The sequence below is a fragment of the Hemicordylus capensis genome, chromosome 6 (genome assembly GCF_027244095.1).
Source record: "Hemicordylus capensis ecotype Gifberg chromosome 6, rHemCap1.1.pri, whole genome shotgun sequence".
NCBI classification, from domain to species: Eukaryota; Metazoa; Chordata; class Lepidosauria; order Squamata; family Cordylidae; genus Hemicordylus; species Hemicordylus capensis.
Genome location: NC_069662.1, coordinates 103,137,105 through 103,203,833, shown reverse-complemented (window position 1 = coordinate 103,203,833; position 66,729 = coordinate 103,137,105). Strand labels below are relative to the sequence as shown.

The following is a 66,729-nucleotide window of genomic DNA, read 5'->3' as shown; positions in this document are numbered from 1 at the left end:
TTTATACCATCTGATATGTACATCACTAGTAGCCATTAACAGACCTGTCCTTCATGACTTTGTCTAAGCCCCTTTTAAAGCCATCACCACATCCTGTGGCAGAGAATTCCATAAATTAATTATGTGCTGTGTGAAAAAGTACTTGCTTTTGTCGGCCTTCAGTTTCTCAACCTTCAGTTTCATGAGATGACCCCTGGTTCTAGTGTTGTGAGAGAGGGAGAAAAATTTATCTCTGTCTACTCTCTCTACGCCATGCATAATTTTACACACCTCTATCATGTCTCCCCTAGTCACCTCTTTTCCAAACTAAAGAGCCCCAGATGTTGTGGCCTTGCCTCATGAGAAAGGTGCTCCAGGACTGTGATCATATTGGTTGCCCTCTTCTGCACCTTTTCCAGTTCTACAATGTCCTTAAGATATGGTGACCAGAACTAAACACAATACTCCAAATGTGACAACACCATAGATTTGTATAAGGTCACTAGCATTTTTATTTTCAATCCCCTTCCTAATATCCTTGGCATGAAATTTGCCTTTTTCACAGCTGCCACACACTGAGTTGACACTTTCAGTGAGCTGGCCACCACAACCCCAAGATCTCTTGGTCAACATATGTGAAGTTGGGTTTTTTTGCCCCAATATGCATCACTTTACACTTGGTTACACTGAACTGTATTTGCCATTTTGTCACCCATTCTCCCAGTTTGGAGAGATCTTTTTGGAGTGCCTCACAGTCTGTTCTGGAGAGGGTATATGGTCAGTATTCTCTACTGTGAACTCATTCAGCTTCTCTTCAATCTCATCCTCTTTAATAATCCCTTTCACACTCTCATCATCCAATGGTCCAACCACCTCCTTAACAGGTTTTCTGCTGCTGCCATATTTTAAAAAGGTTTGTGTTATTCCCCTTGACACTTCTAGGTATATGTTCCTCAAACTCTTTTTGCATCACTAGCTCCCTTTTGTTTGATGAGCTGTCATGTGTTTCTGTGTGCTCTACTGGGTCTACTCTGTCCCAGCATTGTCTGAAATGTTTGTACCCTCACCTTAGGGTCTTTTGCTTGCCGAACCAGATAGCGCCCAGTTCCTCTTGACATTTTAAAAGCTGCCCTATGACCTTTTTGATTTTCAGGACCAGCAGTCTGGTTCCATCATGGCTCAAATGAAGCCTATTCCTTTTGTACAGGCGTTGCTTGCCCCAAAATGTATTCCAGTGCCTAACAAATCTAAACCCCTCCTCCTGGCACCACTGTCTCAGCCACACATTGGAATCCCTCAACTCCACCTGTCTCTCTGGCCCTGCATGTGGAGCAGGTAGCACTTCAGAGAACACTACCCTGGGGGCCATGGACTACAATATGCTACCTAGGAGCCTAAATTTGGCTTCCAGGACTTCCTGACTGCATTTCCCAACGTCGTGGGAGCCAACGTGCATCATGACAACTGACTCCTCCCAAGCACTGCCTTAACAGCCTATTTAGATGCTGTGTGATATTCATAACCTTCACACCAAGCAGGCAAAATCACCGTGTGGCCTTCACAAACCCATCTCTCTATGCCCCTATTGAATCACCCAATACTAGGAGGCCCCCACTCCTCGAAAGAGTGTGTGAGAGGATATGGGTGTATCACCCAAGGTAGGGGTCTCTTCTAAAGCAACATTCCCCTCTTCCTCAGACTGATGTCCTCCTTCCCCGAGATACTCGTTCTCTATGACAGCAGAGGAGCTGACTGCCTGAGAGTGGGATGCTTCTGTCACATCCTTGACGGTCTCACCCACACCCCTCACTGGCTCCCAGAGCTTCTCCATGTCAGCCACCTTGGCTTCGAGAGAACAGACTTGTTCCCTGAGAGCCAGGAGCTCTTTGCACCGACCATACATCCCTGACCTCTGCCACTCAGGCAGATAGACATACATACAACACTTGGTGAAATACACTGGGACACCCCTGTCTACCTTCATAACTAGTTTGATTGGCTGTTTAGAATGTATAGAGCTTGTTCACTTGAAAGCTAGGTCTTAAGTGCAGGAGTCAGCGAATTAAAGGTTTTAAGCTCTGTCCTCCAAGAAAATTACCAAAGTGGGATAGTACTCACCTTCTCCTGGTGCTGGATGTCTCCTTTGCAATAAAGGGGGACCATTATTTTTGTGATAAAGGGGGACCATTTGTGTGTCTCCCTGCTAAACCCCTGCTAAACTCTTTTGATATCTGTTGGCAAACCCGTTTGCAAAGCTCCCCAGGTATGGCTCTTGACTTCCCAAGATCTCATTCCAAACTAAGCAAAACTCAGGAATGTGTCTGCACCCACAAGCTGTGATTCATCTTCAGCTAATCTCAAGTACAACTGAAACTACAACTGCCTTTTCAAAATCACTAGCCAGAAATCAAGCCTTAGGAAAGCCTAGCCCTGACAAACTCACCTGTCCTTTTCTCCCTTGTTTTATTTTCTTGCTTGCAGTTATCTTTGAAAGAAATCAAGTTTGCTGCCTTCCCTGGTGTGGCTTTTGACTTCAAAAGAGTGCCTTCAAAACTGAGTGAAACTCAGGAATCAGTTAAAACTAATGATTTATTTGGGATTGCTCACATTTCTCTAAGCTACAACCACCCCGATATATGCTTAACTTGAGCCACCAACTGTCCGTTGAACAGTAAAAGGTTTGCATCTTCTCTTTATGTTCAAGGCTTGGAAGTTTGCAGAATCAGCTTCAGGATAGGATTTAACCCTTTTACTTAAAATATGAAATCCGAACACATAACTATGTCCCTAAGAGTGCTCCCAAGAACACCACTAGTCCCAATATAGGGCTTTTTCCTGGTCAGGAATTAACGAAGCATTGAGTTGAGTGGGTGGCAGGGAATAGTGTTTACTTTGTGATTTCATTGGATTGATTCCATTTCTAAACTCTTACCCACGATGTTCACTTTAAAAAACCGCCAAACAAAACCCCTCACCACACATACCTTATAGGTGGGGGTTTCCACAAATCCACGGTCCCAAAATATGCACCCTACCCCGGCTTACACAGAACACAAAAATTTTACTTCCACATATATTGTGTTTGCTTTTCCACATATATTCTCTGTTTGCCTTCTCTGTCTGCTTTTAGGAGGACCCGGAAGACGTACTTGTTTTCCCAGGCCTTCAAATGAGATTTGATTTTTATATCTTAATGTGTTTTTAACATATTTTTATCTTATGGATTTTAAATGTGTTATATTTTAATTTTATGTTTTAATTATGTAACACCGCCTAAAGCTTTTTATACTAGGCGGTATATAAATTAAAATAAATAAATAAATAAATAAATAAATATCCATGCTTTTAGGAAATGACCTCCGAGGTCATTTCTGGCCACTGTTTTGGGAGTAGGAACTATTTTGTGGTTCATTAAAATTTTTTTTAAAAAAAAAAAACCAGTTTCCCCACAATTTTTCAGACAAATTACCAGTTTGGGAACGGAGACGCACAGGGAATGGTAGAGCACTTTATTTTGCCATTTCCCCACCTCCAGGAACCTAACTCCCCCATTCCCACTGCCCTGCTCTCAGCGGTTCCCCTGCAGAGTGGAACCCTCTCAGATAAAGGGGTTCACCTTTACATATATTAAACCTAATGTTGTACAAGACAGACACGTAGCCATATTCACACTTTATGTTCAATGCACATACAATCTGTATGCACATAGTTAATCCACACATTGTGTACAACACATACAGTAGTGCGCTTCTTATTTGTACCCTGCATTTGAGGGGGGCTGTAACCAGAGTCACGTTTTAAAGGAATGCATGTACACAAATTCAGGTACGTGTGTACAAGCACCTGCATATACATAGTGTATGAATAGGGCTGCAGAAGCACTCTATGGCTTTTCTGCAACATGTACAGATTTTTTTTAGCTATAGAACTTCTCCATCTCTTCATACATCCCATGTGATTAATCTCTCAGGCATGTAGTGTTCAAGCCACAGGATTTGTCAGTTGGGTCTCTAGACCTGTCTTACCTATATTGCTGGTTAAAGTGGCCCTGAAAAGCAACACAGAGGATGTTTTAACTCAAGCAATTTGCTACTGCAGAGCTAGAGTTAGGTGAAACAGGTGAAAACTGTTACAGGTGAAACTTGGAAAATTAGAATATCGTGCAAAAGTCCATTAATTTCAGTAATTCTTCAGGATTGAAGAATAGAACAATATCGGACCTCTGAAAAGTATACAGTGTACTGTCCTTGATTGGCCAGCAAACTCACCTGACCTGACCCCATAGAGAATCTATGGGGCATTGCCAAGAGAAGGATGAGAGACATGAGACCAAACAATGCAGAAGAGCTGAAGGCCACTAATGAAGCATCCTGGTCTTCCATAATACCTTATCAGTGCCACAGGCTGATAGCATCCATGCCACACCGCATTGAGGCAGTAATTGCTGCAAAAGGGGCCCAAACCAAGTACTGAATACATATGCATGCTTATACTTTTCAGAGGTCCAATATTGTTCTATTCTTCAATCCTTGTCTTCTTGGTGCAATGTAATATTCTAATTTTCTGGGATTGTGGATTTGGGGTTTTCATGAGCTGTACGCCATGATCATCACAATTATAACAAATTAAGGCTTGACTTATCTCGCTTTGCATGTAATGCGTCTGTCTCATATATCAGTTTCACCTTTTAATTTGCATTACTGAAATTAATGGACTTTTGCACGATATTCTAATTTTCCGAGTTTCACCTGTAGATGTCATGCTCTTTGTCAAAAGGAAGACACCAGGAAGTAGTCTGTCATGCCCCTTATTTATATAAAAGGTTTTTTAGGCCACCCTTCAGAAAGTTTCAAGGTGACATACCATCAGGAAAACACAGAAAGAATTTAAAAAAAAAAAACCTCAGAGGGAAGTCTAACTGTACTACTTAGCAACCTGGTGGAGCTCAGAGAGGTCAGGAGGCATTTTTCCTTGAGCTTAATAATAATGGTAAAACTGTTGCTAGCAAAGGACTAAAATGTATGCAAACAAAACGTCATGTAGTAGAAAGCCCGTTTAATATTTATTTGTGCATCCCAATCCAAAACCTATTGAAAACACTCTTTTTGCTATGACTTAGCCTGTACTGCACACATGGAAGGGGCAGGATAATACCACGGACAAATTTAGCAAAGTTAATACTTAAGGACATGGCAAATCCATATGTGCCCACTTTAAAGCTTAAGCAAAGGTCACAAAGGAGCAAATACATTATGCTAGTATTATGCAAGCCAGAACACCCCATCCAAGTTCTCAAACACACATGCTTTGAACATAGGGAACATGGAACTTTGATTTATCTGATCATTACCCCTGCTAACTGGACAAAGAGGCATCTCTTAAGTGGAGCAGGGAGAGCAATTGTTCCTCTATTTAGCAGGGAAGCAATTGTCATAAGAACATAAAAACAGCCCTGCTGGATCAGGCCCAAGGCCCATCAACTCCAGCATCCTGTTTCACACAGTGGCCCATCAGATGCCTCTGGGAAACCCACAGGCAAAAGCTGAGGGCATGCTCTCTCTCCTGCTTACTCCTATGCAACTGGTATTTAGAGGCATCTTGTCTCTGAAGCTAGAGGTGACCTATAGACTAGTAGCCATTGACAGACCTGCTCTGCACGAATCTATTATCCCAGCACAGTGCCTTTTCCAGTGGCTATTTGCTGGTGTCTCCCTTGTGTCTTTTTGGGATCCCCTTTATGAGCCCTTTTGGTTCAGGAAACATTATTTTATCTCTCTTACTATATAAACCACTGAGATTGTTGTTGTTGTTGTTGTTAAAAAGTGGTATAAATGTTAACCACCTTTCTCCACATAGTTAATCCTGTCCATTTCAGGGAGAGGGATTTGCAGTTGCAGCTAAAAGTATATCTTTGTTCACATAATGCAACCTACATACAAAATCACACATGCTCATTAATGCTAGTCAAAGTAATTGGCAAGTAAAATTGACTTGCCAGCAGCAAAGAAGAATTGTTTTGGCTTAACCTTTATTTGCACATACAGGAAGTTTAAAGGCTACAAGTAGACTGCACCTTTATTTTACAGAATCCCAGTATGTTAATGAGGAAACCAGGCCAGAATAGTTTTAAACTAGGTTGTATCAACCAGTGTCAGTATGCCATTGACTACTAACTGGACACAGCCCACATCATAAAACAGGGACATGTAGCCAATGCTTTCTTTGAATTGCTTGGCAAAGAATTCCCACGACCCAAGAGGTAAAGTACTCTTCAGTTTTAAAAGCAGCCTTGCTTCAACTGTGATGGAAAGGTATTGGATATTTCATTGTAAGCCACTTTAGGGGTCAGCTTTTTATCCCGGGATGGGGAGAAAGACAAAGCCCCATATGTGCATGCAGTTTCCACCCATATGCACAGATATCTTCTTTGGCTTGAAGCCAAAATGCGGATTAAATATACAAAAGATAAGGAAACCTGCTCTAGTGTTGTGCTGATCAAGGCAGCTAACATATTTGCCACCCTTTCCTAATACAAATACATGGGATAACATTTGCATCTGTTGACTCTGGCGTGCCAAGCTGGTTATGACTGAAGAAATTCCAAACAGTTTTACTTATATTTTCAAATATATTACAGAGAATGTGCAATGAGATGCAAGTGATGTGGAAACTACCACATGAAGCCTACAAGAATACCTTATTTTCTCCAGCAGGTGTCTCAGGATGTCAAATGGGTTGCTTCTATGTACACAGTGCATGTCTCTGTCATATGGTCAAAGTGCTACTCTGCTCTCACACATGATGATGCAACATGAAAATCTAAGTTGTTTGCTGACAGTCATTTTATCAAGATCTCTTATAAATGATCAACATTTAGAAGCCACATTTCAAATGCCAGCTGTTTATTTCTGTGAGAATGTTCATCGTGAAAGCATTTCCCAGTTGCTTCAGCAACTTTACCTGCCAACTTTTTACTTTGTGGATTTTTATTTCATCTTTGTGGCCTCTGCGCAATCTCACAAATGTAAAGCCATGTTGTTTCTGGCTATTGAACAGATCTTAAATATTGTCACATAATGCTCTTCCAAGGCAGACAGCACAGAAAGAATGATCATTTGATTGAGACATTTTGATCCCCACCATTTTTGCATTTTACATAAGGTTTTCTGAGCTAGCCTAAGCCAATGAAAAAGTCCACCTAAAGAAACAGTAGTTTTCCTCTTTATAGTCATTATCAAAACTATTTTCTCATTTCACAACCAGCAGTACTCAGAGGACAAAAGTATCTCCCCTACATTCTTTCTTTATAGCAGCTCAGAAAGGGAGGCATACTCCCTTTGACACAGGAAAAAAGAGGAAAAAACAGCTGAGGAAAGGAAGAAAGTGCCTCACACTATAGTTTCCCAGAGGTTTCTGCTGCTGCTGGCCTGCACATGCACAGTTCCCAATGTGTGATTGCACAGAGACACACTTGACAGTCATCTGTTACATGGAAGTGCAATCTTATTTTATCTGTGACAACACAGGATACTGCCATATTGGCAAAACCACAGTTAATCAGCTCCTCTCATTCTCAAAGCTGAAAACAGTCACATTAGAGCATACAAAGTTGACATGGAAGTCATTTATGCACCAATAAAGAGGTCATTTTTATTAACTGGATTTTTTTTTCCATTTGTCACACACCATGAAGGTTTATACAATGAAGAAAGCCAAACATCGCTGGAAGCAACTGACAAAGACCAACTGATATTTCTGTACCCTCCCTAACACATGTAGCTTCTCTCCATTCTGTTCTGTTCCATGAATTCTGCTTAATTTCACTGCTAGTTGTAAAATTCTGTGTCAAGATTGTCACATCTTCAATACAGATAAGTTGCTAGAGGTACATTATATACACATACAGAAAAATACAATACTAGTTGCTTTCCACAATATTTAATTTATATGCTACGGTAACTATATGCAATTTGTAAAGACAGATTTAAGGGGTACAAGAAACTTACTTGCTCTATAATAGTTTGGTCCAATATATTTTAGTGGTTATTCTCTCCCTCCTTTAACATGACAACGTAATACAACATACAACACATGCACAATCATTCACCTGTGAACAAATGGATAAAAAGACAACACTCAAGCTAGCATCTGTACACCAGAGGTTCAACCAACCATACACAACTAAATAAGGCTATTTTACAGCTATGCAGCATAAATGGTCAACACTGCTGTTCTAAAGTGAGCACCATATATACACATCTGTATATAAAAACAGGAAAAAACAAAACACACCTGGGGTTAGTCAAAAGGTGCCATTCCAAGGTTGTACACAATGTGTGGAAAGAATATTTACAATACTAGAAAATAAAAAGCTGCAACAAAGTTTATTGCCAATGCCCTTTATAAACGTTCTCCTACTTTTTAATATAGATGCTCTGCTCACTGTCATCAGTGAACTGTCCATATATCTGGCCCTTTATGAGATCCCTGCTCAATAAATTTCAAGCAAATATGTTCTATGGCTTTGCCCACACATCTCTTCTAGCTTTCAACTGTTTACATAGATCTCTCTCATACTGGTATAGCATAATAGGCTCTTTGAAAACTAAATTGCAACAATAGCTTTAAAAACAAGTTTTCAGTTTGGGAAGCAGAAAGATAAGCCTCATTTCGGCAAGATATTAAAATATGCTGCACAATTTAAACATGCAGCCCAATCCAGAACATGTTTACTTGGAAGTAAGTCATGCTGAATTCAATGACACTTCCTAGTTAAGATGCTCAATGCTGCATCTTTAGCAAGGATTACCACACTAAAAAAAAAAAAAGAGTGTGAACATAAATCATAACCAAACAAAACAATTCTTTGGTGCTCTACAGTCTACAATGTAAATGAAATGCATTTTATTTGACCATTTTGCTAACATTAAGATACTAAACTGTGTAAACTGTCTCAGACAATCAGTGCCTGTCTGGGATGTTGCTACATAATACCATCAATTCTTATCAGCATTGCTTTGAAGACCCAGTGCACACAGCATGAAAAAATAACATTCTTGTCTTTCCCAAAATTAGGAATCTGCAATATATTTTATTCTAGATTAAAGTTCACAAAAGTTAGTTCATCTGGTCAAAAGTATCCTTTTGTACAGAAAAATGCCAACATGTTCATTTGCTAGCATTTCAGTAGCAAGGGGTGGAAAAAGAAAAGCTAAAAGCAGTGAAGAATGTAAGAGGAAATTGATCCATGCCAACTGGTGTTATCTGACTTGATTTGGAGAGAGAGTTATTGGAGGGAATTAAACAAGACAGCAATTTTATACTCCAACAAACTAAATTTGATATTAGAACAATTCCTTGAATCTTGTACTAATTTATTTATTTATTCCATGTTGTATTTGAGATCCATGGGGCGTACTTAGGAGACCTCATGTAATGAAGCGCACTCCATGCTCTCTCTGCTAATCTAAACAGAAGCTTATTTGATTCAAAATCTGCTCTTGTTAATTTCATTTAAAATGCCTGGTTAAAATGACTCAATACTGTTGTGTATTTTGAACCACTTTTAGTTTAACTAACACTATACTGAAAGGATCACCACAGAACTTGACTGTCCATTTGTCTGCTTACATGGCAGCAGTGGAAAAGGAGTTAAGAGGGCTTGATGACATCCTTAAAGTAATCAGCACTGTGTGAAGCTTCCATTTAATATTGAAAACAGGTTGTGCATGCTAAGGGCAGAGTGGAGGGCTAATTTATTAGATGTAAACTTTGTTAGGCCTTTTAATGAATGCTTATGACAATCTACAGGAACTAACTTACTGAAACAGATTTCTAAACCACTACACAAATTGGTCCATTTTAAGTGTCTTGCACTGTACCTAACAACTGCCTTGAAATACACCAATAATGAATGTACTCTCCCTTAGATTCCAAGCAGATTACTTTATAAGTTTCCTTTGTTAAGTAGTTTTAAAAGATTGTCTAGGGAAAAGCTGCCTTAAAAGATTTTTTTTTAAAAATCTCACCTGTACCAAAATAAGATCTTCAATTCAGCCATCACCTTATACATATTACAGCTTAAGACAAAGATGTGGGATTAAAATCATAGTTCAAGATTTCTTAATTTTCAGTGCATTTTTGCTTTGTACAAGCCTTGGAAAACTGAAAACTCCCAGAAGAGTTCTCAGCATCAAAACATTATTGCTTTGGTTCTGTTGCAAACACAGAATTATGCCACATCTCACATAGTTTAGGTATCACAGAAGATCAGAACAAGATTGGACATTTCACAAAGAAACAAAAGCTCTCTCTCTCTCTCTAACTTAAGTGCAGAATGTGAAACTACGAAGTGCTTCATTTACACTGGATCTGGATACAAGTCTTACTGTAACCCAGATTTTCTATAGTAAAATTATAAAATGTAAAAAATTACACAATAGTTGGGTTTGTTGGGAACAAAAAATTATTGGCTAGCAGCATGCACAAAAAACATGCATTGTCATATCAAGCAAACTAAATTAAAACATAATAAATTACTGCTCAAAGCCCACTTTAAAATATTAAGACAATGACAACGTAGGGTTTCAATGAAATAAAGTATTCACAGCTCTGAAAAGGAAGATTGGTGATGTCAAGTAGAATGGGTTAATCTGGCTATTGTCAAACAACATGACAGCAAGTAGTTTGACTGGCGGTACACAGCAGTCCCTCCTTTGGGTTCCGCTGAATATTCACAGATATTGTTTTTTCACACAGAGGTAGTTGTAGCACATTATTTTTCAAGTTCTTGCTCTTTATTCGTTCCAATTCGTTTGTTGTGTCTGACATCTGGTCAGAAAAGAGTTTTATGCTGCCCAAAGACGAAGCTGGATTTACACTCCCAGTTGAACTTATGCACATTTTCCATGAAGATTTCTCCTGCACTTTAACACTGGAAAATGAAATTGTGTTTTGTGGATCAATAATATATTTAGTGCTGCTGTGAATCTGTGAACCTAAGCAGAGGCTCATCAATTTGAGGCTTTCAACCAGGTCACCTGCACTTCTTGAAGACAACTGCATTGAATTACCAGATCCAGCACACCTACGAGTAGAACCTGAATTGTTATTAGTGCTTCCACTGGAGCCACTGGAAGGACTTCCACCCCCTTTATTGTTATCACCTGGGCTTGTTTTGTCTACTCCTCCATTTCCATTGCTTGGTTTGCCTTGTCCACTTCCATCTCCCTGATTGCCAGGGGGACCTTCACTACTATCCCGTCTATGCCAGGAATAAGTAAACCCACTGTCTTTATCTAAACGTCGCCTACTTTCCGAATCATCATCACTAGTTTCGGAGCTACTGCAGCTAGATCCCCGACCCTGACTTTTCCTTCTGTGGTAACGTTTGTGCACAGTGCTGGGTGATGCAATGTTCATTTTTAGCCGGCTAAGTTTGGGAGGCAAGTTCTCATCCATATCAAACTCATCATCTGACTCTCCTTCCTCAAATATCTGATTAAGGACTGGGGCACTCTTTCTGGAAGTAAGACGATTTGTAACTGAAGGCTTGCGGCGCAGAACAACTTGAGTCGAAAGGGAAACTGGTTTTTTATCCTCTTCATCCTCCTCTTCATCTTCTTCCACTCTAAACAAACACTTCCGACCACTAGTTGTGGGTTTTAAACTCACTGACGGAACAACAGAAAGTGCTGGTCCAGCTAATTCAGGAATATCCTCTCTCTTTGCTGAATCATTAAACGCTTTACTCCTGTGACCATTAAGAACATTTTCAGCACTGCGAGCTGGAGATGGAGGAACAGTTCCATGGGACAGAGGAGAGGCAGTAAGGTCATCTTCTAGGTCTTGAGGGACATCAATTTTGGTTGGCCACGATTGCCTAAAGCAAGTGAAAAAAAGGAGTTATTTAATTTAAAAAAAAAAACAAGTAGGGAAAGAAATTTTTTTAAAAGTAAAAACCTGATGTGCACACACAAAAAAGTCAAAACATTCAGATTACCTCGGGTATGAATTCCTATAAAAGTTTAATGGTGAAAATGTAATTTAAAAAATCTACCAAGAATGCAAACTCTGAAAACATGTTAATTTCCACTTATTGGCCTGTATCCCAAGAACCACACAATAAGTTTTTCACATTAAGGGGCCTTTGGACTTTCATGGCTAGCTTCCTTGTATACAAATTTAGATATCATAGGGGACGTTTCAGTCTGAGAAACCCCTGTTAAATCTCCAACCAAAACTACCTCAATAATAAAGTACAAGTGGAGAAGCAGCATATGAGAGGCTCCAAGAGCTTTAAAGTTTAAATCCCAGCTGTACACACCAACTTAGATGCAGTGCTCAGGCTGAACAGCTGGTGTGGGGAGTTAGAAATTTAAACATTAAAGCAGCCCACATGCCACTTCTCAGAAACCTAACCCCATTTTCTGGGTTAGATTTAAGCTTTGAATATCACGGTTTTAATGTTTGCGGTACTTTCCTGGAACATTACTGGTATTCAAGGGTTTTCTGTAGCAGCCAGCCACTGCTGTCATACCTTGCCACATGGCAAGCCTCTTTTGAAATGGCAGGGAATTTCTAAGGCAGTTTGTGATATGGAGAAGGGAGTGGTTGCTGTGAACATATCCATGCTTGTTGGATCCCAGCATTTGAGTCTTTAACTTTACCCTTCAAGGGATTAGTTATTTAACTTTTTTTAAAAAAATGTTAACTTTCCCCCAATTTATATACTAAAAGAGACAGTCTTAGCAGTTACTACACAGGACACAGGACAGAATACAAAACAGAAGGCTTTGCTGGCTTTTGTTTAAAACACCAGAGCCTCTTAAAGTGAAGTTAAAATGCAAATGGTCTCTGGATAAAGCAAGAAAAATATAGGAAGACTCTCTATCACCCCTGCTAATTTGGCAAAAAGGCACCTTTTAACATGGTGATTCTCTTTATTTAGCAGGGGGAGAGTAACTGGCCCTATCCACCCCCAGCACAGTACCTCCAGTAACTGTTGCTGGTGTCTATCTTATGTTTTCTTTTAGATTGTGAGCCTTTTGGGGACAGGGACCGTCTTATTTGTTTGTTTATTATTTCTCTGTGTAATCCACCCTGAGCCATTTTTGGAAGGTCAGTATAGAAATTAGTCATGTGCACGGACTGGTTTGGAGGCCATTCTAAAGGCCTCCAGACCGGTCTGGACACGGGGTGGTTTTGGTTCGGGTGGGGGGTTCCAAATAAGTACGGGGGGGGGCTTTACTTACCCCTCTCAAGATTAGAACGGTGCCGTATTTCATTGAGCAAGCGGGCGGCATACCTCCCTGCCGCCCGCTTCATTCCCCCTCTCAGCACGGCTTCCTCCTTTTGAATTCTAATGTAAATGTAAATAAATAAATAAATTCTGCATCGGGCGGCAGGGTATCTCCCAGTCCCTGCCGCCCTCTTCAATGCCCCCGCTTGGCTGGCGGCCGCCCCCTTTGAGATCCCAAGACCCCTGCCACCCCTTCCCTTCCCATTGCAAGGGGACGAGCGGCAGAACTCTGCCGGCTGGGCTGCAAATGGCTCCTTTTGCATCCCAGCCGGCGAAGCGGAGGGGGACGGCAGGGGAGTTCTGCCGCTCGTCCCCTTGCAATGGGAAGGGAAGGGGTGGCAGGGGTCTTGGGGTCTCAAAGGGGGCGGCCGCCAGCCAAGCAGGGGCACTGAAGAGGGCGGCAGGAACTGGGAGATACCCTGCCGCCCGATGCAGAATTTATTTATTTATTTACATTAGAATTCAAAAGGAGGAAGCCGCGCCGAGAGGGGGAATGAAGCGGGCGGCAGGGAGGTATGCCGCCCGCTTGCTCAATGAAATACGGCACCGTTCTAATCTTGAGAGGGATAAGTAAAGCCCCCCGTACTTATTTGGAACCCTCCACCCCAGTGCCGGAACGCAGCTCCACAGTTCCGTGCACACCCCTAATAGAAATGGAATAAATAATAAATAAATAATAATAATATTTTTGAAATGCCAGAGAAGGCAAGCCAAAAAGAGAGTAGGCTAATAAATCTTGTGGTATCTCCAATCTCAACTTTCAAAACATTATCCAGAGCAGATTCTATGTGTCATTGTGAACTTCTATAACTTTCCAAGAAACTGTTTGACACTTTCCACATGTAAGCAAAGTAGATTATTCTATTGTAGGTTTTCACTTTCTAGCCTGGAGACAGGTAGATCAAAGAAATAGCTACAAATCAGGAGACCCACAAGGGTCAAGATTAGACTTTGGAGGGAGAGAAGGAGCATGTCAGAAGAGTTGGGAATGGGAGAGAATAAGCGTATCCCACAGTGAGCTTTGTACCATTTTCATTAACAGAAGACCAAACCAAATTGAATACATTGAGAGGACAATGCCAAGACATTACTAATGTATGTATGCATGTCTCAAATTTGCAAACTGCCCCAAACTTGCATTTCTGGGAGGTTTACAACATAAGACAAATTAAAATGAAAACCTAAAAACAATTTAAAACCACAGTCAAGTTAAAAGGTTTGGGTGAAAAAATGAGTCTTTATGGACTTTTTTAAAGTAGTCAGACGGGGAGGCTCTTATTTCAGTAAGGAGCACATTCCAGAGTCTTGGGACAGCAGCAGAGAAGGTCTGTCCCCATGTAGCCACCAGATGAGCCTCTCCAGATTATCTCAATGGGTAATAGGACTCATGGCAACCATGACATTCTCTTAAATAACTAGGGCCTAAGTTGTTTAGGGCTTTAACCAGCACCTTGTGTTTTGCCCAGAAATTTACTGGCAGCCAGTGTAGGTCTTTTAATATAGGAGTAATATGGTGTCTTCGAGATGATGCAGCCTGGCTGCTGCACTCTACCAACTGTAGTTTCCGGACAATGTACAAAGGGAGCCCAACATCGAGCACATTGCAACAACCAAGTCTGGAAGTTACCAGCATACATACCACTGTTCTGAGGTCATTTAACTCAAGAAATGAATGCAGCTGGTTTATCATCCAAAGCTGAAGGAAAGCCACTGCCTCAACCTGGAATACCAGGGAGAGATTAAGATCCAGAAGCTCTCCCAGACTGTGTACCTGTTCCTTCTGGGGAAGAATGACCCCATCCAGAACTGGAAGATCAAAACAAACTCTCGAATTCTGCTCCCACACAGTAAGTGCCTCCGTCTTATCTGGATTCAGTCTCAGTTTGTTATTCCTCATCCACCTATCACCACCTCCAGGCAGGTATTTAGGGAGGTTATGCCTTCTCCTGGTTGAGTTGACATGAAGAAATAGATTTGTGTCTCATCAGCATACTGATAATACTCTGCAGCGAATCTCCTGATGATCTCTCCTAGCAGCTTCATATAGATGTTAAAAAACACTGGAGACAGTATGGAGCCCTGGGGAACACCATATAAAAGTTCAGATTTAACGAGCAACCGTCTCTAAGGGACACCATCTGGAATCTGCCCGAGAGGTAGGAGCAGAACCACTGCAAAGCAGTGCCTCCCAACCCCAACTCCCTCAGATGCTCCAGAAGGATAGGATACTATGGTCAATAGTATCAAAAACTACTGTGAGAACCAAAAGGACCAACAGAATCACACTCCCTCTGTCAATTCCCTTTTGGAGATCATCCATCAAGCCAACCAAGTCTCCACCCCATTGCCCATCTGAAAGCCAATTTGAAATGACTGCCAAGACTGCCTGGAGCTGGGAAGCCACCACCCTCTCCATTACCTTGCCCCACTACAGAAGGTGAAGACAGGCCTATAGTTGCTTAACTGTAAGCATTTGAATGCAAGCGTCTTCAGAAGAGGTCTAATGATTACCTCCTTAAGACAGGAGGTAATCTAATGATTACCTCTTTAAGTCAGGAAGACATCCTGCCCTCCCTCAGAGAGGGCCATGTCAGACAAGGGTCAAGAGAACAGGTGATAGGTCACAAGTTCCAAGTAGTTTATCCACATCCTCAGGAGATGCAAACAGAAACTGATCCAAGCCTAACCACATAAGAGGAGTTGCTGGACACCTCCGCATCAGACATGGCAGTAAATGTGGGGTCTGAGTCTAAGTTGGCCTGAACAGCCTGAGCCAGCGTGGTGTAGTGGTTAGCGTGCTGGACTAGGACTGGGGAGACCTGAGTTCAAATCCCCATTCAGCCATGGTACTAGCTGGGTGACTCTGGGCCAGTCACTTCTCTCTCAGCCTAACCTACTTCACAGGATTGTTGTGAGGAGAACTTAAGTATGTGGTACACCACTCTAGGCTCCTTGGAGGAAGAGCAGGATATAAAATGTAATAATACTAATATCAATAATAATAATAAAAGATATTTTATCCACAAAGTACTCATTAAAAATGTCACAGCAGGTAACTGATTTAAGGGAAGAGGGGCACGTAGCCCTCTCACAATCCTGAACTCCTCCACTGGATGCACATTTGTGGACACAATAAGGGCAGAAAAGAATCGCATCTTTGCTGCACGTACTGAACATAGGTCTTCAAATGCCTCCTATGTTGTAATTTGTCAGATTCTAGTCAAGTCTTTCTCCACTTGTGCTCCAATCATCTACCTTGCCGCTTCAGCCCCTGTAGTTCTTCAGTATACCAATTGGCCAGTTTCGAAGTGGGTCAGAGAGGAGACCCTGCTCCGTGCCCCTGCCAAACAAGGTGAGGCAGGTGATTAATAGGCAGAAGGCCTTTTCAGTGGTCACACCCAACTTATGGAACAGCCTCCCCAGTGAGGTTCATCTGGCAGCACCACTTTGTTATTTTAGACACTAGGTGAAGACCTTTCTGTTAGTGGTGTGCCCAAACCGGTCCGGCAGCCATTCCAAAGAATGGCCGAACTGCCGGACCGGTCCGGCCCTGCCTGGTTCGGGTCCGGGTGGGGGGTATGTCTTTAAGGGCGGGGAGGGCTTGCTTAGCCCTCCCGCCTCCTTGCCCCCGCCAGCGCCTGTATTGTACAGTATAGGGGCGCTGGAAACCAGCCACCCCCCCCGCCGCCACGGCGGCGGCGGCGGGGGGGGGGCGGCTGGTTTCCAGCGCCCCTATACTGTACAATACGGGCGCTGGCGGGGGCAAGGAGGCGGGAGGGCTAAGCAAGCCCTCCCCGCCCTAAAAACAAGGCCCCCCTTCGGTGCCGGTCCGGACTTCTCCGGACCGTGCACATCCCTACTTTCTGTTCACTCAGGCTTTTAAAAATTAGTTTTAAAATGTTTTAAAATTGTTTGTATTGGTTGGGTGTGTGTGTGTGTTCTGATTTGATGTGTTTTTATTGGATGTTTTAATGTTGTGAACTGCCCAGAGAACAATTTGTTATAAGGCGGCTAACAAATGAAGAAGATGATGATGATTAAGGCTTCCACTACTCAAAATAAGTACTCTTCCCCTTTATAGCCTTGCCATAACTTTTTAAGCACAGTAGTATCTTCCTGGATTTGGTTGTGCTGCTTCTAATCTGCAGAATACAGTTTTTACCCTCTGCTTTAAATAAACTCCAGTCTTGCTGAAGAGACTTCTCCTAATTATACTTTTCAGTTTTTTAGAGTATTTTCTTCCTGAAATTAAATGTGACTGTGCTGGACCTTGATTTATTTTTGCCACATTCCCTACCACTGGGTTTCTCATTCAAAGGGTGGCTTACTATAAAATGTTCAATTTTACTACTACCTATTTAAGTTTTGAATGCTTCATTTTTATTGTTTTTGCATTTCAAGCTCAGAGTTTTTGTACCTGGCATAGGGGAGTGAGAGGCAAGAGCAGCAATTGTATGCCACTATGTTTTTCATGAGCCTTTTCTAGGAGAATACCCATAGCTCAGTGGCAGAGCATATGTTTTGCATACAAAATGCTCCAATTGCAGTAACAGTCATTGCTGATTAGAAGGCAGGGCTTTAAAAGATCTGAGACTCTGGAAGGCAGTCACCTGCCCACTAGACAATGTTGGGTTAGAAAGAGCCATAAGTTCAACTCCATCAAAAGCAGCTATATCCATCTATATCATATTACCAGTCGGCTCATTTTAACTATTAGGCATTAACATATTATCACCCATATAATCTGTCCACCTAAATTGCTGTGTGTGTGTGTAATTTCTTCCATCCTGTAGTCCAGAGTGCTTCACAGAGTACAAGTGCTTCATCTAAGAATTCACATACAACTCTTTTCTACATCTTCTAGAAAGAACAATGGCTATCGTGTTACATTAAGAGATAAACTGAATACAGCCCCTTGACACTTTTTAAGTCAAATTCTTGACAGTTATTTCCAGCCTTTTCTATACCAACTAAATCAATCAAGTAAAATAAGGTACTTCAAACTAGAGAAAATCAGATGCTTCCAATTAATCAGGAATAAACTGAAGCAGTCTTATACCAAAATAAATTTTCTCTGTAAAGGAAGCAAGAATCTGTTCATGTGTACCGTTCCTTCACACAAGATAGCAACATGACAAACCACTTTGATGTATTGTAGGAAAGAAAAAGATTGTGTATGTCCCACAATGCAACTAAGGAAAGGATACAGAGTGACTTATATTAACCCTTCTCTAAGGAGAAAGGGCAGTGTACATGATTCCATTCTCCCCCACCCCCCACCCAATTTTATCTCAACAATGGCACTGTAAAATAGGCTAGGCTGGTGGTTCCAACCTGGGAGCCTCCAGATGTTGCTGAACTACAACACCCATCAACCCCAGCTACAATTTATTGTGGCTGGGGAATGATGGGAGCTGTACTTCAGCAACATCTGGAGGCTCCCAGGTTGGGAACCACTGGGCTAGGCCATGACACAATTACTGGCTCAAGGTCATCCAATGAGCCATAGCTGAGTAAGAACTTTGACTCCTCAATGCTAATTTGGCACACAAAATAACCACACCATGCTCCAGCCAGCTCTCTAGTTCTTGGTTTTGGAAAATACTGCTCTTCTTCAGCCTTAGAGTGAGAGTAGTCTCTGCAACAAGAGAAAGTAATCGACCAATTGAACACTATAACTGCAGCTTGTACAGTAGTACACACTGGCACTGATACATCCCCTCTTCCCTTGCCTGCTGTCACCTCAGGCTGTGGATTTGATGGTGAGGAGACCGAGTGACAGCATCACCATCACAGCATACCAGGGGAAAGAAAAACAGCAATTCCCCATGATGCCCCAGCCCTATAGTTGTGCTGCAGGTGAATAAGGCTCTAGCTCCTAAACCTGAAGCAGAGGTTACCTGGCTTCCCTGACTACAAAACTGACAGTTAACTGTTTAGAAGCTATAAAGGATAAACTGAAATTGAATCCAGATAAGACGGAGGTACTGTTGGTCAGTAGGAGAGCCAATCAGGATGAGGAGATTTTACCGGTTCTGGATGGGGTTGCACTCCCCTTGAAGGAGCAAGTATGCAGCTTGGGGGTACTACTGGACCTGGCTCTGCTTTTGGAAGCTCAGGTGGAGGCGGTGGCCAGGGGTGCCTTTGCACGGCTTTGGCTAGTGCGCCAGCTGCGTCCCTTTCTCGAGAAGGCAGATCTGGCCACGGTTACCCATGCCTTAGTCACGTCACGGCTGGATCACTGTAACGTGCTCTACGTGGGGCTGCCCTTGAAGAATATCCAGAAACTGCAGCTAGTGCAAAACGCGGCAGCGAGGGTTTTATCCAGAGCTGCCCATTGGGAGCACATCACCCCCATTCTGAAAGAGCTGCACTGGCTGCCGGTTCGTTTCCAGGTTCAATTCAAGGTGCTGGTTTTGACCTTTAAAACCCTTAACGGTTTGGGCCCGGGGTATTTGAGGGACCGCCTGCTCCCAAAGGTTGCTGCCCGCTTGACGAGGACATCTGAGGGGGCCCTGCTCCGGGTGCCGACAATGAGAGAGGCCCAGCTGTCGTGCACTTGGGACAGGGCCTTCTCTTTGCTGCTCCCAGACTTTGGAACGCTCTCCCAGTGGCCATTCGCTCCTCGGACTCCATCACGGCTTTTAGAAAGCTTGTTAAAACTTGGCTTTTTATCTAGGCTTTTACATAATCGTTTTTACTGCTGCTTCTGTGTGTTTTTACCTGTTGTATTGTTTTTATGCCTGTATTTTATATGTTTTTATATTTTTTAGCTTGATGTTTTTATTGCCTTTTTATTGTATGCTTTAACTTCTGTAAACCGCCTTGGGGTTGTCTTTTAACGAAAGGCAATATATAAATGCAACAATAAATAAATAAAAAAAGAAGAACATGATCTGACAACAGCACATGGCTCATCACAGCTTATGAAAATAAAAGGTCTTTATTATGTTCAAAAGATACGAGTACAACTTTTAATTCTCACCTGAACTGAGCTTTGATGTTGCTTGGGCTTGCTGATCTGGTTTGTATTTCTTTCTCTTGTTTTTCTCGTAGAATCCGCTCTGCTAGTAAGAAGTAGGTAGCAGTGATGTGATTGTATTTGTTAGTTTCCAGAGCCCTGAGGGAAACAAAATTAAAGTGGAACACATCATACATCAATGGTTTTCTGAAACTGGACACGTAGCTGACACAACTTGTAATACTCCTCAGAGCAAACAGAGAAGAGTGCTTGAAAGTAGAAATTAGTACATTTGACATCTTGACAAATGACTTTTGGCTTATTATTTGCAACCGAATATGGCAAGTTCAATATTAAAGAAAGCATCCAAAAGCTGAGTAGATTTTTCTGGACTGCAGTAATGTGTTGAATGTGAGCTTATACTTCAATAACTTTGTACAACTGTCTGATATATGTAGAGGCAAAAATGAAGTTATATTTTGTCTATAAAATTTCTTTTCTTCTGCCATTTGGTCATGTTCAGCTTCTGGTGCATGCGCATAGTGTAATCACAAATCCATCCAATACTAGATAACCAGGAGCAGAAACATCTCCTTGGGCTGATCTTTCATTGCAGGGAGATGCAACGCCAAGGAGTCAAACAATGTTGCTGCCCAAGACTGAACCAGGAATTTGCCTTGGGAGAATTGTTTCTTCCAAGCCAAGGTGGGACAAAGAGGTACTAAGGCAAGTGGTGGCTAGAGCACCATCGAAGCTGCTATTTTTTTTAAAAAAAAATTGGGGTTGGGGAGGGGGAGACAGCTTTTATCTGTCACTCCAACCCCTTTTAAAAAGCTCAAATGTTACATTGCTTTGATACATCCTTTGTCCCATCCTGGCTTAGGGTATAAGCAGGTTGATTGCAATGTCAGCTGGCCAGTTCAAAGGATGACCTCCCTCATACTCTCCTCCACCTTGTTCAGCTTGGAGTGGTTTTACCACAACCAAGGTTCTACACAACATAGGGCAGAGTAGAAGTCAAGGAACAAAATATCAATTCATGAACAAGTTACACAACAGGTTTAATTAAATGTTGGAGAAGCTTACAACAGAGTGAAACTGAAAGGGTAAAACTGAATCCAGCTATTCAATCTAGAACAAGCAACGAGTAAGATATTGCAGTTTAAGTAGTCTTCCTCATGCTGGTTCACATTACTTTTAGCAACAAAACATTCAAGAATTCTTCTGTACATGAGGTGGCCTCTATCAATTTCTCTATGGAAAATGTAACAGCTAGGGGAACAGCAGGTCACTGACCAGGGAAGTTGATAATGAATAGCTGAAGACATGATTTTGCATTTCAAGCAAGTCTGTTCCCACTGCTCAATTAGCTTTAAGAAATTTTAGACTAAACATTTAAAAAAATTTTATCAACTCAAATGGACAGTAAACCAAATTAATTGATAAGTGTTTGCTCAAGCATTAAAGAAAACTGCTTAACGTTAAAAACTGCTGTTTAAAGCTGAGTTTTAAAAGGTTATTTAATTAACTCAGTGGCTTTTTCACAGAACTCAAACTATCACTTGAACATACCTAAAAATTAATCTACATTAATAGCAAAACTGAACACAACTTAAAAAGCACAAGATTTTTTATACAGGAGGAAGAGGTCAGTGGTCCCAGCCTTCCAGACTCCAACACAACTCTCATGTACTAACCTCAATCACCCAGATTATCATGTACTACAAGAACAAAACAATAGAGAACAATTATTTGGTCAGCAGGTCAGATCCTGATGGGTATGCCTCACAAATACCCATTGTGAGTAAGGAAACTATTGATATGACATTGCACAGAGAGCTTAGCACACAAACCCATTAGATACAGTATGAATGATTGTGCAATTGTTTTAGTTGCTTTTTGCACTTGCTCCTACTTGAACACATGTTGACCATTCTTGGTCATTTATTTCCAGTAAAGTTATTGCCATTTTTTTAAAAAAATTAAAGTTCATTATTTTTGCTCTGTTATGAACCACTTTAATCTGTAAAGTGGAAAAGCAGCACACTACTTACATAAAATATCTTTTGTACGCAGATATTAATACTTCCCTATCCTTATCTGAAATGTCGTGCTGAATACATCCAAGAACTGTATTTGCTTTCTCCTACAGATTTTATACTACTCTACCCTATCAAAGAAGATTTATCTATGTTATTAGCTATGTTAGAACCTCCAAGTTCACTGGCGGCTTCCCTCTGAATACCAGTTGTGGACAACATCAGTTGCCTTCATATTCTGCTTGCAAGCTTCCTGCAAGCATCTTGCTAGCAATATTAAAGACCCTGATCTGATCCAGTAGAGCAGCTCTTATTTTCTTGTAACAGAACTGGAATACTTGCAACACTGAAATATAAAGTTTGTAAATAAACAAAGCTTACTCTACTATGGTATCTCGGTCTGCAATGTCTCCAAGAACCATTCGTTGTATAATGCTGTTGTGCTCTTCCTCTGAAAGATTTTTGTATGAAACCAGAGGAATGTTGTACTTTGTTGCAGGCGATGGGTCGACTCCTTGTAGCCAGGGATGGTTTTCAATTTCTTCCAAAGATGCCCTTCGTTTTGGATCTCTTTGCAACATTCGTGTAATTAAACTAGGGGGGGAAAGATAAGCATCTTTATATTAGGGTATCTTCTCCCAGACCACTTTCCATACATCTGAGGTGGTTCCTTATTCAGATCGAGATCAACTTCTCAATTGCTTTTGAGAATTATTTTCCTGGCAAATCATCATTCATTCATTCATTCACATTCCACATTTGTATACCACCCAAAACGCAAGTCTCTGAATGTCCATCTACTAAGACATATTTCTCAGGCTTAAAGAATCTGCAAACATATTTGCTAAGATGCATGCCAGCTTTTTTGCTTAAATGGCAAAGTGGTGTGCCCATCTCCCAGAAAATTGTTTCAATTTGTCCCTCGCTGCCTCTGATGTTCGTTGCACATTCTCACTGCAAACAGCAATATAAGAACAAATGGACAAGATGCACAGTGAGGGGACATATCAAAACACAATCTGCAAGAGAACGCCTCTGGTGTGGATATACAAGGATTGTTCTCCTATACTACCTACTCATTAGTTTCTTTCAAAGAACTCAAGAAAACAGTCGCAGAAATGCACTGCAACTGACCCTGTATAATATATTACTCAAAAAAGCAATCAGAATGACAATGAATGCAAAACTGCAATTAAAAAGCTTATTCAACTTTCTTTCAAGCAGACTCCAGTTTTTAAAAATTGAGTTCTTAACTTAAATTCAAAATAGTACATAAATCCATAAAATGGCTCAAAAAGAAAATAATGTACTTTTACAGGGTTTCTAGCTCCCATCTACCAAGCAATTCTCATGCCATAACACAAACCAAGTTCTGATGATAGTAGAAAGGCTGAACAATCTCTTATGAGATATGAATAATAGCAAGGGAGAAAAGCATTCATATGGCTCTGAAAATGTTAATCTGTACATAAGCTGGCATCTGAAAATTTGTGAATGTTGAGCAGATATATGCAACTTCATTGCATCCAACAAGTAGAATTCTTCCCACTTGACTCTTAGCTCTGAAAAAATGGAGGGGATCCTCCTTTCCTGTAGAGGATCAACACATCCCTTAAAAACAAAAAAAAGTTAACCAGCAAACGTTTTCAAGAATAAGAGAATGAATGTTATACCTTAGTGTATTGTTAGCATTATGTTAAATTCAAGGCATTCTGTAGAATATTTTACTTACTCTTTGCATTCTTTCGATACATGAGAAGGCACTGTGTATTTACAGTCCATAATCATGGTCAAAGTTTCACTGTCATTTGCTTCTTGGAATGGTGGTTGTCCGCAAACCAACATGTAAAGGATAACTCCCAGGCTCCATATATCTGCAACACATACCCCCATTTAAAACTTATTTCCAACTGGCACAGGGAAAAACAGTTTATCATATTAATTTAAAGCAACATCATTAATAATAAAATAATAATAATATAATAAAGTTATTGCCAGAAGCATCTTATGTGCAGAAAGATATTTAAAAGATTCCTTCCTATTCAAGAACAGAATCCAACAATCTTGACTGCTCCTATGTTCAAGTCGGCATCTGCTTATGCCCTACATACAAGGAGAGACGGGATTGCGGTGCATCCAGTTGTGATCAGTCAAAAGGCTCAGCTGATTTGCTTCTCCCTCTTCACTTGCATCACAGTGTGCCAAAGCCTTCCTTTGGGACTAGAGCAGGGCTGCTCAACTTTGGCCCTCCTGCAGATGTTGGTCTCCCCACCACCTTTTGTTTGCTGACCAGAAAAGCTTGGACTAGCACAGCTCTGCTGCCCTGACCAGGAACTTTCCTTTCCCTCAAGTGCCTGACTTTTTACCACCTGCAAACACTGACTGATTAAATCAGCCCTGCACAGAGCCCTTCATGAGAGGAGGGACTCTGGAGACTTTTAAAGGAAGGGGACTGTTGCAGGTGGCACAGCTGGCCTGCAGGCAGCCTTTGGTTCTGGCCTTTGGGGTGGGACTGAGGGCTGGGGCATACTATATTCCTTGCTGCCTATTTTAGGAGATATAACAGCTGGTTTGCCTACTTTGTTATTGAGACTTGGTTGAAGCAGCGTGGTGTAGTGATTAGAGTGCCGGACTAGGACCGGGGAGACCCGAGTTCAAATCCCCATTCAGCCATAAAACTAGCTGAGTGACTCTGGGCCAGTCACTTCTCTCTCAGCCTAACCTACTTCACAGGGTTGTTGTGAAAGCGAAACTCAAGTATGTAGTACACCGCTCTGGGCTCCTTGGAGGAAGAGCGGGATATAAATGTAAAAATAAATAAATAAATAATAATAAGTTTGGGTTTGCCTAGAGATGAGCCTTTGTGGGGCAGCTATTCCGGTGGGGAATAGTAGTAGTAACATAGGCAGGCCAGCGGGCCGTTCCAGGAGAAGGAAAGTCAGAAATTTAATAGTTATCTTCCCCTCCGGTTGTCCTGTCAGTTCTTTGACCCCAGGGAACACTGCCAACCACCCACATAGCCTCACCTTGCTCCTTTGCAATGCCAGGTAGGTCCAAAATAAACCCGAACTTATCCATGATTTGATTGTGGATGAAGGGGCCGACTTGGTGTGCATCACTAAGACTTGGTTGGGGGACGCTAATGGCCCAGTCTGGTCCCAGCTTCTCCCTCCAGGGTATTTTGTAGAGGAGTAGGTATGGGGATGTGGGCAGGGAGGTGGAGTGGCGGTGGTCTATAAGGATAACATCTCCCTTACCAAGGTCCCTGTTGGGGTATCTGACCGTACTGAATGTATGTACTTAAGTTTGGGGACCAGAGTTAGACTGGGACTTCTGTTGGTTTACCGATTGCCCCACTGCCCAACAGAATCCCTTACTGAGCTCACAGACTTGATCATGGAACCTGTGTTGGAGTCTCCCAGACTTTTGGTTCTGGGGGACTTCAATGTTCATTTTGGAACCAGCTTGTCCAGGGCAGCTCAGGAGTTCACAGCAGCCATGACAACTATGGGCCTATCCCAAGTGGTCTCTGGACCAATGCACACTGCAGGTCACATGCACGATTTGGTCATTTACTCTGATCAGGGTGGTGCTCCATGGGTGGGAACTCCTGTGATTTCCCTATTGTCATGGACAGACCACCAGCTGGTTAAGGTTAGACTTAAACCACTTTCTACCTCCACCAGGGTGAGGGGCCTATTAGAATGGTCCACCCAAAGAGGTTATTGGATGCAACAGGATTCCAAAAGTCCTTGGAGGGATTTAATGTTGGTGATCCTGTTGATGCCCTGGTGGAAAACTGGAACATGCTCACCAGGGCAGTAGACACAATTGCTCCTAAGTGTTCCCTCCAACCCACTTCAAAGTTGGTCCCTTGGTATGTGGATGATCTACGGGGGCAGAAGCAGCAAGGTAGGCGACTGGAGCGCAAGTGGAGAAAGACTAGACTCAAATCTGACAGATTACAACATAGAGCACATCTAAAGATCTATGCTCAGACAATACGTGTGGCAAAGAAGCAGTTCTTTTCTGTCCATATTACATCTGCAAGTTCACATCCAGTGGAGTTGTTTAGGGTTGTGAGGGGGCTAGTACGTGCCTCCCTTCCTTGAATCAGAATTAGAAGCCATCAGTTACCTGCTATGATGTGTTTAATGAGTTCTTTACAGATAAAATCTCTCTTATTTGGGCCGACTTGGATGGAGACTGCGGCCCTTACTGCGGTGTCTGAATTGGAGGTGTCCAGCAACTCCTCTTATGTGGTTTGACTGGATCAGTTTCAGTTTGTGACTCCTGAGGATGTGGACAAGCTGCTTGGAACGATGAGGCCTACCTCTTGACCCTTGCCTAACATGGCTTGTTCAATCTAGCAGGGAGGCTGTTTTAGGTGGCCTGGTAGAAATCATAAATGCCTCTCTGAGGGAGGGAGAAATCATAAACGCTTCTCCTTGTCTTAAGGAGACAATTATAAGACCTATTCTAAAGAAGCCTGCATTAGATCCCTCAGAGTAGAGCAACTAGAGGCCTGTCTCCAAGCTCTCATGGCTGGGCAAGGTAATTGAGAGAGTGGTGGCCTCTCAGCTCCAGACGGTCTTGGAGGAAACTGATTATCTAAAGCCATTTCAAGCTGGCTTTCGGGCAGGCTATGGAGTGGAGACTGCCTTGGTTGGTCTGATGGATTATCTCCAATTGGGAATAGACAGAGGAAGTGTGACTCTGTTGTTCCTTTTGGATCTCTCGGTGGCTTTCAATATTATTGACCACAGTATCCTTCTGGAACATCTGAGCACGCTGGAGGTGGGAGGCACTGTTTTACAGTGGTTCCACTCCTACCTCAGACACATTCCAAATGGTGTCGACTGGAAACTGTTGCTCTTTGAAATCTGAGCTAATGTATGGCATCCCTCAGGGCTCCATATTGTCTCCGATGTTGTTTAACATCTACATGAAACCGCTCGGAGAGATCATCAGGGGATTTGGTGCGGGGTGTAATCAGTATGCCGATGATACCCAGATCTACTTCTCCATGTCATCATCATCAGGAGATGGCATAACCTCCCTAACTGCTTGCCTGGAAGCAGTAATGGGCTGGATGAGGGAGAAAAAACAGACTGAATCCAGATAAGACGGAGGTACTTATTGTGCGGGGTCAGAACTCCAGAAACAATTTTGATCTACCTGTTCTAGATGGGGTTCACACTTCCCCAAATGGAACAGGTACACAGTCTGGGAGTACTTCTGGATCCATACCTCTCCCTGGTATCTCAGGTTGAGGCGATGGCCAGAAGGGCTTTGTATCAGCTTTGGCTGATACACCAGCTGCGTCCATTTCTTGAGATGAACGCCCTCAAAACAGTGGCACATATGCTGGTAACCTGCAGACTTGACTTCTGCAATGCACTCTACGTGGGGCTCCCTTTGTACATAGTCCAAAGTTGGTACAGAATGGCCAGGTTGGTCTCTGGGTCATCTCAGAGAGAAGATATCACTCCTTTGCTGACAGAGCTACATTGACTGCCAATAGGTTTCCAGGCAAAAATTGTTTTTAGATTTTATGTATGTTTAAACTTGTTTTATATTATTCTTAACCACCCAGAGACAAAAGTTTGGGGCGGTACACAAATTTGATAAATAAATCCCTTCCTATTGGCCACTATGGCTGAGGAATATGGGAGCTGTAGTTCAAACACAGCTGTGGGGCCTAAGTTAAGCAGGCCTGGACTAGAGAGAAGACTACTCCCCATCAGTCCATTCTGGGACTATAGAACATGACCTGTCTCAGGCCTCAGCCCTCAGCAAGTCTTTTGTTGAGCAGAAGGCTTTACATGAATCAAAGAGAAAAATATCAAGGATGACTCAAAGTCACAAACTAAGTTACACGTGAGCAGTAAGAATTAACCACATTTGTTCTATTCAAGCGTAGAAGTAGCTGTATCCAACACCTGGCCCCTAAACACAAATTTCAGTCTCACTGAAATTAAGGCAACTTGCACATATAGTCAGAAATCTTCTTTGTTTACATAAAACTATTGTTTATGTAAATAGGTTACTTTTTGCCAGTTTGTGATTTTTAGTAATTCATACCGAAAGCAGTCTGGCTTCAGGAAACATTGCAAGCTTTAATAGTTTAAGTACTACTGAACTGTTCAAACATTATTTAAGGCAAGTACACACTGAATGGGAAAGGGTTACTATACAATGTTGGCTTCTTTAAGAACTACTGTACATTGACTTAATCATATTTCATACTGTGCTTAGAATACGCCTCTCTTTGCCTCTAGATGTCAGCCAAAATATTTAGGAGCCAGACTGCCCTCTGTTTCATGTGTTGGGATGGCCTTACCGCATGCTGTCAGCAATGCCTTCAGCGCCATCTGCCAGCGGGGCAGGGTGGACTCACCCTCAGCAACTCCCTCCACTCCACTGAGAGGGGTGTGGTGTGTTGATTCCCTGCCTTACTTGTTCATTCCTCCTCCTAGTCACATCGCTCAGGCAGGCAACAGACTGACACAACCAAGGAGAAGGAGTAAGCAGAGTAGACTCCCTCCTGCTCCTGGTCACACTATTCCACTGCCTGCTTGAGTCAGACAAAGATGACCAGGAGGAGGAGGAAGCAAGCAAGGCAGCGGCAGGATGCTTCTTCTTATTGATCATGTGTCTGGCTCAGGCATGCCATGGACCAATGTGACCAGGAGAAGCAGGGAGCAACCAGCCCTGCATTGCTTGCTTGCTCACTCCTCCTTCACTTTATCTCCATTCATTGCCAGCGCAAGAGCCATGACAAGCTGGCACCGGGGATTGTCAAGCCCCAGATTTGATACTTTCTCCAAATGTGTTTATAGACTGTTAAGCAATATAAGTTCAGCTATCTGTACACTAGGGATGCGCAAAATGTTTCAGCATCAAAACTCAACAGGCTGTTTTGAGCTCAACACAAAATATCCTTTAAATAAAGGGCCTGTTTTGAGCTCAGAACAAAACAAACCCATTACGATCAAAATGGTTCAACGTTTTGGGCACCATTTTAGAGGACTGTTTTTCATTTGATGGGTTTTCTGGCACTGGCTTCCAATTGGTTTGCAATCTTCTTGCTTCTTGGGTGACTTTCCATCATACAGATCAAGTGTTGTCATGGGCAACTATGGTCCCACTGGCTGGGGGGAGGGGAAGCCCAAAAGGAAAGAATTTCAAGATGTATTCAAAGGGACTAGGAGCGGAGAAAGCTCTTAGAGTATGACTCTTTTGAACAGGATACATCAGGAGAAGAGGAAGGAAGGTTTGATTTTGTGGTTTTCTTTTCTCAGCACCAAGTGAGTAATATGTTGTGCTATTTCTGCTATACCTATCTGGTTTTGCTAGATCTCAGATTGACAAAGGCAGAACATGGGTGCCTGCCTTCCTTCAGTTGTGGTTTAGTTTGTTGTGAGATATTGTTGTAGCAAGAAATGGGCAGTGGCAGGTAGAGGTGTGTGTGTAATGTTTCTTGGTGGTTGCTGTGATGTTTCATGACTGGCATTGAGACGAACTTGTGCTTCACTCACTGCTCTGCACTGCAAGGTGTACTCAGTCAAAATGTTGCTGAAGTGGCTCTAGTTGAGCTTATGATTATGCTTGCTGTTAAGGGTGCTGCTGTGGCAGGTGCTGCAATGGGAAGGAATCATAACTGTGTGAGCAACTTGTGCTAATGATGTGACTGCAGTGCAGGCACTGTGGTTGGCAGTGGATTCTGGGTCAGTTATTCCTTTTTGCCATTTTTGGACTGTGTTTGAAATGTGTGTTCTGTGTTGGGAGGGACAGATTCCCTTTTACTGTATGCTTCTGCAGTGTTTTTCAAGGCAGTGTTGCAGAATGCATTGCAAATTGCAAGGCAAATCTTGTGTGCACTCTGAGTGCAACTTGTTCCAACCCTAGGGAACAATGGGGAAATTTGAACACCCCATTGTTCCCCATGGCGCCTAGGGACACCAAAGTGGGTTGGGTGGTAGGGCATGATGGGTGCAAATGTTTATCCTTTCCCCCCAAACCCCCATAGGATCCTATTTCTTTTGTGGGTTGAGTTACAGATAGGACACATCATGCCCTACCATCTAACCCACTTTAGTGTCCCTATGAGCTAACCATGGGGAACACTGGGGTGTTTCGAGTTTCCCCATTTTTCATTATGGCCAGAACACTCTCAACTTTTCGAGTTTTGTTATGTCAAAACAGCTGGTCAACCATTGTTTACATGAAACAACGGCCATGTGTTCTGTTTCGAGCTTGAAACAAAATGCAAAATCCATTTCATGCACATCCCTACTGTAACAAATTGACAAGAGCTGAAAATTACTCTATTGGGAGAGTTTAGGGATACACAGTCTTCATTATCTATCATAAGCAAACAACTTTATTAATTATGTTGTGTGTGAAAAAAGTACTTCCTTCTGTCCACCCCCTTGCCAATAAGTTTCATGAGATAACCACTGGTTCTACTGTTGCAAGAGAAAAGTTCTCTATATCATGCATAATTTTATGAGCTTCAGCCATGTCCCCCCTTAGTTGCCTTTTTCTCTAAACTAAAATGCCCCAGATAATCATTTTTCCTTGTTAAAAAAGATGTTCTAGCCCACGGATTATTCCAGTACCCTCTCCCGCACCCTTCCCAGCTCTAAAATATCCTTTTTGGGATAGGATGCAATGCTCATTTCAAGTACTCCTGACATTAAAAGATTTTCATATTTGTTGCTATCATATGTAAATAGTCTGGCAACACATCTTCACAAAAAACCTGAATTGGTATGAAGTAAAAAATCACTGCTTGCAAGAATCAAATTTTCTTTCCTTAAAAATTTGGTTAAGAATGTTATAAATAGATGTATGAGAGCAGCAAAGGAACTGGAAAAGTCAGTATTCTGAAAATAAGTCCTACCCTCTAAAATAGGATTTAGTTCTAAAGGAGTTTAGTACTTTAAGGCTCTTGAAAAAACTTGTGATTGTGATACAAATATAAAATGTGAGATCCTGTTTGTTATTTGAAGTGTTCTCGGTCAGCACTGTGCACCTTAAATGCTACTGAAAAGCACTGATTAGGAAAGCAGGATTCTTAGAACCATGACAACCAGGCAGCATACATGCAACTTCCTTACATAACATCAAGTCACTGCCATGGAAACCAAGCTACGTCACTGACTGCCCCTGCCATGCTAGTCTCAAATCTAGCGAGCACAGAGCACCAAGACTTGCCCTGCATTTAAATGTGCACGGGGGGTGGGGGGGGGGAGAAAGAGATATTCAGTATCTTCTCAAAATAGAACTTGAAAAGAAAAACATTAACCCATTTGACAGTAAAGGCCTAAGTCATTCACATTGCTATTTGCAAGACCAAATCTTATGCTTTACCACTGGTTGCTAATCAGCTAAAAAAATGTGCTGTATTTTGAGATAATTACAGCACCACAATAAATGCAGGCCTTCTCCATTTCCAAGTCTCTAAAATCTAAAGATAGCCCCACAAAAATCACATTATCCCCATAATCAGTAGCAATGAGCAAAAGCTGATGAGCAATTTTTCCAGAGCAATTCTACTCAAAGCCTTTTTTGACTAGGTATCTTTTGGAACAACCCCAAAACAATATTTTTCCAGTACAGAGGAAAATGTTCTATTTGAATGAGATCTCCACAGGGATTCTGCAGGAAAAAACACACAAGACAACACACTCTTGCCTTCCTCATTCATGGATATTTCTTATAAATCCACATGAATTTCGCTTTTCTATATATGTAGACCTTGGTGGATAAAGGGATATTCATATCTGCAGTATTCCTTAGGATGCTTCTTAGAACTTCCAGTGTAGCCCACACGTCATTCCAGCGGTCCATCGTTAAATCCATTTCCTAATGATTTCTCATGCCCCACCACAAAAATGTTGTATTTGCTTTTAAGATGTACTCCGTTCTCCCCCACACCACTACAATGTTCTTCACGCTATTACTATGGATATTTATATATACCACTCTTCAACCGAAGTTCTCAAAGCAGTTTACATAGAAAAATACATAAATAAGATAGTCCCATCCCCAAAGGGCTCACATTCTAAAAAGAAACATAAGGCAGATACCAGCAACAGCCACTGGGGGGATGCTGTGCTGGGGTTAGATAGGGCCAGTAGCTCTTCCCATGCGAAGTACAAAAGAATCACCACTTTAAAAGGCGTCACTTTGCTCAGTTAGCAGGGATAGAACACTATGTGCCTATCCTTCACAAAACTTCTCCACCCCTCCCAAAATATGCACGCATGCATACACACAGGGCCTGGAATCAGGAGAAAAAACATTCACATCATACTGCTTCCCTAGGAACAACCTTCAGAGCAACTGAGTTTATGTAGAATGTTTTCCCTTTATTTATTAGATTTATAAACCACCTGATAAGAAGCATCTCCAGGCAGTTTACATAAAATTCAGAAATTTAGGAACAGCTAAAAACAAAATATATTTTTAAAAACAACAACTAAAAGCCTGAAGAAACAGGTGTGTCTTAAAAACGTTCTTGAAGGCAGCCAAAGCTGGGGAAGCTTTTATTCTGACAGGGAGTGCATTCCAAAGTCTTGGGGCGGCCACAGAGAAAGCCCGGTTCCAAATCACCAAATAAGGCAGGGGAAACTGCAACCAGACCTCTCCTGATTATATCAATAGGCAGAGGGGTTCATTCTTAAATTTTGCAGGGGAGAGGAAAGACATTTTGGGAGGGATACAAATTGGAGGTGCTTTCTTAAATAAAGGTAGTGTGCTGTTGAGTCAGTGTTGACTCCTGGCAACCAGAGCCCTGTGGTTGTCTTTGGTAGGACAATACCAAAGACATATAGGAGGGGTTTGCCATTGCCTTCTCCCATGCAGTCTGAAATGCCTTTCAGCATCTTCCTACATTGCTGCTGCCCAATATAGGTGTTTCCCATAGTCTGGGAAACATACCAGCGGGGATTCAAACCGGCAACCTCTGGCTTGCTAATCAAGTCATTTCCCCACTGTGCTATTAGGTGGCTGTATTCTTAAATACCATGTGCCAAATTGTTAACCGCTTTATCGGTAATAACCAGCACTTTGTATTTTGCTGGGAAACATATTGGTATCCAGTAACATGTTTAGAATAGCAGTAATATGGTTTCTGTGGGTTGCCCCAGAGACCAACCTGGTTGCTGCATTCTGAATGAATTGCAGTTTCTAGACTATACTCAAAGGCAGCCCAACATAGAGCACATTGTAGTAGTCAAACCTGGAAGTTACCAACCCTTGCCATTTAGACATCCTTTCCTTATACAAACAAATGGGGAAGAGATTATTCCTCTCTAAATTTACAGCCCGGCTAGGAAGCACCAGGCTGAAAATGTATGTATGTATGTATGTATGTTACATGGTAAAAGCCCATGTTAGCTCTCTCTGAAACAGAGGGTAGCCATCCTGGACTGCCAACATTATGTCTGACTGCACTTGCTACTTAGATGAGCCCAAGATGTTAGTTTCCACATAGAATCAATATTATAGAACAAATACAGACAAATCAAAATCAATATCAACTGTTACTACTATAATTTTTAGATAGCATCATCCCATAGGCCCACCACACCCATTCTAATAGCTCCTTGTATATTCTGTATTCTCGCCCCTTCCTGTCTGGAAGATGACTGCTGCAACAGAGGATTTCCTGTCTGAACTGTTGTTGTAGAGTACTTGCCCTGCAAACTAACTGGAATCTAGTTCTGTTTAACACTGGGCTGCTAATGACAGTGCAGGTACAAGGAAGGAAATGAGTAGCACTAGAAAAACCACAGACAGAACAAGAAATCCGTAGTGACATCATCAGAATGTGATGTTGACAGGAAAGAGCAGCTGTTATAAATTTTGATAATAAATCTTCATCCCTCCAGGTTCAGCACATTCAGTTTGGTATAGTAATAGCTGTATATGGAAGGAAATTATATCTAAGTTTGTGAGATGCCATTCCTTCCTCTGCTGAATTAGGTTTATAAACTAGGATTATAGAACAAGGATTTCTATATGTTTGGAGAATTGATGCACAGATAAAAAGTTTCACAAAATTGATGCATGCCTTAAGGCCAGCTGGTTTATTAGGGTCAATCAAGACATTGCTTTAAGAACATATTAGAATACTGAGATTGGAACTTCCCACGTTTTCTTCTAAAGGAGATGCGGGAGTTCCCAATCCAGACTGGGACTCCAGAAGGAGCAAGTTACTTGATTTGGCATACTTCCATATGCCCTTTTCCTGCTGAAAACCCATCCACCGAGGCTGCTATTGGTCTTGATTCACAAAATGTTCATCTGTTTTGCCAAGTAGTTTCGAGGATTTTAGCAGGAACACACATGGGGCAGGGGCGAAACCCTGAATTAGTATTGTTGCTTGACTAAAAATAAGATCAAAATAGATATTTGAATCTTTATGGGGTTTTTTTGGCATAAAGTGCAATACACAGACTAATTTAAATAAGCAAATGCTTCAGAGAAAGGCAGCTAACCTTTCTGTTATTTGAACAAACTTCCCAAGATTACACCAATACAGAATCAAGGACCATCACAAACTCAATCCAGACACAATGCTGAAGCACAGTTTGGCACTATGAAAACAAACTTAGGAACTCCAAGTTCACACACTCCTTCCCCTTGTGTGTTCAGAGCAAGCCACAGTTTGCAATTACATCAGAACCAGCGAACTATTGTCTGTATTTGCCCTCCAAATCTGTATAGCGAAACAGACTATATGATCAGGTAGTATGCAAGCCTAAGGCTCCATCCAGGCTTGTTCTTGTGGTGCCAAACCATGTTGTCTTCACTGAGCCACAGCAAGGCCTAGATGATGCATGTTAGAATATCATCATTTTCATTTTAAGATTCCCACAAAAATATTTATTTTTGTTCTTTGCCTCAACTTGTCTCCCAGCCAGCATATATCTGCAATCATTGGTACGTAGTGGGTTGTATTTTTTGTTTGGGGCGGGGGGCATTATCTAGATTGAATATGTGATTTCAGAAAATCTATTCTGCATCACTGTTCTGTTGATCCTGAGGCATCTGAATTTGCTTCTGCCTCTCTGGTGAGCATTAGGGATGTGCACGGAACCACAGAAGCGTGGTCCGGCACTGGGGGGAGTGTTTCTTTAAGGATGGCGGTGGTAGTACCCCGCCCGCCGCTCTTCCCCCTCCGGCGCTGGTGCTGTTAAAAATCTTCTTGGGGCGGCAGAGTTCCTCCCTGCCGCCCCTGCCCGGGCCCGTCGTTGTCCTTTAAGCCTTAAACTGAGAACACCTAGTGGTGTGCATGCGCCCTGCGCGGCGCATGCGCTTGTTTTTGCTGCTGGCGCGTGCCAGCGGCGGAGATGAGCGCACGTGCCGCGCAGGGCGCATGCGTGCCACTAGCTGTTCTCAGTTTAAGGCTTAAAGGACAACGACAGGCCTGGGCAGGGGCGGCAGGGAGGAACTCTGCTGCCCCAAGAAGATTTTTAACAGCATCAGTGCCGGAGGGGGAAGAGCAGCGGGGGGGGGGGGAGTACTACCACCGCCACCCTTAAAGAAACACTCCCCCGCCCTTCCGAACCGGTCCGGAGGGCTTTACAATTGGGCCCAAATCGAACCATGCACACTATTAGTGAGCATACCAACAAAGATTACATCAGCTTCTATACCTCAAAAAACATATCTAAACATCTGTATGACACAGCAGAGGTGCTCTTACCCCTGGACTTTGGGGCCAAAGTCCATGGTCTCCACAGCCCCTGGGGGACCCCAAATCCTCTTTAGTCTATCCTGGAGGGTGTGGCCACTACGGATGTGCACAAGCTGTTTGTGCACATCCTTGCAGGGCGGGGAAGGGTGCCATTAAGAAACAGGTAAGAAGCTCCTAAACTGCTCGCCCCCTTCCACTGCTTTTCCCTTGCCGCGCAGCTGTTTCTAAAACCAGCGCCGGGGCTACAACATTCCTTCCTGCAGCCCCGATCAGAATTGGCACACACGTGACCGGTGTGCACGTGTGCCTCAACGCAATGCTGACCATGCAAATGGCCGGTGCACATGTGCCCCAGCCATGTGTGTGCCAACACCGATCAGTGATGCAGGAACCAACGCTGCAGCCCTGCATGGCTGTTTCTAAAACCAGCGCCAGCCAAGGAGATGTGGCAGGGAGGGAAGGTAAGGAGCTCCTTACCTGTTTCTTAAAGGCAACACACACACACACACCACTGAGCCAGCTTTAACAGGTTTGGCACTCCGGAAGGGGAGCACCAAACCTGTTCTTGCACATCCCCAGTGGTCACTGCTCTGTGTCACTGGCCCACGCTGTGCCAAGTGGCCGAGTAAGATTGTGACCTGCACCAGGTGCTTTAGAGACAGAGGAAGGAGTCGGGAAAGATATATGTAGGAAATATGTTAAGTTGCATGTTGAAATGTTCCTGCTAATGCATATTTGCATAAATGTACCTGTTTTATATTCTTATGTTCCTGGGAGTTCAGTTGCTGTTTGTGCCCTCAAGAACCCACGTGTTAAAAATACTGCGTGTCAGAGTGCGTGCGTGCATAGGGGGATGACTTGCCGGTGGCTCCAAAGGCCTTTAGGTCCAGGCTCCAGAATTATCTAGATGCACCACTGGGGTAAAGAAAGATGCAGCCCTCTCCCTATCTTTAGCTACCACAGCCCAAATAATGCAGCATGCCCATTTCCACAGCTGGAGCCAGGTCTGCAGCAGAACAGAATCAGTGTCTTCTGCTTTCATGAGAAACTAGCTAGGTTGGTGCAGAGCATCTGCGTGCTAGTTCTCCCTGCCCCCCACCAGCCAATCCGGTCCCATGGCCCACCTCCCCCACACCCACCTTAAGCTTCCCCTTGCCATCTGGGATGGCGGTGGAGGCACTGAAAGCTTGTTCCGTGGGCCCGCCTACTGCCCAAATGAGAGGTGCACACAGAGCCCCGAAATTGGCCAAAAAAGGCCCAACTTGTCATTTGGGCAGCAGGTGGGCCCACAGAGAAAGTTTTTGCTGCTATCTCCATTCTATTCCTCTCCATAGAAGAAGCCAGCACGTCACCCCTTTGGCCACATTCCTTCCAACGCGGTCTTCTCCAGGTAAATGACAAGCCCCCCCCCCCCGCCCTGTGTTTTTGTTGGTCACGGCTGCGGTGGGGCTTGCCACATACATCCTTCGCCTTTTATAGAGAGACTGATCATCCACGGTTGCCAGAACGCTAGTCAGTGATGCCAACACAGCAGCTCCTCAAATAAGACCATTGAAACAAACCATTATGCCCAAATACAGTTTCATTTAAATCTGACTAGTTAGATGAACGATTAACAACTTCAGTATTTGGGCACCGGAGAACTCTGATAACCTCTCCTTTGTTAATTTGGATGTGTGCCTCCTCCCTACCCTATTGTTCCAGCACATATTCTCCTTCCTTTACATGAAAATAAATGTTTTTTCTGATATTTACCTGAATCCAAGAATCAGGTAAAGGTTTTTTCCTAGTTTTTCCCCAAGTTTTTTTATATTAGAAATCAGGTCATCTTAAATTCAAAGTCATGTTTCTTTAGAGTAAATGCAGGTAAAACCTGCATTTCACCTCTACTTTTTAAAGGTGTCTTAAATTCGGGTAAATACAGTATTAGTGCTGTTGGACATGATAATCCCAGATTTTTAATCAGCTGAAACCAGACTATTACTGAGTGAGGTATTTTACAAAACCATGGCACAAAAATAGTTCTGAAATAATGCAATATTGTAAAGCCTTGGTGATAAGTCAAAGAACATAGTTTCCTATAAAATAGTGTGTCCATTTTGGACATTCTAATACTCTAAGATATCTTTACTCCTCACTCCAAATATACCTTCTGTGCAACATCCAGACTAGTCAGTCATGACAGCATCATTGAAATCAGTAAGACAAGTTGTTAATAAACAATTCAAATTCCATTAATTTCAATTGAATTTAGCCACAACTAACCTAGTCCAGATGTTGCCTAAAGATAATGTTTTAATAATTTTGTTGGGTTCAGAGATATTCATACTTTATAAAACATCAAGTAGTTATGAAGTGAGTTTCGCACTTAATCTAATACCTGAAGTATTAGATTAAAAGCATACAAATAAAAATAAAGCTTAAAGCAGTGTCAAAAGTATTAGTTGCTTTGCCAAATATGTAAAAAATATATAAAATAAGAAGATGTAAAATAAATAAATAAATAGAATGAAAACTTGATATAAATTAAGAATATTTACTCATTAGGCAGTTTTTACTTCTACAAAGCATCCCTACCTTTATTACAAACTGGTAAAATCATTAACAGATTCTCTGTATTCAGCATTTTACAGGGAAAAGGTTTCTTCAAGTTCTTCTCTTGCTGTACTTTTGGTAAATATTATGCTCTTCTCAAATATTCTTTGAGAAAACCATTACAAACTCACAAAGAATAAAATTCAGAATGCTCTTGGGAGATAAAGAATGTGAATGTACATATTTTATGTATGTTTGTATTATTCCTGATGTTATATTTCAAGTGTTTACTAAGCTAAGCCTGAACACTTCTGCAAGTCACTCCTGGCTCTTGGTTAATTGCCTTTATTAATTAGTGTGCTGGCTCCAAGTATTATTAAGTAGATAACCTACTCAGATCTTCAAGCAACTAAGTATTCCATTGTCAGAACTGGTTTCCCCCAATTATTGGGGGAAGAAGCAACTACAACGACGATGGTGAATCGTTATCTTGAGAACAGGTAGTATCAGCCCTTTTCTAAGCTTTCCAATACCACATTTCTCTCTCTAGCTGGCCACTCACCCACCCCAGCAGCCAAATTTCTGTTATTTTCAGAGGTAACTGAAAGATACTAGAAAAAGAGCAATCAAAAATTCAGTTAATTTGATCCGTTACTAATTTAAATATAATTTTTAAAGTGTGCCCCTTATACACAGGCACCTTAGTCACCACTAAAGGCAAGATCTCTCTCTCTCTCTCTCTCTCTCACACACACACACACACACACCCGCCTCCCACCAATTCATTCCTTTCCTGGAACTTTCCCAGACAGCAGGCTATATTGTGGCTTTACTGCAAGTTCAAAGTTGCCCAAAAAACTGATGCAAAAAGTGCAATTTTTACCCCAGATATAAATAGGGCTACATTCTAATACACAATGAAAAAACCGAATTATGTGTGAAGTACTCAAAGTGACTTCGATGGGGTAAATTATTTGGCCGATATGTGAACACACACCTTCATTCTGGAGGATTTGTGAACTGAAAGCCGGGTGTGAAAAACTTCCAGGCCAGATCAACATCTCAGCATGCTTTCTCAAGTTACTAGCAGTCTGAGGCACCTCTTGCATATGTTAGGGCAAACACATTTGCTTATCAGAAACAACCCTGCCATGATTATCCTGCCCAATACATCTATGGGGCTTGTTATATTGAAGAGAGTCTTCCTAAATTACAACTCTAGAGTGGTAACAAGTACAAATAGGTTGTGATAACTTGAACATAAGCTCCCTAGGCATTCATCTCCACTGAAATGATTACAGCAATCTAATAGTCTGTTTCTGTACCTGTTTTCCTGTTTGCTACTTTACATTCTACCCATTAGACCTCTCATGAAGATGGATTACATAAGGAGCCAACATTTTAGCACACAGTTTTGGAGGAAATAGACTTATCCTTCCTGAGACAACACTGGGTGAATACAGAATATCATTTATCAAGTGGTCATTTGCTATTGTGTATATAAGGAAAGCTAGTTGTAAGAGATAACTGCATAATAGTATAGATAGGAAATTCAGGAATGTAGTGAACTGTTATGGCTGTATGTGCACATTGATTAAAAAACCAATTGGTAAATGGTTGTAAAGCATCCTATGGCTCTAATGAAGGTACAGAGCTGTCCTTATTGGTGAAGTGCATGAGAAAGCACCGATTTCCCCCAAGAGCTGTATGTGACTGGAGTGTCTAGATCAGGGGTGGGCAAACTTGGCCCTCCAGCTGTTGAACTACAGCTCCCATCTTCCCCACCCACAATAACTGTGTCTGGGAATGATGGGAGTTGTAGTTCAACAACAGCTGGAGGGCTAAGTTTGCCCACCCTGGTCTAAATCAAGATTGAACATATAGAGTTTTTCATAATTTAAGTTTGTCAAATATTGGATCCACCTGCAAGCATTCATATCCTTTATAATTCTAGGTCAAACTGCAAATGGAAGAATTTGCAGTTTGACCTAGAATTATAAAGGATATGAATGCTTGCAAGTGGATCCAGTACTTGTCATGAACATCTGAACTGGACCCACCATCAAGGACACACGCAAACTCCTGAACAATGTACTCATAAGCCTCAAATTGTATCACAACTCCAAGCTACATAGCATCAGACTAGTATAATGAGAGGATGCACAGAGATCCTTATAGAATGTATTCCCCTAATGATGTTACTTAATTCAAATACAAATAGCTCATTTTGACAACAGAACCATTTTGGCAATTACAGTAATTGGCTGTATGTATAATATTTTTACTTACCTACTGCAGGTGCATCATACTCATCACCAAGCAAAATTTCAGGAGCAGAATATGCAAGAGATCCACAACTTGTTGTGAGTTTCTTTCCAGGCTGAAATTTGTTGCTGAAGCCAAAATCAGTCAATTTCACAAGTCCTTGTTTTTCAAAGAAGACAACGTTCTCTGGTTTTAAGTCTCTGTGAACCACATGCAGTTTGTGGCAGTAGGAAATAGCATGTACAATCTGAGCAAAGTACTTCTTTGCCAGATCTTCATTAAGACCTTCTTCATGTTTCATGATGTAATCAAACATATCTCCCCCATCACCGAGCTCTAAGATTAGGTAAAGTTTGGTCTGCGTGTCAATCACTTCATACAGGCGAACAATATTAGGATGTTGCACTAGTTTCATGCATCTAACTTCTTGGAAAAGATGTCCTGTGGCTAGAGTATCTAGCTTGGTCTTGTCAATTACTTTCACTGCTACCTTTTCACCTGTAAAAACATGTCTGGCAAGTTTGACGACAGCAAAATGCCCTCTGCCTAAGGTTTTATCCAAATCATACAATCCAGCAATTTTTCCATCATACCCTCGTTTGAAACCTGCCATACTGCTCCAAGACAAGTAGTAACGCTGATGCTTTTTGAAATGGAGGTCTTCTTATATAAGGATATCTGAAGCAGACACACAAGCCATTTTCACTGCCAAATGCACCTAATATATACATTGAGAAAAGAAAATACTTGGTTACTTAAGATCAGAAAAAGAATAAGATTTCAGTTCATCTACAAGCTGTACTTAGAGCTGGAAAAAACAAGTGCTGAAAATGATTTTGTTTCATCAAAGAGAACTGGACCAAGTAACACAGAGTTCTCTAAAACTTGCAAAATATGTAGAAGAGTTTTGTACAACATTTCCAAGTAGTCAGACTAAGTAGTTAATATGCACAAATACTTTAGAAATGAAGAAAATGAGAATCCATACAAACCAACAGAAATGGCTCTTTCCTGTGCCTAAAATACGCATGAAAAGTGTGAAACTGTTTTAAGCTGCTCTGAGCCCATGGTACAAAGTGGGGAATAAATAAAATAGTTCTACTTGGTGAAATAATCTGTAACCATGTATTTAATAAAACTAAAGGTAGGAGGTTCAATGATACTACTTTGTATAATGATACTACTTTGTCCATAAATTTTACATTTTGTTAACTGATAAATGGTAAACAGCAGTAAGAGCAGAAAATAACATCAGCCTGTATGTCAGATTTTCTAATTCCTACTATCATTAGAGTTGAGGCCAGATGCTGGCAAATGGCACTGTTTTATTGGCTGAGGGTTTTTTCCCCGCGGACACAGGGCTGAGCCGCTTAGTATTAGAGGATTCCTATCAGTCAACCAGGGAGGAGAGCTGGTCTTGTGGTAGCAAGCATGACTTGTCCCCATAGCTTAGCAGGGTCTGCCCTGGTTGCATCTGAATGGGAGACTTGATGTGTGAGCACTGCAAGATATTCCCCTCAGGGGATGAAGCCACTCTGGGAAGAGCAGAAGGTTTCAAGTTCCCTCCCTGGCTTCTTCAAGATAGGGCTGAGAGAGATTCCTGCCTGTAACCTTGGAGAAGCCGCTGCCAATCTATAAAGACAATACTGAGCTAAATAGACCAATGGTCTGACTCAGTATATGGCAGTTTCCTATGTTCCTATGTAAGTGTGCTCTGAACCAAAAGATGACCGCCTTGGGCCTCGATCAGTCTGCCTTGCTTACACAAAGTTTGGAAACCGCTAGGAAGCTCATTAAACAGAATAGAGGATATTGAGGGACAAATGGATATAGCAAGGGCACCTGACTTTCAGAGCCAGGAATCAGTCAGGTATAGTTTGGCTCCAGCATCCTATCTCACTATCTTGGAGGTGCCCCCACTTAGAAGAGTTTTTACCCTGGCAAGATGCAATGTCCTGCCTTCAGCCCTCTTAGAGGGCAGATATAGAGGGACTCCCTATGGGGAGAGGCTCTGTCCATGTGGGGAGGGTCAAGTGGAAATGGTTACCCATGTCCTGTTGGAATGTTTGTTCTATAGAGACCTGCGTCGGGAACTCATCTACCCTTTGGTGGCTAAATGCCCAGGTCTTGATTCTTGATGATTGGCAGGCTGTTGGGAGGAAGTAATTCCAGCACCACCAGACAGGTAGCTAAATTTTGTAGCGCAGCCCTCCGTTTGCGTAACAGCTTAACAACAAGAAAATAGGTTATAGATTTAAGGCCAGAGCAACTTTTGCAGCTACAGTATGACTAACTGCAGGTGGGCACGCAGGTATTGGGATCACTTGTGTATCATCAGTAAATCTAACAACAAAATTTTCCCGAGCTCCCAAATTGTTTAACCCCTCTCAGATTCAGGAGTCAGGAAGGCAACTGTTTAAATTTTGATCTGTACGTAATAATCTCATAAGTATGATATACTGCTGTCTCCTTTTATTCTTAGTTATGTATTTCTAATAGCTGTAGTGGGCCCACTTTCAGTACCTTGATCTATGTTCAGGAGGACTTTTTAAAATTTAATTGGTTTTATTGTTTCTAGTAGAAGTTTGATTGTTTTAATCTCATGCTTGTCACTGACCGAAATAAAGATATTTGAATTTGATTAATACCTACTACACATACTGTTTATAAGTTCCAGTGGCTGACATCCAGACTAACATTGCACATGCCAAAAAGCACTGCATGCATGCATGCATGCAATGGGGAAGGAGTGATTTTCTCTGATCTCCTGTCTCCTCTGCAGCTCCTTCTCTGTTGTGTGCATGCAATGGTGTGGATGTTGACCAATGAAAACTACTGCTACAACTACCATGGAGCTCTCTCACAAAACATGCCTCCTTCCAATAGGGGTGAATCCCCACTCTTTCTGCAGCTTCCTGTGGACCATCCCACCTAATTCTTGAGGACCCTCCCAATGATGTGTGCTTTCGGGTGGGGATATTTGGAAATTTTCCCCATGCAGATTTGCATATGTTTTCCCCCCTCATTAAGTTTACTATTTCCTAGTGCCCTTAACAGATTATGTTCTGATTTGGAATGCTATTTAACATATTTAGTTTTTAAAAACACTGAATACATCATATTAGTTTACATGCTCTATACATATTTATTATTATTTATTTATTATAAAAACTTTTAGACCGCCCTTCCAAAAGGCTCAGGGCGGTTTACATTACATATCTCAAAGCTTTTCAAGCAGCTAAGTAGTTGACCTGAAATATCTGATTGGGAAACAGGGAAGTCACTACACATACTTAATGTGGTCTAAATGTTATATTAAAAACATTTTTAAGTTCACTTAGAAACTTGTTTTGGAACATTTGTAAATATCTCAACATGGCAACAGAAGCAATTTAAATCATTATGTATGTAAGGGAGGGAAAGGCACTGAAAAACTATTAACATATACTGCTTCTTAGCATGCCCAAATGTATGTTACTTGTTATATGCTAATTTACCGATTTTCTTTTGCAACAGTTTTCTTTTACAAAAGGCACACTTCCATGTCATCATTACTGTCTAGATAGTAGGCCTGTGCAAGTCGGTAAAGTTGGGAGAGAATGTGAGGAATCCTAGCCCGCACCATGAGGAGGCAGCAGCCCTGGTAGTGCAGTGGAAGTGGGAACTGTTTAATCAGGGGCAGCTGAAGAGAATCTCAGGAGCATTCTGAGGTGGGCAGGGAATGATGCATGGCAGCCTGGGAAAGTATGCAGGGCAGCTAGGAGAAGCTCTGCATGGAACAACAGTACCCAGTCATCCTACACTTTCTCCCAGACACCCCACACATTTTCCCAGGCTGCCATGTGTACCTTTCCCTGAGGATGTCACTTACCCCTGGATGCTTCCCCTGAGAATGTCACTTACCCCGAGATTCTCTTCAGCTACCCTCAAGCAGTGTTGGGCCAGCAACTGAAGAGCCACTGCCACCAGAATTGCCTCACATTCTGCTGCCTCCTCATGGTGGGGATTTCTGATATCCTTCCCCGACTTTACTGACTTGCTAGATCATGTAAGCACTTCTCTAGTTCCAGGTCACATTGAAGCAAATCTGATTCAGAACTTTGTGAGTTGCACATTGTCATGAAGGGGTGATTCTGCTTAAAGCAGTTATGCCCGAAACTGCTTGCCTGACAACAAGATATTTTTAGTTATTCTTTCACTTGCAGTAAGTTCAGGAAATGAATTTTCCACAGAAAAATATATGAATATAATGTCTTTCATTGAGAAGCTTGGTAGTTGGAAATTTTCTGCTCTATATCACTGCCCATAACCTTTGTGAGTGGTTGTTCAGGCAGCTCAAAGGGCTGCCGTGGAAAGGAGGGACAAGGAAGTTTGCTTGCACAAAGTCTCTGGCACCCAGAGGTCTTAGTGTCCAATTCATTGTATCTGCTGAAGTTCATTCAATATGTCATGAACTTGTATATTTTCATGCCTGAAAAGAACCTGGAGAAACACAAATACACAATACGATTTGCAAGCTAAACTACAAATGATTATTTCATTGCACAACTATACTTCAAAGTTGCATGCCCTACTATATCTCCAACATGTGTCCTCTTACAATGCTGTATTGCAACACCACAGAGTTGTACTGATGGCTTTCTAATCAGTGGCAGTATGTGTACACTTGTGTTCAGGATGTATAATCATTATCACAAATAGTATTTGCTGGTTTAGTTTGTAGAGCCTGCCAGTTTTCTAGGCCTTTATTTAAAAATACAGGATTTCTCCCCTACTAAATGGCACCTTAACATCTCCTGGTGTTGCATTTACAGTTCTAAATACCCTTCTCCCATATTTCCAGTGTTTCCACAACAGGAACATGCTAGTGCAAGCACCACTTCCAAAATGGAAATAATGGAAGCAACAGCCTCCATCTATAAGAGACTTATTCCTACCTATTGTTAACATCCCCTATTTTAATACTGTTTTCTCACAGAGGACATAACCACCCACATTACAATCAATCCTGCTACCTGGGGACTGTTAATTTTGGGTATAGGAATGCAAGAAAGTAAGTCTTCACGTTTCAGTATGTTTCAAAATGTTTCAGCAATCTTTTCTGATGGAGTACAAAATCCATATATTATTCATCATATTTAAACCACACATGCATACCTTTTTTGCTACTTCTCTTTAAAACAGATGTAATTTCCCACTTATATGTATTTGTAACAGACAAGGAAAAAAACCACTACAAAGCACATGGGCTGTTCAAATACAAAACATGGTGTATGTATATTTTGCAAAATCAAGTCAGAACAGTCAATAGTAGTGGCATTAGCAAAATTGCTTACAAATCAAGGTATTAAAGCAGTAGCTGCACAGAAGTTCCATAAGCACTGTAGTGAATTAAAGAAAACTCACAATGAATAAATCAAATTTAGTGTCTACCAACCTTGGCAGTGCCTTTTTCAGAGGTATCATCTTGTCTATACTTTTCTCATGAAGTTTCAACTTTTCTTTGTATTTTCAAACTTTTCATCTACTGATATTTCCATATCCAGTTCTGAGGACAGTTTCTCATTCTTCTTCCCTTATTTCCTGAAAAACCAAGGTGTCTAAGTTAACTTACTCATATTTCCAGTATTATTACAAAATATTAAACACACAAATATTATAAAACATACTAACATGGCTTCCTGATACTTCAATTTGTGTGTGTGTGTGCGCGCGCATGCGAGAGAGAGAGAGAGAGAGAGAGAGGGAGAGGGAGAATCTCATAAATATCATTGATGCGTGGATTGTCACCGCAAAAGTTCACACAGATCAGTACTTCAAAAGCCAAAGGAACTACAATTACGTTCCTCTTCTAGTGAGGATTTGGTCTTTTGTTCGGATCAGGGGGGTGTTCCGTGGGTGGGGGATCCAGTGGTTTCCCCATTGTCATGGATGGACTGCTACCTGGTTAAGGTTGGTCTCACAGCCGCAATCCACCCTTGCAGGGCTGCTGGACCTATTAGGATGGTCTGTCCAAAAAGGCTGTTGGACCCAGCAGGATTTCAAAAGGCCTTGGAGGATTTTTACATTGGTGCGGCCGGTGATTCTGTCAATGCCCTGGTGGGAACCTGGAACAGGGAACTCACAGGGCAGTAGACATGATTGCTCCTAAGCGTCCCTTCCAACCTGCTGCAAAAATGGCCCCTTGGTATACTGAGGAGCTGCAGGGGCTGAAGCGGTTGGGTAGGCGACTAGAGCGCAAGTGGAGGAGAACTCGGTTCTAATCTGACAGGATTCAGCATGTGACCCATTTGAAGGCTTATGCGGTGGCAGTGCACACAGAGAAAAAGGGATTCTGGTCTGCACGCATTGCGGCTGCAGGTTCACGCTCGGCGGAACTATCCCAGGTTGTGAGGAGTTTGGTTTCTGCTCCTTCTACTTCCAATTAGTCCCCAGAGTTGCTCTGCTGTGATGTCTTTAATGGGTTCTTTGTGAATAAGATCTCCTGTATTCGGGCTGACTTGGACTCCACTATTTCTGCAAGGTCTATTGAGGTGTCCAGCAAACCCTCTTGCAGTATTAGATTGGATAAGTTTCAGTCTGCGACTCCTGAGGATATGGACAAGCTGCTTGGGGCAGTGCGGCCTACCACCTGTTCTCTGGATCCTTGCCCGACTTGGTTGCTTCTATCTAGCTGGTAGATTGTTGGAGGTTAATATCATAAATGCATCGCTGAGGAAGGGTAGGTTGCCCTCCTGTTTGAAGGAGGCAATGGTTAGACCACTCTTAAAGAAGCCTTTCCTGGACCCCCTAGCAATGGACAGTTACAGGCCAATCTCCAATCTCCCTTGGTTGGGCAAGGTGATTGTGAGGGTGGTGGCTGACCAGCTCCAGGCAGTCTTGGAGGAAACTGATTATCTAGACCCATTTCAAACTGGCTTTAGAGTTGGCTGTGGGGTTGAGACAGCCTTGGTCGGCCTGATGGATGACCTTTATCGGGGAATCGACAGAGGAAGTGTGACTCTGCTGGTTCTTCTGGATCTCACGGTGGCGTTTGATACCATCGACCATGGTATCCTTCTGGATCGCCTGGGGGAGCTGGGGATGGGGGCACTTCTTTGCAGTGGTTCTGTCCCTATCTCTCAGGTAGATTCCAGATGGTGGAACTTGGTGACAGTTGCTCCTCAAAACAGGAGCTGTTATATGGAGTCCCTCAGGGCTTCATTCTGTCACCAATGCTTTTTAATATCTACATGAAACCACTGGTTGAGGTCAACAGGAGATTTGGTGCTGGGTGCTATCAGTATGCTGATGACACCCAAACCTACTTCTCCTTTTCATCTTCAGGAAATGGCACTCATTCTCTAAATGCCTGCCTACAGGCAGTAATGGGCTGGATGAGGGAGAACAAATTGAAGCTGAATCCAAGCAAGACGGAGGTGCTCATTGTGGGGACTCAGAATCTGAGGGATGAGTTAGATCTTCCTGTGCTGGATGGGGTTACACTCCCCCAGAAGGAGCAGGTGCGCAGCTTGGGAGTACTCCTGGACCCAGGCCTCACCCTGGTATCTCAGGTGGAGGCCATGGCCAGAAGTGCTTTCTATCAGCTTCAGCTGATTCGACAGCTGCGCCCGTTCCTTGAAGAGGATGACCTCAAAACAGTGGTGCATCAGCTGGTAACCTCCCGGCTTGACTATTGCAATGCGCTCTATGTGGGGCTGCCTTTGTACGTAGTCCGGAAACTTCAGTTAATTCAGAATGCGGCAGCCAGACTGGTCTCTGGGGCAACCCGGAGAGACCATATTATGCCTATTTTGAAACGGTTACATTGTCTGCCGATATGTTTCCGGGCAAAATACAAAGTCCTGGTTATTACCTTTAAAGCCCTGAATGGCTTGGGTCTGAGATATCTTAGAGAGCACCTTCTTTTACATGATCTCCATCGCATGTTAAGGTCATCTGAGGAGGTCCGTCTCCAGTTACCAGTTCGTTTGGTGGCGACTCAAAGGCGGATCTTCTCTGTAGCTGCTCCTGGGCTGTGGAATGCACTCCCAGCAGAAATTTGTAATCTTAATTCCTTACTGACCTTCAAGAGAGCCCTTAAAACCAATCTGTTTGGCCTGGCCTTTCAGAGTTTTTAATTTTTTAAAATTGTTTTAATGTTTGCCCTGGTTCTCCAGGGTTTTTAGCTGTCTGAATGTTTAATTGGTTTTATTCTGTTTTTATAGTTGTGATTTTAATTGTTAACTGGTTTTACCTGTTTTTATAATGTTGTAAACTGCCCTGAGCCATTTTGGAAGGGCAGTATATAAATTGAATAAATAAACAAACTCACTCCTAGGAGTTTTAAAGTGCAATCCTATACATGTTTACTCAGAAGTATGTTCCAATGAAGACAATGGGGCTTATTCCCAAGTAAATGTGCATAGGCTTGTAGCCTTAATACCTTTGTATTGTGGCAAACAGAAATACAGACAATGAGCAAGTTATTTTATTCCCAATGTATTTTCAGATTTAAATTAAAAGCCCCTTTAAACCTCCATTATTATTCTCATCCCAAGAGTATCCCTCCCTTGTGCAGGCAGAAATATGCCATTCAAAGACTGAACCATTTGCCTTTTCTTGCCTTGTATTTATATCATGAGTACCACAATTGAGAAGCCCATAGGTCCAATAGAACTTTCTAAAAATAAGTTCTACTAGTGTTTTCAAGCCCGTTAAAATAACGGGCGCTAGTAGGGGAGAGTTCCGCCGCCGCCAAGAGTGCCGTCCGCCCCCGCCGTCTTCACCGTCTGGCTCCGTCCGCCTCCGCACCCCCGCCCGCTTCTCTTCCTCCCAGTGCTTTTTTTGTTTTAGTAGCAGGGCCGGTTCCGCTGCTGCCGCCTCTGCCTTCCCGGTCCCCTCTTTCTATGGCCATTGTTTCCTCCTTTATCTCCGCTGCCCCCTCTGCCCTCCCAGTCCTCTCGTGGCCGCCTCTGCCTCCCGGCCCCCCAGCTGCCGCTTCTGCCCTCCCTGTAGCCATTCCTCGGCCGCCTCTGCCCTCCTCATCAGTCAGCTGCTTCTGTCCTCCTTCCCCGCGATCATTCCGGTCGGGCCGCTCTCTGCTCTGGCCAGTTCCGCTGCCACCGCCTTTTTTTCGCCATTCCCCCCTCCCCCCCTGCAGTCAGGCCGGTCCTGCCGCTGCCACCGTCTTTCCCTGCCCCGTGACTTTCCCTTCCCCCTGCTCCCTCCGGGAGCCAACATGGCCGCCGTGTCCCTGCGGCCGTATCTTTCTCGGACGTTCTGGGCATGCGCTCTGCACATGTCCAGAACGGCCGAGAAAGACACGGGCAGGGACACGGGATTACACTCAAGGGCTTTATTATAGAGGATGAGATAATCACCATATTTGTGAACAGGCAAGCATAATATTTCTGCCCATATCTGGAGAAGGCATATCTAGCAACTTAACCATGCCTTAACAACATCTAAGTTCAAATACTACAATGCAATCTATGTAATACTGCCCATAAAGACAGTTCAAAAACTAAAACGGATACAAAATGCAGCTCCAAGGGTGTTATCTGGGGTCCATTTTTCAGATTATGTTACTCCAATTCTATTCAATTGCCACTGGTTAATAATTTATTTCTGGGCATAGTTTATGGTGCTGGTTACCACCTATAAAGCCCTACATGGCTTGAGACCAGGATGTTTGAATGACCATCTTTTCCCACATGAGTCTTCTTGCCCATGACAGTATCATCAGAGGAGGAGGCTGTCCTCTGTAGGCGTGTGCATGGACCGATGTTTGTGCACTGGTTTGGTGCCGCAGGGAGGAATGCAATGAACTGGACTTTTTGAAAAAAGAAAGAAAGCAGGTCTTTCCCTGATCCCTGCCACTGCATGCAGTTTCCTGCTGTGGCAGCGCTTGCCCCAAGAACTTGCGTATGGCACCAGCACACATGGTGCCCATATATGCATAGACACCATGTGCGTGCTGGTACTGCACACGGGATCTTGGGACAAGTGCCACCTCTGCAGGGAGCTGCATGCAGCAGTGGCAAGCAAGTAAGGATCTCTCTTTTAAAAAGATCCTGCTTGCCACTCCCCCACCATTGAAGATCCCACTTGCCACTACCCAGTGCCGAACTAGTGCATGAACCTCGGTTCGTGCACATCCCTGTTGCTCTGTATCCCATTGCCAATAGAGATCCAACCAGCCAGAATGCAGGTCAGAGTCTTCTTACTAGCAGTTTGTTATTGTTCACTTTTATTTCTATATCATTTTAATTCTTGTTGTGAACTGCCTTAGAGATCCCTCAAATGGGACTGAAAAGCAGAATACAAGTATTTTAAATACACAAAAGGTACAATATGGAAATATTTTTACAGCTGTACTCTGATTCTACAACAAATGCTTTGTCCCATCTTCCTCTTAATACTGTAGAACAGGGGTGTAAAACTTCAGTCCTCCAGTTGTTTTTGGACTACAACTTCATAATCCCCATCCAGAGTGGCTAATATTCAGGGATGATGGGAATTATAGGCCAACATCTACAGGAGAACCAAAGTTATGCTGTAAAACTATCAAATACAAATTTAAAGAAGGGAAGTTGTTGCCTTCCTTTCTTCATTTTCAGGTCTAGTAGCAATGTTTTGAATTTCCTAATGCCATCACCACATTTTTCAACACCTAGTATTATGATTAGTTTCTTATATACTTGATTATTTAAAAATCATTTACAACACCACTACACAGCTTAAACATTTTCTGAGATACGCCAATTCTAAGCTGATGAATTCTCACTAGGAATAGGCACAATTGCTTATCAGAGTATATTCTGATCTTAAGCCCATTTTTAACTAAAAGTTCTACTGAAATCAATGAGCCTCACATTCAAATAGCATGTTTAGGATCAGGGTTAGTACTATTTTATCTTATTTAAGCCATGCAATATCATGCCCCAGAGAAAACTCACTTTTTAAAAAAAATTTCTGTTGCTTTTCCTCCTAGTTATAAAAGCTACAAAAAGATAATGGAAAGCCCGAGTAATAACTACTATGGTAGATGAATGCAGTAATGTATCTCCTAACACTAGCATTCTGATTATACAAAATGTTGGAGGTGAATATCACCTCAGTAATTTTCTGCATGATTGACATCTTCCAATGACAATTTTTAAATGAGATCCTTAATAGATTTTTGAGTTTCATGGGACATGGTCACTTGCACTTGACTCTTCACTCAATATGAAGTTTGAAGATTACAGTTACTTGCCCAGCAGCTCCAAGAAGGAGCAGAAATTAAGCCAGTCTGCTTAAAGATTAGCACTTCTTTAGCTCTGGCACATTTTAAATTATTAATCTCAAGGTATATACTACTAACTACAGCAGGTTTGTAAATAGTCACTCAGCTGTGGCAAGTGAGAATTACCTCGAGGCAAACAGTAAAGGAACCTTTTGTAGATTGCTAGAAAATTGATGTGTGTGTTTTCAAGCCACTGATGTGCTACAAATGGCTGGTATGCATGGGCAGGTAAAAGGTAAAGTGTGTCGCCAAGTCGATTTCGACTCCTGGTGCCCACAGAGCCCTGTGATTTTCTTTTGGTAGAATACAGGAGGGGTTTACCATTGCCTCCTCCCGCACAGTACAAAATGATGCCTTTCAGCATCTTTCTATATCGCTGCTGCCCAATATAGTACCAGCGGAGAATTCAAATCAGCAACCTTCTGCTTTTTAGTCAAGCATTTAGGCTAATTAAAAACTGGGCTGAAAAGTTTGTGGATTAGAAGATCTGAACTACAGGCACAAGATTTCTCAGTCCCTGTATGGCAACATTTATCCTTATTAACCACAGCACAATTAATGGTAATTATTTCAATGCATATTAAGCTGCCTTATATTGAGTTAGACCACTGAGTCATCTAGCTTGCCTACTCTGACTGGCAATGTCTCCCCAAAGACTGAGGTGGATTCTCTCTCACACACACACACACCCCCACACACACAGTCCTGCCTGGAGATGCCATAAATTGAGCTGGGGATCTTCTTTATTTAAAGCATGTGCTCTTCCACTGAACTATAGCCCTAACGTACTCCAATGACCACTGCATTTCCCCCCCTCCTGCCCATCAGCTATTTCAAAATGTAATAAGAATCTGAATGTGTCTTTCACCAGAGCATCAAAGTGATGCAGCTAATCACAATCCTCTGTATGCTTAATACTGTCAGCTACAAACAGCAAGTCACACAACTGATACTGGCCAAACTGGGGAGAAGTTATCTGTAATGCGTAGGAAGTTGTGCAAGTATAGCACATTCTCTCCATTTCACCAAATTCTCAGTAAACCAATAAAACCAAAGCAGATATGACATGGCCAGATTTACAGGTTTAAAAAATTATTATTAGCAGCAAGTTCAAATCAGAGCTCCAGGAAGAGGGTCCCCACCCCCACCAAACAAAACTGCAACCACCACCTTCTCAAATTCCTATTTGCTCTTGAGAGGGAACCCCCCCCACCGAGCAAAGGGTAGGGGGACAATTTGTATTGGGAGAACAACAGAGTTACATCCTCACCCCTCATCACACACACACACACACACACACACACACACACACACACACACAAGATCCTGACCACTGATCTCCCTCATCAAGTCTCGTTTGACATGCCATTCAGTTTGAAACAGATAATTCATATCTGGATCTGTCCCTTGCAGTAAAATTTTGTTGGAGCATTTTCTAGAGACACTATATGAACTTTACCTTCAAACAAAGAAGCCTTCAAAACTATTATTGTCCTCTATTGCTCTGTTGTCAAGCCATTAAAGAAAAAAATTCCAGAACATTTTCACCTATGATCAAAGTTCAATGCTATAAAATTCAATTAATTCTTTGCACGACTCACTGATACATATTGATGTTTTAGAGACAACACTGGCAGGCCATTTCAACTTATGATGAAGAAGTTCTGTAAACTGTTTAGGTAGATTATACAAACATATTTTAAAAATGGCTAAGAAATTCAAATGTCATCCTCTTTCATAATGTGGGTGGGGAGAAAGAAGGTTGAATAGGAAAGCATCCCACTGAAATGCTGACTTTTCCCAAGTAAAGAAACAAAGTGCTGTATTATGGCAGTGTGGGACAAGAAGCAGTACAGAGGTTTTGAGGAAACACATCTTACCAGTCACTTGTGTGAACAATTCTTACCACAGGCAACTGCTTAATTAGAAGACTGCTCTACAGGTTTTATGCAATTTCAACATTAATAAAATTAAATAAAGGCATGCAATGTGTATTAACACATATGCCAAACATTACTATGTACCCAGTGTTCCCTCTAACAGGGATTCCCAGATGTTGATGACTACAACTCCCAGAATCCCCAGCTGCAATGGCTTTTGCTTGGGCATTATGAGAGTTGTAGTCAACAACATCTGGGAATCACTGTTCGAGGGAACACTGTATGTACCTTGAGTGCTTAACCTTATTTAGGTTTCTTTCGGGGGCGGGGGAGTGCATAATATTGCTTTATGCGACTTACTCACCTGCACACAGAAAGACAAGTGATCTGCCCTAAAGTGTCTCCTCTATAATGCATAGCTTCAAATCATACAGCAGAACAAACAGGCAGAACAGATAGGCAGAATACAACAGGAGACAACAGCACTGTGGAAGAAAGTTGGCAAAGAGGAGCAAGATAATACTACTAGTATACCTCTTTCTTGGGTTTGTTGAAAGGGGACAGGAAAGATGTGGTCACATAAGGCATAACAGCAAGCATGTAAGGAAACACTGATGTAAAGAGCAGTCAATGCAGAAGAAAATGTTGCCAAATCATAGGTACACACTGCTGAATTAAATTATTTTAAGGCAGAAAGCAAAAGTCCTAGCAGAATTAGAGTACAAGACAAGACAACAGTTAGACTACCTTGTTGGAACGTCATCTCTGAGCATTCTAAACAAAAGAAAAGGCATACTGTAACCTCTATTCATACATTTTTCAGAATCATTTATCCCAATGTTGCCTGAATTATCCTGGCACTACATAGAAACCATATTATTTCTGCTCTTGATACTAAACTAATGTTATTTTGTCATGGGAATCTTTTGTTAACTGCTCTGAAAGTCCCTTGGGGCTATAAAGCAGGGTGTAAGTTTTTAAATAAATCAGTGAAAAATGCCTTTACATTCCATTCAGTAAATTAATTAGGAAGAACTTCACATTTAGTGATCTGAACATTTCAGTAAAGGTTCCCTGCAATGGCCATAAATCAAGTTGTTTTTACTAAGGCATTAGAGCTATACTGGCAAATACAGTCCTGGGCAATTGAAATGAATTCCTTTAGCCACTCAGGTTTCAACTGAATAGTTATCTGCTCCAGTTCAAAATATAATTTTTGTTATTTATTTACTTACTTTCATCATGTATTCCAAGACAACAGAATGTACAAAATGTCCAACCATAGTAAAAAGTATTTTCTTTTAATGCTGTATGGTAACTGTTGATTAAATCAAACAAAGCCGAAGTTCCCCCAAAGCCAAGGTTTTTATTTCTGTAAGAAGCAATCATAAGTGACCAAAAATGCACCATTGCTATCCAAGTTATTCTGTGGAAGCCTAGATAGCTGGTAGCAGCAATATTAGGGGCAAATCAGTGTTACCATTTTGATGCATCTGCATCAAAATACAATTCAGTGTTAACAAGTTGCCACTATTCAACAAGGTATTCTTGAGTAGATGTTTTCTAAATCTTTCCTATAGTTTGGGAAGAGTCCAAGATCTAAACTTGTTTCCTGCACCAAATATCAAGTGTTGTGAATTCCCACAAAATGCTATATAAAAATAGCAGCCTATATAAATGAGTGACTGCACTAGAGGGCAGGCTTTAAACAAATCTTGACTTGCATCCTTTAAAAGGAATGCACATCCATACTTGTAGACTGTTGTAGAACCATAGCCAAGGCTTTAACTACCTTAGTGGTCAATGAGAAATACATATTCCAGTTCCTAAAAGAATACAGATATTTATATTGAAGAACGAACACAAATCACATGAAGTTTTTCTTTCAAGACTACCAATATGCATATGTATACAGTTCATAATACTTCATCCACTGATAAAGAAACCTAGTGAAGCTAAAATGTTGAATTTCCACCATACCAGTCAGTGTAGCAGTTTTCCTTTAAGACAGTGCCAGTCATTTCCAGTGGTAAAGAAGATGCCAACAAAAGAGCAAAACACTGCTCTACAGGGTTGGTACCCATATCAGAAGCTAGCAACTACAGTACAAGAATATACAGTAAAGCACAGAAAAATGGTTGTCCATAAGACAGATCATCAAAGCAATAATGTGCTTTTAGCATGACAAAAATATAACATATGAGCATATCCACAGGAGTGATACTGAGGTCTTCTCTTTGTGGCAAACACACACTGCATCAGCAGAAGGAAAGAAAAGGCAGCTAAGCTCACTCTGGACAAACCTGTTGGCTCTCTATCCAGCTTGCAGAAATAAGATGCACTGTCATCCCCAAAACAGATCTGCAGCTTGGGTATAAGAACTTCTTAGCCACCACATAAACCTTTCTAATAAGCCATGGGGTGTCAAGAAAGCTCCTTCCCCTCCTCAGACTGCAGGGGATTGCGGGGTGGGGTGGGGGGAGAGCGCGCGCTAGAGATCAAAGAGAGGGGACAAAAAAAGGTGAACTCAGCTTCACCCTCCTCTCAGATGCAGCATCATAAGAATACGCACACTCTGCTCTCTCTCTCTCTCTCTCTCTCTCTCGCTCACACACACACGCGCGCGCGCGCGCGCTTCACCCCACCACTGTATGTCTCTGGGAGGGTTACGTTCACAAGTACAGTAAACACCCTTCCTTCTCCCTCAGGCTCCCTTCCCCCAATCTGTCGCAAAGAGCAAGAGAGGGGTGTGTGTGTGTGTGTATGTGACGGATACAGCTACAACGCACAGACGAAGGCAGGGCAGGGAAACACTGCTGGGTCTGGCGGAGGGCGCACCGGCAGCTCGCCTTCGCCTCCCCCTTCTCCGCCCTTGAGAAACACTGGCGTCCACCCTCACCGGCACCTGCCCCTCAAGGCCTGCCGGGGAAAGCTTTACGGCCCCCAGCAGGCAGGCCAAACCGGGGCTCGGTTTCACTCCCTCCAGCACCCCGCCCTCGGCCACTTACTCCCAGCGCCGGCAGCCTTTCCTCCAAACGCGGGCCTCCGCGTTTCCCCCGCCGCTCCCCGCATGGGCAGCGGCAGCTTCTCTTCAGCGGTCGTCCTCTACTACCACAGGCGGAGGGAGCTGCGGAGTGGCCTCCTCAGCGGTCAGGACTAGGAGGAGGCGGCGGCACACACAAAACACCCCTTGGAGAAGAGGCCAGCAGCGGCTCGGCGTTCTGTGGCTCGCGCCGCTTGCCTTCAGGCTCTATCGCTCGCTCTCACGCCCAACGGACTGAGCTCGCGCTTCCTGTCTCCCCGGCGGGCTACGAAACGTACTGACAACAACAGCGGCTCGCTTGTAGTCAGAGAACGGCGGGAGGGGAGGGGGGAGGAGAGAGAAGAAACGCAGGATAGGGAGGGGCATCGAAAGAGAAAGGGTGCGGAGCTGCGCATGCGCCGCAGAGAGGGGCAGACATACGCTGGCCTATAAGCGGGTAGAGTCGGCTGCCTGCTTACATCTCTGCTTCTTCGGCATGTTCAGATTCAGAATCCGAGGAGGGTTAATAGAAACATGGGCAGCAGGATGGTGTTGTTGCCATGGCCGGTGAGACACAAACGTCTCCCAAATTAGCGAGGTCCCCCTGATGCCCTAATTTATTTAACTGGAAAATGATTAAACTGGAAAATGGCAAAGGTTTAATTTTTAAAATATATCCCGCTCTTTCCAACAGGCTCAGAACGGCTTACAGCATTTTAAAAATTAATAATTGGTAGTGAGAGGAGCCTAAAGAGCACAACCTGTAAAGAGTCTGTTTGTTTCTTCTTGTATCATGGGTTTTTATTTCTGCTTATCCCCTTTCAATGTTTTTTATGTAAATGGCTTTGGGAGGTTTGATATACGATTGCAAAACATACATACATTTGGTTTTAAAATGTAGCAGGAGATTACTGCTCCATTTTATTTCCTACCAATGTTTCAAGCTTGGCAAAATCATGTTCTTACCACCAGTGTACTTGCTGTATAATATCAATTTAGTGCTCTATAATAAACTGAAAGCACCACACCATCAGGATCAAAGAAAGGAATAGGAACGGCACACTGGCAATTTATTAAAAGGTAGGTCCCGACGGTTTTGAATGGAACTCTTCTTCAGGGGAAGAGATTCATAAAGCAGGATGCAGCTTCTGAGAAGTTGTGCATTGTGTTTTATGAATCTCTTGCCCTGAAAAGAGTTCCACTCGGAATGCATCAGGACCTACCTTTTAATCAATTGCCAGCGCACTGTTCCTGTTTTCTTCTTTTTCCCCTGTAATAAACTGGGCCTGAAATGTTTCATTTTGGTGCTGTGGTTTCAAAGTACTTTATTTAGTACTAGTATTTTTAAGCCCGTTATGATAACGGGCGCTAGCTTTCTATCCCGTCTTTTCTGTCTCTCTCTCTCTCTCTCTTTCTGTCTCTTCCCCCCCCCTTGTCCCCTCTCTCTTTTTGTTTTTTGTTTTGTTGTTGTCTCTGTTTTTGTTCTTCCTTATTTTGCTTTTACTTTTGGGGGGGGGGTGGATGAATAACGGCCAAAATGGCCCATGAGAAGGTGGCCGCCCCCGCCTATCGCCCTCCCGCGCACCCAGCTGCCGGAGCCCACCTTACCCGCTCCAGCCCGAAGGAGAAGAGAGGAACTCGGAAACAGAGCTATTCTCTGTGTTAAGCTGCTGCCTATACTGTCGCAATGGACGCAATAGGCGTCCTTTGCATCCATAGCGGCAGTTTGAGCAGTGACTTAGCACAGAGAGGAGCTCTGCTCGTGAGCTCCTCTCTTTTCCCTCGGGCTGGAGCGGGTAAGGTGGTCTTCAACAGCTGGGAGGGCGATAGGCGGGGGCGGCGACCTTCTCATGGGCCATTTTGGCCCTTAATCTTTTTGGGGGGGGAGCGGGGAAGGTGATTTTGGGCAGCTGGGAGGGCGGGTGAGCAGGCGGGGGCGACGGCTGTGAGCGGGCGGGGGCCTCGTTGGCGGCTTCGCCGCCACCTCGCCCAGCTTCCCTGTCCCCCGTCTCGGTCTTCCCCCGCCGCCATTGCCCTCGCCTTTTTCAGGGCGGCCGCTTCTGGTTGCCTCGGCCTCCTCTCGCCGTGCCGCAGCTCATGGCTGAGGCGGCGGCTCTGCCGCCGCCTCGGCCACTTTCCCCCGCCGCCACACACCAGCTAATGGCCGCCCGTGGCTGTGGGACACTGGTGTCTGAGGTCCTGTGTCCTTTGGGCTCTTCTGGGCCTGCGCTTCGCGCAGGCCCAGAACAGCCCAGGGAGGCAGGGACGCAGATCCCCAACGTTCCAAAGCCACGGCCACTCACTTAGCCTTTTATTATATAGGATGTCTAAGGGTGTCATAGTTTCAAGCTTTTACTCCACATTTATGGAGAAAGTGTGGCAGGTTGAGCTTATATAGTGCAGAGTATAAAGTGTTGAGGCCTAAGTTCAAATCCAGCTCAGCTACGAAGCTCACTGGGTAACCTTAGCCAAAGCCAGCATCAGGAGTCAGCATTATTGGACATCCCACTGCTGATTCCTGAGACCCCCTCTATGCTCACAGCCTTTGTGTGATGGGTGACTGAGCAATTTTCTCCAGGCACAACAATGTAGAAGGGAGCCCATGGAAGACAGTTTGCTGAGGGACCCCTGAAACCTAGAGGTGGTCCTGCCATGGACCAGTCGCCTTCTCTCAAAGTAATGTTATAGACCACAGTCTGGTAATACTTTTATTGGGACTGTGATGGAACATATATAGGAGCTGGTGAGTGAGTCCGTGAGTTACCCTAGTAACCAGACACGGGAGGTTCAGAGGGTGGGGGGAGGGATTTAAAATAAAGGCAGTTGAGAGAGAGAGAGGAGAGAGTGTGTTGGAGTTAGTTGCATGGGAGTAGGAGGTTGTTTGAGCCAAGGGTTGAGAGATTGGTGTGTGTTCTGAAGAGGAGAGTGTTCAGGGTGTTGTGTGGAACTTGAAGGGTGAATGTGTGGAGTGGGGATGTGTACGGAACTGGTGGTTACATCAGGTGTGTCAGGCACGCACACAGTGTGTGCCAGGTACTTCTGCTTACTTCTGGTCCAAGGAGCGGACGAGGTGGGAGGTATGCTGCCACCCCACCGGATCAGTTTGCAATGGAGCGCCAGTGGGGGGGAAGCGGAGTACACCCTCCCCCAGCCCTAAAGTCAACCCCCTCCACCTTCGAACTTCCCCCGCCCGGTTCCATGCACATCCCTAGTGTGGAGGCTGTGAAACCAGCAGTGTACTGGGCAGCTCCTAGTAACACACAAGAAGGGCTGGAAGAATTCACTAAGTTTACATACCCAGTTTTAATTACCTTTGTCCCAATTTTCTCAACCTATATGTTACATTTATCCAGATGAAAACAAACACTCAGAAAGCTGAACAGTGGATGTACCTAGTAACTTGGTAGAGAAGCTTGTCTGCCCTGCTTTGCAGAGATCTTTATTCTAATCAGTAAATAACAGACTTATTCTTGTTTACCTCAAGTTTTTTTCATTTTATATCCTGAACCTAGGATAGCCTCGTGAGCCTATCCTGCGCTCACGAGGCTACACAGCCAAAGGCGTTGATGAGTACCGAGAGACAGGTAACAAGAATGTATATGGTTGCAGCGAGAGAAAGTAACAACTGAATGAAATCCCAGAACCCGGAGACCAATAAAAATAAATCACCTCTCTGGAACTGAGAGGGGTGTCAGGGATGTGCACGGAACCAATTCGGAGGCCTTTTATGGTTTTCAAGAGTTTTCCAGAACTCTTTATCGGACTAGATGTTAAGCAAAGCAAAAATGGGGGGGGGGGGTGCTGAACATGTTGTAGAAGCCCTAAATCTACTAATTTAATAGTCTTTAAATAGAGGGCTGAAGACAGGGGTGTCGCTATAATTGAGCAGATAGGTTCAAAGAACCTGGGGCCCCCAACTGCTAAGGGCCCCCAGTTCCCCCCCATTTGTTTCATTATTTCCCTCAGTCTGAGGGGCCACCGGGGAGAGGAGCAAACATGAGGCCCCTCTCCCTAGCTACACTCCTGGCTGAAGGAGTTTTGCAGACAACTTCTTCCTCTGCCCATTTTTTGTTTTGCTTAGAACTCTGATGAGGAGTTCTAGAGAATCTGAAGCTTGCTGCTCACAACACAGTCTTATTTTGGTTGGTCTTAATAAAGGCATGACCAGATTGTGGCCTTTGGGTTGTTTTTTTTTAGTAGACCAACATGATTACCTATGACGTTTGTTTATTTCACAGGGTTGTTGGGAGGTTAATATGGGAGAGGGGAGAACCATGTACACTGTTCTGAGCTCCTTGAAGGAAGAGCGGGATAAAAATGGAATAAATATGTATAGGAATTTGTGGCATACAAGAAGGATTAGTTTCTTACAATTTTCTTGTGTTGTGAACAACATTTAAGTGTTCAGAAATAGTTACTGGGCCTAGGAACATGGGCTGGAAGACCGGCAACTTGTAGGTAATACAATGAGTTGGAAGGCTGCATCTAATTTGCTTCTGCTTCAGCAGCTGCATCTGCATCAGCTCCTTCTTGCCTCCTGGGCTCAATACAAAGTACTAGTTATCTTATATAATGATGTTCCACACCTCTGAGAGTTGGTCTATCTACCTGTTCCTCCTGAACTGCTTTGCTGGTGCAGGCAGGAGAGAACATATCTGAAAACTGAGAGGGAGGGATACTGTAGGAGTTTGAACATATTGCCTTAGCCCACAAACACTTGCTTCGACTTGTGTACATGTGTGCACCTAGCTGCCTGTCCATTGAGCACAAATTCAGGGTTGCTGGGAGAATCCTTCTATCCTGAAGCTAGGGGAAATACTTGAATGCTAGGAAATGCTCTCCCTTCTACAGGCAACAATTTTAGCGTGGCAAGCAGGCACTACCCAACCGGTAGAGTGAGTCCAGCTTGGCTAGCACTAAACCAGCAAACATTAATAACTTTGGTACAAAGGCATCTGGGAAAGGAATTTGGGACTAGCACTCAACACTCACCCATTTTATGGCCCTACGTCCATACACATTCCTTCCATTTGGTCCATCCGCTCCTCAGTCTCCTTGACAGTTTTTAGGAAAAAAGTAAAGACATGGCTCTTCACCCAGGCTTTTGAATGAAAGTATTGTTTTTACTACTGCTGCTTTGTGTTTTCTGTATGATGGTGATGATGTTGGAAGTTCTCTGTGGTGAGATAATCCCTTTCTCATTATAGCAGAGTGCACAGAGGCACAACACAGCGGATTTAGTTAGGCATGCGTGTATGCTGAGAGTAAAGTAACTTGGAGCCAATTCATAGTTTCAAATTAATATATAAGGCATTTATTAAGGAACTCCATTCTAGATAGGAAAGTGAGGAGTTAGGCTCTCTAATCTATCTATCTAGCTGGATGCAGATGGATTCTGCATCTTCTCTGCACATACGGTGCAGGGAGAGAGGCTTGCCATGTTGCAAGGTAGAAGGGCAGGTAGGGAAGAGAAGGAGAGAAAGGAAGTTAGTCCCTGAGATTAGCAATCTACATATCAAAGGGATAGCATCAGAGCAGTGGAGAAGTGATGACCAATGTCTTGACCCTCTAGCCCTCTGACTTACTAGTCTGTCCTCCACTGTCTGAGACAAGAGACAGCGCAAAGTCCTTTAACTTCCAACAGATGATGGGTTATTAAATTTTTAAATAGAGATTATTTTATATGTATAGTATCTGTACCTTTCTGTTTTAATGATGCATTGTTTTAATTATATTGTTATGTAGTAGTATTTTTTCTTTCGTAAAGCTTCTCTTTTGGTATGGGAGCCTCATCCTGAAATCCTGAGATTAACAGAATCAGAATGTATGGGTCATGCCACACACCAAAAGGATGTCTCTCTAACACACTCCAAATCATCTCCTTAAACAGCTTCCAGCAAAAGACACTAAAATGTTGCTCCTCAGTCTCTCAGAAGAATAATGATAGAACAATAATGAAAGAGTATGAAGCAATTATCTATAGCCCTATTATGTTGGTGTGTATTTTTAGGTATAAGCGAACACATGTATTAACTAATGGAGTAGCTCCAGGACATTCTCTGCTGCATGGCTCTCTTCACAGCACTGGTTCTTTTTGTGGACTGAGAAGAAACTTTAATTAAATATAGTTCGTAGTAGAGTGTGACAAGACGAGGCATGAATTCCTGCAACCCAATCTCTATTTTTCATGTCTTAATGAACAGCATAGAGCCATTGATTTGAACAGAAGCAATTTCTCAGATTAAAAATTGAGACACTAGGGCTGACTGTTAGAGTGCATCTATATTTATGGAACTATTAACACCATAACAACAACCACCTTATATATTTAAGGGTTAATATCAAATAATTTTGGATTATGGGTTGATATATGAAATTAAACGGAGCAGCAAGAGACTACCAAAAAAGAAAAAAAGAGAAAGAAATGAGGTTGATTTTGTTTGTTTCAAAGTTTTAATAATGTTCTCTTTTGAAATTTAAATGTTGCCCTGCAGTGTCCTACTTACTTGCAAACAAGAATGGGAAAGGTTATGTGGGATGATAGAGGAATGCAGTTGCACTCACCAACAAGGCTTTTGGTTTACAAAGTTACTAACTTATAGGCACACTTACTTAGTATGCACTGGAAAGAAAAAACCTGAATTCTCTTTAAATGACTACAATAACACTGACCTTAACATTCTGGAGGTGTTGAATCCTAAGTACATGTAACTAAACTGAGCACATATTCTCCCCCCTTTACGTTTGCCCTCATTTTTCTCCTCTAAAGGTTTCTCCTCTAAAGGTAAAGTGTGCCATCAAGTCGATTGTGACTCCTGGTGCCCACAGTGCCCTTTAGTTTTATTTTGGTAGAATACAGGAGGGGTTTACCATTGCCTCCTCCCACGCAGTATGAGATGATGCCTTTCAGCATCTTCCTATTTCACCTGCTGCCCGATAAAGATGTTTCCCATAGTCTGGGAAACATACCAGTGGGGATTCGAACAGGCAACCTTCTACTTGTTAGTCAAGCCTTTCCCCACTGCACCACTTAAGGTGACACATATTGATGTTACTATATACATAATTATAATTATTATTTATTAAGTGCCTAATATTGCTAAGTGCGGTACAAAAATTATAAATAACATAGAACCTGCCCTCAAGCTTACAGTCTAAAGGTAAATACATGAGGGACAAACAGAAAGGAGTATAAAAAGGAAGAAGAATCCATTAGGGAAAGCCAACTTGAATAGCTGTCAAAACAAGCCAATGGAAGGGCCTGGGTTTTCTCCCTTTCCCTCTATGACTAGTTGCTGCTGCACTCCAAGAGGGAAGAGATACGGGTGACATTTGAGCTAGACTGGCTTCACTCTTGCCTTCTCTCTCTCCTACTTTTAAGCTGCAAAATAACTGGGTGTGTCTCCAAGTACTTCAATCAATGGCATCAGGGGGAGAAATTGAGGGAGGCACAAAGGGGGCAATTCCTGGGTGGGCAACTTGTGTGTCCCACCTGTTAGATTTTTGAAACAGAAATGCACCTCCTTGTCCTCCTAGAGCTGCCCTCTTGACCATAATGTAGGATCCATCTGACTTCAAACAGGGCTAACCGTGATAAACATTCTGGCAATGATAATATCATAAAGTTCTCAATAAAGTTATCCCTTTCTTGGAAAGGGAGGATGTAGCGGGTTGTGGGTAGGGGGAAATTCCTTTCCTGACTCAGGCCAGGTTACTGGATAATCTCCCTGACTGGTCTAAACCAGTCCTGCAACAGAGGGAGACTTTAGTGCTGAGTCATCCCTGTCCTGTGCTCTGAGACTGGCTGGTTTAAAAATCTGTGACTCTCAAGACCCGAAAGTTAGGAAAAAGACTCTGGGGAAACGCAGAATTTCTGGTAGGTTCCTGCTACCACCAAGCACTCTAAGACTTGCCTAGAACTGGACCATTGGATTGAGTGCTTTAGTCCAAGCCAAGGTCCTTCAATTGCTGGGTACTGGGCAAATGCAAAAACCTGTTCCCCCTTTGCGCTAACAGGTAAGACTAAAGAAAAGAAAAACTTTCCCTCCTGTGCATTTTGCCTGCATGTGGAGCTAATTATTAATTTGGCCATGATGTCTGTGAGACATGTTCTGCACCAGCAATATCCCCCTTTTCGCCACCCCTGCTGGGTTAATAACCACCCGTGGGGGCTTGTAAAAGGTAAAAAACTAAGGGTGGGGGACATTTATTGAATTACTACAGACTGGTTCCATCTGAGGCTTTTAGCTTTTTAGAAACACTCAAAAATAGTTGGTTACAAGAATACTTCAACAGTGCCTCGATGATGCCAGGGCAACACTCTTTAAATGCAAAGCACACACACAAATCAAAATAAATTTCCTGACTCAAAGTCTGACTACACAAACTGTTCCCCCAGGCCTCCTGCCATTGAACTCAAGATACAGCCATCCTGCTGCAGCAAAACCCCATTGCCGCATGGCCTCCTTCATGCTTCTCCAGCACAGACTTTTTGCTAGTCTTCATTCTCTGCCCAGACTTCCTTTCTTGTTCCCAGAATTCCCAGCAACAGTTCTCTAGTGCCCACCCACCTGGTGTACTGATTGGTTGCCCTGGGGTTCACCAGCCTGTAAGTCAAGATAAGGGTTCACTTCCTGTTAACTCTTTAGAGGTAGGGGAGCCTGGTCACTACAGAGGGACTCTAAAACAAATTTTAGAATAATATATAGTGGCTGACGTCCTGACTAATGAAACACTGGTGCTTTTTTGAGATGTGGGCACTGTAGATGCAATGAACTAACTCAGCACCAGCACTCACACAGGGAGGGGAAATTTTGAGGACCTCCCCTTTCCCTAGAAGCACTCATTTATGTTTCCTTCAGAATGTTTGTGATTCATTCATTCATTCATTCATTCGATTTGTATGCTGCCCTTCCAAAAATGGCTCAGAGCGGTTTACATTACAAACAAACAAACAAACAAATAAATAAATAAGATGGATCCCTGTCCCCAAATGGCTCACAATCTAAAAAGAAACATAAAATAGACACCTGCAACAGTCACTGAAAGTATTGTGCTGGGGTGGATAGGGCCAGTTATTCTCCCCCTGCTAAATAAAGAGAATCACCATGTTAAAAGGTGCCTCTTTGCCAAGTTAGCAGGGGTAACCTAGAAGCACAAAAACATATTCCCGGGTTCCTTGGAGGAAGAGCAAGATGAACATGTAAAATAAATAAATATTTCTGGTTGACGGAGGACTCCTGGGGGAAGCAGAGGTTGTCAAAATCCTTCCTCCATGAGCACCAGTGCTGGATTAGTCTTGAACTCATCTGCAGCACTGATGAATCTTACAAATCACCAGCACTTCATTAGTTAGCATGCTAGCCAATGACATTTTGTTAATAAAGCATAGTGCTCAGGGTTCATACTGAGTCCCTATTAGGACTTAGAATGGCCTGGATCCTGGATTCGTTGTAAGTTTCCAATTATAAATAAGTGTTGAAATTGCTGATCTACAGGCTGAGTTCCAAAGAACACCACAACTAGTTCTATGTGCCAAAAGGGGCTATGGGGTTATGTGTTTAAGACAGCAGATGATCCCACATGCCAAATGGCAAACCACTTTTGAAACTAAGGGGACTTTTCAAAACAGTGTGAGATTTGGCATAGGGGTCTGCAGTTCAAAGTGGAGGAGGGGGAATTGAGAGTCCCACTGGGCATACCCAAGCCCTCACAAAAATCTCATTGGGCATGCCCAAGCCCTCTTAAAGCAGCTCTTTGGACCTC

The 66,729-nt window shown here is 42.8% G+C and overlaps 1 protein-coding gene across 2 annotated transcripts; it reads right to left on the bottom strand.

Moving 5' to 3' along the window:
* Positions 1-7,603: 7,603 nt before the first annotated feature.
* On the bottom strand, positions 7,604-57,312 carry SNRK (SNF related kinase). 2 transcript variants are annotated; one of them, XM_053266106.1, is made up of 8 exons: positions 56,951-57,312; positions 54,690-54,716; positions 46,231-46,376; positions 40,818-41,511; positions 24,012-24,153; positions 22,661-22,873; positions 20,265-20,399; positions 7,604-11,860 (listed from the first exon to the last, which is right to left on the bottom strand). In XM_053266106.1, exons 4-8 carry the CDS (start codon positions 41,404-41,406, stop codon positions 10,642-10,644), a joined length of 2,298 nt encoding a protein of 765 aa, XP_053122081.1. In that variant the 5' UTR covers positions 41,407-41,511; positions 46,231-46,376; positions 54,690-54,716; positions 56,951-57,312; the 3' UTR covers positions 7,604-10,641. The 2 variants fall into 2 exon arrangements, with proteins under 2 accessions (XP_053122081.1, XP_053122080.1); XM_053266105.1 differs by lacking the exon at positions 54,690-54,716.
* Between the last annotated feature and the right edge of the window lie 9,417 nt (positions 57,313-66,729).

What these genes read in the sequence shown, in the direction of transcription:
- SNRK (XM_053266106.1), bottom strand. Translation starts at nt 41,406, where the DNA reads ATGGCAGGTTTCAAACGAGGGTATGATGGAAAAATTGCTGGATTGTAT. An exon ending in GTATGATGCACCTGCAGTAG is followed by an intron (nt 24,154 to 40,817) that starts GTAAGTAAAAAT and finishes TATGTGTTGCAG; the next exon opens with ATATATGGAGCCTGGGAGTT. An exon ending in AACATCAAAGCTCAGTTCAG is followed by an intron (nt 11,861 to 20,264) that starts GTGAGAATTAAA and finishes CACTTGCTTTAG; the next exon opens with GCAATCGTGGCCAACCAAAA.